General features: G+C 39.1%; 21 non-coding genes across 21 annotated transcripts; all 21 read right to left on the reverse strand.

Moving 5' to 3' along the window:
• Window positions 1-1612: 1612 nt before the first annotated feature.
• TRNAK-CUU (transfer RNA lysine (anticodon CUU)) lies at window positions 1613-1685 on the reverse strand. Its single transcript has one exon. It is a non-coding gene; the product is annotated as a tRNA-Lys (tRNA).
• Window positions 1686-3762: 2077 nt separating this feature from the next.
• Window positions 3763-3835, reverse strand: TRNAK-CUU (transfer RNA lysine (anticodon CUU)). Its single transcript has one exon. It is a non-coding gene; the product is annotated as a tRNA-Lys (tRNA).
• Window positions 3836-5604: 1769 nt separating this feature from the next.
• TRNAK-CUU (transfer RNA lysine (anticodon CUU)) lies at window positions 5605-5677 on the reverse strand. The gene has a single exon. It is a non-coding gene; the product is annotated as a tRNA-Lys (tRNA).
• Window positions 5678-20391: 14714 nt separating this feature from the next.
• TRNAK-CUU (transfer RNA lysine (anticodon CUU)) lies at window positions 20392-20464 on the reverse strand. The gene has a single exon. It is a non-coding gene; the product is annotated as a tRNA-Lys (tRNA).
• A 2077-nt stretch (window positions 20465-22541) lies between these two features.
• TRNAK-CUU (transfer RNA lysine (anticodon CUU)) lies at window positions 22542-22614 on the reverse strand. The gene has a single exon. It is a non-coding gene; the product is annotated as a tRNA-Lys (tRNA).
• Window positions 22615-24383: 1769 nt separating this feature from the next.
• Window positions 24384-24456, reverse strand: TRNAK-CUU (transfer RNA lysine (anticodon CUU)). The gene has a single exon. It is a non-coding gene; the product is annotated as a tRNA-Lys (tRNA).
• Window positions 24457-30120: 5664 nt separating this feature from the next.
• TRNAK-CUU (transfer RNA lysine (anticodon CUU)) lies at window positions 30121-30193 on the reverse strand. Its single transcript has one exon. It is a non-coding gene; the product is annotated as a tRNA-Lys (tRNA).
• A 2077-nt stretch (window positions 30194-32270) lies between these two features.
• Window positions 32271-32343, reverse strand: TRNAK-CUU (transfer RNA lysine (anticodon CUU)). Its single transcript has one exon. It is a non-coding gene; the product is annotated as a tRNA-Lys (tRNA).
• Window positions 32344-34112: 1769 nt separating this feature from the next.
• Window positions 34113-34185, reverse strand: TRNAK-CUU (transfer RNA lysine (anticodon CUU)). The gene has a single exon. It is a non-coding gene; the product is annotated as a tRNA-Lys (tRNA).
• Window positions 34186-35956: 1771 nt separating this feature from the next.
• Window positions 35957-36029, reverse strand: TRNAK-CUU (transfer RNA lysine (anticodon CUU)). Its single transcript has one exon. It is a non-coding gene; the product is annotated as a tRNA-Lys (tRNA).
• Window positions 36030-36944: 915 nt separating this feature from the next.
• TRNAK-CUU (transfer RNA lysine (anticodon CUU)) lies at window positions 36945-37017 on the reverse strand. Its single transcript has one exon. It is a non-coding gene; the product is annotated as a tRNA-Lys (tRNA).
• Window positions 37018-40136: 3119 nt separating this feature from the next.
• TRNAK-CUU (transfer RNA lysine (anticodon CUU)) lies at window positions 40137-40209 on the reverse strand. The gene has a single exon. It is a non-coding gene; the product is annotated as a tRNA-Lys (tRNA).
• Window positions 40210-43471: 3262 nt separating this feature from the next.
• Window positions 43472-43544, reverse strand: TRNAK-CUU (transfer RNA lysine (anticodon CUU)). Its single transcript has one exon. It is a non-coding gene; the product is annotated as a tRNA-Lys (tRNA).
• A 3435-nt stretch (window positions 43545-46979) lies between these two features.
• Window positions 46980-47052, reverse strand: TRNAK-CUU (transfer RNA lysine (anticodon CUU)). The gene has a single exon. It is a non-coding gene; the product is annotated as a tRNA-Lys (tRNA).
• A 1594-nt stretch (window positions 47053-48646) lies between these two features.
• Window positions 48647-48719, reverse strand: TRNAK-CUU (transfer RNA lysine (anticodon CUU)). Its single transcript has one exon. It is a non-coding gene; the product is annotated as a tRNA-Lys (tRNA).
• Window positions 48720-50488: 1769 nt separating this feature from the next.
• TRNAK-CUU (transfer RNA lysine (anticodon CUU)) lies at window positions 50489-50561 on the reverse strand. Its single transcript has one exon. It is a non-coding gene; the product is annotated as a tRNA-Lys (tRNA).
• A 3437-nt stretch (window positions 50562-53998) lies between these two features.
• On the reverse strand, window positions 53999-54071 carry TRNAK-CUU (transfer RNA lysine (anticodon CUU)). Its single transcript has one exon. It is a non-coding gene; the product is annotated as a tRNA-Lys (tRNA).
• Window positions 54072-57530: 3459 nt separating this feature from the next.
• Window positions 57531-57603, reverse strand: TRNAK-CUU (transfer RNA lysine (anticodon CUU)). The gene has a single exon. It is a non-coding gene; the product is annotated as a tRNA-Lys (tRNA).
• Window positions 57604-59372: 1769 nt separating this feature from the next.
• Window positions 59373-59445, reverse strand: TRNAK-CUU (transfer RNA lysine (anticodon CUU)). The gene has a single exon. It is a non-coding gene; the product is annotated as a tRNA-Lys (tRNA).
• A 2449-nt stretch (window positions 59446-61894) lies between these two features.
• TRNAK-CUU (transfer RNA lysine (anticodon CUU)) lies at window positions 61895-61967 on the reverse strand. The gene has a single exon. It is a non-coding gene; the product is annotated as a tRNA-Lys (tRNA).
• Window positions 61968-67460: 5493 nt separating this feature from the next.
• Window positions 67461-67533, reverse strand: TRNAK-CUU (transfer RNA lysine (anticodon CUU)). Its single transcript has one exon. It is a non-coding gene; the product is annotated as a tRNA-Lys (tRNA).
• Between the last annotated feature and the right edge of the window lie 4556 nt (window positions 67534-72089).

Raw genomic sequence — 72089 nt, forward strand, 5'->3', positions numbered from 1 at the left:
TTGGATGCCTATAGTTTTCTTCCCTATCCCTGCACTGCCGTTTTCCACAGATAGGATGCTGTGTAATCATAGGCTCTGGTGGAGTTTGGAAAGAAAATACACATCAGCCAGAGGCAGAAATAGTCTAAGAAAGTATCAAACACAATTACCAGTCAATATCAGAACGCATTGAAGAATATCAGGAAATAGCCGATTAAACCTGTGTGGAAAAAAGTCTTATTTGTGTTTTCTCCACTTTATTTTATAGTAAGATGATACATACTTTTTCTTTTACAGTGAATACATTAAGGTGTGGTATTGCCCCATTACACATCATCCAGACATGCATTCATATATTGCATGTTAACAATCAAAATATTGCAAATATTGTAAAGAGACTTTCAATTTCTATTTTTTTGGTCAAAAAGCATTAAAATTTTAGTTGTTTTCGCCCAACGTGGGGCTCGCACCCACGACCCTGAGATTAAGAGTCTCATGCTCTACCGACTGAGCTAGCCGGGCTCCTTTGGATGCCTATAGTTTTCTTCCCTATCCCTGCACTGCCGCTTTCCACAGATAGGATGCTGTGTAATCATAGGCTCTGGTGGAGTTTGGAAAGAAAATACACATCAGCCAGAGGCAGAAATAGTCTAAGAAAGTATCAAACACAATTACCAGTCAATATCAGAACGCATTGAAGAATATCAGGAAATAGCCGATTAAACCTGTGTGGAAAAAAGTCTTATTTGTGTTTTCTCCACTTTATTTTATAGTAAGATGATACATACTTTTTCTTTTACAGTGAATACATTAAGGTGTGGTATTGCCCCATTACACATCATCCAGACATGCATTCATATATTGCATGTTAACAATGAAAATATTGCAAATATTGTAAAGAGACTTTCAATTTCTATTTTTTTGGTCAAAAAGCACTAAAATTTTAGTTGTTTTCGCCCAACGTGGGGCTCAAACCCACGACCCTGAGATTAAGAGTCTCATGCTCTACCGACTGAGCTAGCCAGGCTCCTTTCGATGCCTATAGTTTTCTTCCCTATCCCTGCACTGCCGTTTTCCACAGATAGGATGTATTTTTTTGGTCAAAAAGCATTACAATTTTAGTTGTGTTCGCCCAACGTGGGCTCGAACCCACGACCCTGAGATGAAGAGTATCATGCTCTACCGACTGAGCTAGCCGGGCTCCTTTGGATGCCTATAGTTTTCTTCCCTATCCCTGCACTGCCGTTTTCCACAGATAGGATGCTGTGTAATCATAGGCTCTGGTGGAGTTTGGAAAGAAAATACACATCAGCCAGAGGCAGAAATAGTCTAAGAAAGTATCAAACACAATTACCAGTCAATATCAGAACGCATTGAAGAATATCAGGAAATAGCCGATTAAACCTGTGTGGAAAAAAGTCCTATTTGTGTTTTCTCCACTTTATTTTATAGTAAGATGATACATACTTTTTCTTTTACAGTGAATACATTAAGGTGTGGTATTGCCCCATTACACATCATCCAGACATGCATTCATATATTGCATGTTAACAATGAAAATATTGCAAATATTGTAAAGAGACTTTCAATTTCTATTTTTTTGGTCAAAAAGCACTAAAATTTTAGTTGTTTTCGCCCAACGTGGGGCTCGAACCCACGACCCTGAGATTAAGAGTCTCATGCTCTACCGACTGAGCTAGCCGGGCTTCTTTGGATGCTTATAGTTTTCTTCCCTATCCCTGCACTGCCGTTTTCCACAGATAGGATGTACTCTGGTGGAGTTTTCAAAGAAAATACACATCAGCCAGAGGCAGAAATAGTCTAAGAAAGTATCAAACACAATTACCAGTCAATATCAGAACGCATTGAAGAATATCAGGAAATAGCCGATTAAACCTGTGTGGAAAAAAGTCTTATTTGTGTTTTCTCCACTTTATTTTATAGTAAGATGATGCATACTTTTTCTTTTACAGTGAATACATTAAGGTATGGTATTGCCCCATTACACATCATCCAGACATGCATTCATATATTGCATGTTAACAATGAAAATATTGCAAAGAGACTTTCAATTTCTATTTTTTTGGTCAAAAAGCACTACAATTTTAGTTGTTTTCGCCCAACGTGGGGCTCAAACCCACGACCCTGAGTTTAAGAGTCTCATGCTCTACCGACTGAGCTAGCCAGGCTCCTTTCGATGCCTATAGTTTTCTTCCCTATCCCTGCACTGCCGTTTTCCACAGATAGGATGTATTTTTATGGTCAAAAAGCATTACAATTTTAGTTGTGTTCGCCCAACGTGGGCTCGAACCCACGACCCTGAGATTAAGAGTATCATGCTCTACCGACTGAGCTAGGCGGGCTCCTTTGGATGCCTATAGTTTTCTTCCCTATCCCTGCACTGCCGTTTTCCACAGATAGGATGCTGTGTAATCATAGGCTCTGGTGGAGTTTGGAAAGAAAATACACATCAGCCAGAGGCAGAAATAGTCTAAGAAAGTATCAAACACAATTACCAGTCAATATCAGAACGCATTGAAGAATATCAGGAAATAGCCGATTATACCTGTGTGGAAAAAAGTCCTATTTGTGTTTTCTCCACTTTATTTTATAGTAAGATGATACATACTTTTTCTTTTACAGTGAATACATTAAGGTGTGGTATTGCCCCATTACACATCATCCAGACATGCATTCATATATTGCATGTTAACAATGAAAATATTGCAAATATTGTAAAGAGACTTTCAATTTCTATTTTTTTGGTCAAAAAGCACTAAAATTTTAGTTGTGTTCGTCCAACTTGGGGCTCGAACCCACGACCCTGAGATTAAGAGTCTCATGCTCTACCGACTGAGCTAGCCGGGCTTCTTTGGATGTTTATAGTTTTCTTCCCTATCCCTGCACTGCCGTTTTCCACAGATAGGATGTACTCTGGTGGAGTTTGGAAAGAAAATACACATCAGCCAGAGGCAGAAATAGTCTAAGAAAGTATCAAACACAATTACCAGTTAATATCAGAACGCATTGAAGAATATCAGGAAATAGCCGATTAAACCTGTGTGGAAAAAAGTCTTATTTGTGTTTTCTCCAATTTATTTTATAGTAAGATGATGCATACTTTTTCTTTTACAGTGAATACATTAAGGTATGGTATTGCCCCATTACACATCATCCAGACATGCATTCATATATTGCATGTTAACAATGAAAATATTGCAAAGAGACTTTCAATTTCTATTTTTTTGGTCAAAAAGCACTACAATTTTAGTTGTTTTCGCCCAACGTGGGGCTCAAACCCACGACCCTGAGATTAAGAGTCTCATCCTCTACCGACTGAGCTAGCCAGGCTCCTTTGGCTGCCTATAGTTTTCTTCCCTATCCCTGCACTGCCGCTTTCCACAGATAGGATGCTGTGTAATCATAGGCTCTGGTGGAGTTTGGAAAGAAAATACACATCAGCCAGAGGCAGAAATAGTCTAAGAAAGTATCAAACACAATTACCAGTCAATATCAGAACGCATTGAAGAATATCAGGAAATAGCCGATTAAACATGTGTGGAAAAAAGTCTTATTTGTGTTTTCTCCACTTTATTTTATAGTAAGATGATACATACTTTTTCTTTTACAGTGAATACATTAAGGTGTGGTATTGCCCCATTACACATCATCCAGACATGCATTCATATATTGCATGTTAACAATGAAAATATTGCAAATATTGTAAAGAGACTTTCAATTTCTATTTTTTTGGTCAAAAAGCACTAAAATTTTAGTTGTTTTCGCCCAACGTGGGGCTCGAACCCACGACCCTGAGATTAAGAGTCTCATGCTCTACCGACTGAGCTAGCCGGGCTTCTTTGGATGCTTATAGTTTTCTTCCCTATCCCTGCACTGCCGTTTTCCACAGATAGGATGTACTCTGGTGGAGTTTGGAAAGAAAATACACATCAGCCAGAGGCAGAAATAGTCTAAGAAAGTATCAAACACAATTACCAGTCAATATCAGAACGCATTGAAGAATATCAGGAAATAGCCGATTAAACCTGTGTGAAAAAAAGTCTTATTTGTGTTTTCTCCACTTTATTTTATAGTAAGATGATGCATACTTTTTCTTTTACAGTGAATACATTAAGGTATGGTATTGCCCCATTACACATCATCCAGACATGCATTCATATATTGCATGTTAACAATGAAAATATTGCAAAGAGACTTTCAATTTCTATTTTTTTGGTCAAAAAGCATTACAATTTTAGTTGTTATCGCCCAACGTGGGGCTCAAACCCACGACCCTGAGATTAAGAGTCTCATGCTCTACCGACTGTGCTAGCCGGGCTCCTTTGGATGCCTATAGTTTTCTTCCCTATCCCTGCACTGCCGCTTTCCACAGATAGGATGCTGTGTAATCATAGGCTCTGGTGGAGTTTGGAAAGAAAATACACATCAGCCAGAGGCAGAAATAGTCTAAGAAAGTATCAAACACAATTACCAGTCAATATCAGAACGCATTGAAGAATATCAGGAAATAGCCGATTAAACCTGTGTGGAAAAAAGTCTTATTTGTGTTTTCTCCACTTTATTTTATAGTAAGATGATACATACTTTTTCTTTTACAGTGAATACATTAAGGTGTGGTATTGCCCCATTACACATCATCCAGACATGCATTCATATATTGCATGTTAACAATCAAAATATTGCAAATATTGTAAAGAGACTTTCAATTTCTATTTTTTTGGTCAAAAAGCACTAAAATTTTAGTTGTTTTCGCCCAACGTGGGGCTCAAAGCCACGACCCTGAGATTAAGAGTCTCATGCTCTACCGACTGAGCTAGCCAGGCTCCTTTGGATGCCTCTAGTTTTCTTCCCTATCCCTGCACTGCCGTTTTCCACAGATAGGATGTATTTTTTTGGTCAAAAAGCACTATAATTTTAGTTGTTTTCACCCAATGTGGGGCTCGAACCCACGACCCTGAGATTAAGAGTCTCATGCTCTACCGACTGAGCTAGCCAGGCTCCTTTGGATGCCTATAGTTTTCTTCCCTATCCCTGCACTGCCGTTTTCCACAGATAGGATGTATTTTTTTGGTCAAAAAGCATTACAATTTTAGTTGTGTTCGCCCAACGTGGGCTCGAACCCACGACCCTGAGATTAAGAGTATCATGCTCTACCGACTGAGCTAGCCGGGCTCCTTTGGATGCCTATAGTTTTCTTCCCTATCCCTGCACTGCCGTTTTCCACAGATAGGATGCTGTGTAATCATAGGCTCTGGTGGAGTTTGGAAAGAAAATACACATCAGCCAGAGGCAGAAATAGTCTAAGAAAGTATCAAACACAATTACCAGTCAATATCAGAACGCATTGAAGAATATCAGGAAATAGCCGATTAAACCTGTGTGGAAAAAAGTCCTATTTGTGTTTTCTCCACTTTATTTTATAGTAAGATGATACATACTTTTTCTTTTACAGTGAATACATTAAGGTGTGGTATTGCCCCATTACACATCATCCAGACATGCATTCATATATTGCATGTTAACAATGAAAATATTGCAAATATTGTAAAGAGACTTTCAATTTCTATTTTTTTGGTCAAAAAGCACTAAAATTTTAATTGTTTTCGCCCAACGTGGGGCTCGAACCCACGACCCTGAGATTAAGAGTCTCATGCTCTACCGACTGAGCTAGCCGGGCTTCTTTGGATGCTTATAGTTTTCTTCCCTATCCCTGCACTGCCGTTTTCCACAGATAGGATGTACTCTGGTGGAGTTTGGAAAGAAAATACACATCAGCCAGAGGCAGAAATAGTCTAAGAAAGTATCAAACACAATTACCAGTCAATATCAGAACGCATTGAAGAATATCAGGAAATAGCCGATTAAACCTGTGTGGAAAAAAGTCTTATTTGTGTTTTCTCCACTTTATTTTATAGTAAGATGATGCATACTTTTTCTTTTACAGTGAATACATTAAGGTATGGTATTGCCCCATTACACATCATCCAGACATGCATTCATATATTGCATGTTAACAATGAAAATATTGCAAAGAGACTTTCAATTTCTATTTTTTTGGTCAAAAAGCACTACAATTTTAGTTGTTTTCGCCCAACGTGGGGCTCAAACCCACGACCCTGAGATTAAGAGTCTCATGCTCTACCGACTGAGCTAGCCGGGCTCCTTTGGATGCCTATAGTTTTCTTCCCTATCCCTGCACTGCCGCTTTCCACAGATAGGATGCTGTGTAATCATAGGCTCTGGTGGAGTTTGGAAAGAAAATACACATCAGCCAGAGGCAGAAATAGTCTAAGAAAGTATCAAACACAATTACCAGTCAATATCAGAACGCATTGAAGAATATCAGGAAATAGCCGATTAAACCTGTGTGGAAAAAAGTCTTATTTGTGTTTTCTCCATTTTATTTTATAGTAAGATGATACATACTTTTTCTTTTACAGTGAATACATTAAGGTGTGGTATTGCCCCATTACACATCATCCAGACATGCATTCATATATTGCATGTTAACAATCAAAATATTGCAAATATTGTAAAGAGACTTTCAATTTCTATTTTTTTTGGTCAAAAAGCACTAAAATTTTAGTTTTTTTCGCCCAACGTGGGGCTCAAACCCACGACCCTGAGATTAAGAGTCTCATGCTCTACCGACTGAGCTAGCCAGGCTCCTTTGGATGCCTATAGTTTTCTTCCCTATCCCTGCACTGCCGTTTTCCACAGATAGGATGTATTTTTTTGGTCAAAAAGCACTATAATTTTAGTTGTTTTCACCCAATGTGGGGCTCGAACCCACGACCCTGAGATTAAGAGTATCATGCTCTACCGACTGAGCTAGCCGGGCTCCTTTGGATGCCTATAGTTTTCTTCCCTATCCCTGCACTGCCGTTTTCCACAGATAGGATGCTGTGTAATCATAGGCTCTGGTGGAGTTTGGAAAGAAAATACACATCAGCCAGAGGCAGAAATAGTCTAAGAAAGTATCAAACACAATTACCAGTCAATATCAGAACGCATTGAAGAATATCAGGAAATAGCCGATTAAACCTGTGTGGAAAAAAGTCCTATTTGTGTTTTCTCCACTTTATTTTATAGTAAGATGATACATACTTTTTCTTTTACAGTGAATACATTAAGGTATGGTATTGCCCCATTACACATCATCCAGACATGCATTCATATATTGCATGTTAACAATCAAAATATTGCAAATATTGTAAAGAGACTTTCAATTTCTATTTTTTTGGTCAAAAAGCACTAAAATTTTAGTTGTTTTCGCCCAACGTGGGGCTCAAACCCACGACCCTGAGATTAAGAGTCTCATGCTCTACCGACTGAGCTAGCCAGGCTCCTTTGGATGCCTATAGTTTTCTTCCCTATCCCTGCACTGCCGTTTTCCACAGATAGGATGTATTTTTTTGGTCAAAAAGCACTATAATTTTAGTTGTTTTCGCCCAACGTGGGGCTCGAACCCACGACCCTGAGATTAAGAGTCTCATGCTCTACCGACTGAGCTAGCCAGGCTCCTTTGGATGCCTATAGTTTTCTTCCCTATCCCTGCACTGCCGTTTTCCACAGATAGGATGTATTTTTTTGGTCAAAAAGCACTATAATTTTAGTTGTTTTCACCCAACGTGGGGCTCAAACCCACGACCCTGAGATTAAGAGTCTCATGCTCTACCGACTGAGCTAGCCAGGCTCCTTTGGATGCCTATAGTTTTCTTCCCTATCCCTGCACTGCCGTTTTCCACAGATAGGATGTATTTTTTTGGTCAAAAAGCATTACAATTTTAGTTGTGTTCGCCCAACGTGGGCTCGAACCCACGACCCTGAGATTAAGAGTATCATGCTCTACCGACTGAGCTAGCCGGGCTCCTTTGGATGCCTATAGTTTTCTTCCCTATCCCTGCACTGCCGTTTTCCACAGATAGGATGCTGTGTAATCATAGGCTCTGGTGGAGTTTGGAAAGAAAATACACATCAGCCAGAGGCAGAAATAGTCTAAGAAAGTATCAAACACAATTACCAGTCAATATCAGAACGCATTGAAGAATATCAGGAAATAGCCGATTAAACCTGTGTGGAAAAAGTCCTATTTGTGTTTTCTCCACTTTATTTTATAGTAAGATGATACATACTTTTTCTTTTACAGTGAATACATTAAGGTGTGGTATTGCCCCATTACACATCATCCAGACATGCATTCATATATTGCATGTTAACAATGAAAATATTGCAAAGAGACTTTCAATTTCTATTTTTTTGGTCAAAAAGCACTACAATTTTAGTTGTTTTCGCCCAACGTGGGGCGAAAAAACCCACGACCCTGAGATTAAGAGTCTCATGCTCTACCGACTGAGCTAGCCGGGCTCCTTTGGATGCCTATAGTTTTCTTCCCTATCCCTGCACTGCCGTTTTCCACAGATAGGATGTATTTTTTTGGTCAAAAAGCATTACAATTTTAGTTGTGTTCGCCCAACGTGGGCTCGAACCCACGACCCTGAGATTAAGAGTATCATGCTCTACCGACTGAGCTAGCCGGGCTCCTTTGGATGCCTATAGTTTTCTTCCCTATCCCTGCACTGCCGTTTTCCACAGATAGGATGCTGTGTAATCATAGGCTCTGGTGGAGTTTGGAAAGAAAATACACATCAGCCAGAGGCAGAAATAGTCTAAGAAAGTATCAAACACAATTACCAGTCAATATCAGAACGCATTGAAGAATATCAGGAAATAGCCGATTAAACCTGTGTGGAAAAAAGTCTTATTTGTGTTTTCTCCACTTTATTTTATAGTAAGATGATACATACTTTTTCTTTTACAGTGAATACATTAAGGTGTGGTATTGCCCCATTACACATCATCCAGACATGCATTCATATATTGCATGTTAACAATCAAAATATTGCAAATATTGTAAAGAGACTTTCAATTTCTATTTTTTTGGTCAAAAAGCATTAAAATTTTAGTTGTTTTCGCCCAACGTGGGGCTCGCACCCACGACCCTGAGATTAAGAGTCTCATGCTCTACCGACTGAGCTAGCCGGGCTCCTTTGGATGCCTATAGTTTTCTTCCCTATCCCTGCACTGCCGCTTTCCACAGATAGGATGCTGTGTAATCATAGGCTCTGGTGGAGTTTGGAAAGAAAATACACATCAGCCAGAGGCAGAAATAGTCTAAGAAAGTATCAAACACAATTACCAGTCAATATCAGAACGCATTGAAGAATATCAGGAAATAGCCGATTAAACCTGTGTGGAAAAAAGTCTTATTTGTGTTTTCTCCACTTTATTTTATAGTAAGATGATACATACTTTTTCTTTTATAGTGAATACATTAAGGTGTGGTATTGCCCCATTACACATCATCCAGACATGCATTCATATATTGCATGTTAACAATGAAAATATTGCAAATATTGTAAAGAGACTTTCAATTTCTATTTTTTTGGTCAAAAAGCACTAAAATTTTATTTGTTTTCACCCAACGTGGGGCTCGAACCCACGACCCTGAGATTAAGAGTCTCATGCTCTACCGACTGAGCTAGCCGGGCTTCTTTGGATGCTTATAGTTTTCTTCCCTATCCCTGCACTGCCGTTTTCCACAGATAGGATGTACTCTGGTGGAGTTTGGAAAGAAAATACACATCAGCCAGAGGCAGAAATAGTCTAAGAAAGTATCAAACACAATTACCAGTCAATATCAGAACGCATTGAAGAATATCAGGAAATAGCCGATTAAACCTGTGTGGAAAAAAGTCTTATTTGTGTTTTCTCCACTTTATTTTATAGTAAGATGATGCATACTTTTTCTTTTACAGTGAATACATTAAGGTATGGTATTGCCCCATTACACATCATCCAGACATGCATTCATATATTGCATGTTAACAATGAAAATATTGCAAAGAGACTTTCAATTTCTATTTTTTTGGTCAAAAAGCACTACAATTTTAGTTGTTTTCGCCCAACGTGGGGCTCAAACCCACGACCCTGAGATTAAGAGTCTCATGCTCTACCGACTGAGCTAGCCGGGCTCCTTTGGATGCCTATAGTTTTCTTCCCTATCCCTGCACTGCCGTTTTCCACAGATAGGATGTATTTTTTTGGTCAAAAAGTCCTACAATTTTAGTTGTTTTCGCCCAACGTGGGGCTCGAACCCACGACCCTGAGATTAAGAGTCTCATGATCTACCGACTGAGCTAGCCGGGCTCCTTTGGATACCTATAGTTTTCTTCCCTATCCCTGCACTGCCGTTTTCCACAGATAGGATGCTGTGTAATCATAGGCTCTGGTGGAGTTTGGAAAGAAAATACACATCAGCCAGAGGCAGAAATAGTCTAAGAAAGTATCAAACACAATTACCAGTCAATATCAGAACGCATTGAAGAATATCAGGAAATAGCCGATTAAACCTGTGTGGAAAAAAGTCTTATTTGTGTTTTCTCCACTTTATTTTATAGTAAGATGATACATACTTTTTCTTTTATAGTGAATACATTAAGGTGTGGTATTGCCCCATTACACATCATCCAGACATGCATTCATATATTACATGTTAACAATGAAAATATTGCAAATATTGTAAAGAGACTTTCAATTTCTATTTTTTTGGTCAAAAAGCACTAAAATTTTAGTTGCTTTCACCCAACGTGGGGCTCAAACCCACGACCCTGAGATTAAGAGTCTCATGCTCTACCGACTGAGCTAGCCAGGCTCCTTTGGGTGCCTATAGTTTTCTTCCCTATCCCCGCACTGCCGTTTTCCACAGATAGGATGTATTTTTTTGGTCAAAAAGCATTACAATTTTAGTTGTGTTCGCCCAACGTGGGCTCGAACCCACGACCCTGAGATTAAGAGTATCATGCTCTACCGACTGAGCTAGCCGGGCTCCTTTGGATGCCTATAGTTTTCTTCCCTATCCCTGCACTGCCGTTTTCCACAGATAGGATGCTGTGTAATCATAGGCTCTGGTGGAGTTTGGAAAGAAAATACACATCAGCCAGAGGCAGAAATAGTCTAAGAAAGTATCAAACACAATTACCAGTCAATATCAGAACGCATTGAAGAATATCAGGAAATAGCCGATTAAACCTGTGTGGAAAAAAGTCCTATTTGTGTTTTCTCCACTTTATTTTATAGTAAGATGATACATACTTTTTCTTTTACAGTGAATACATTAAGGTATGGTATTGCCCCATTACACATCACCCAGACATGCATTCATATATTGCATGTTAACAATGAAAATATTGCAAATATTGTAAAGAGACTTTCAATTTCTATTTTTTTGGTCAAAAAGCACTAAAATTTTAGTTGTTTTCACCCAACGTGGGGCTCGAACCCACGACCCTGAGATTAAGAGTCTCATGCTCTACCGACTGAGCTAGCCAGGCTCCTTTGGATGCCTATAGTTTTCTTCCCTATCCCTGCACTGCCGTTTTCCACAGATAGGCTGTATTTTTTTGGTCAAAAAGCATTACAATTTTAGTTGTGTTCGCCCAACGTGGGCTCGAACCCACGACCCTCAGATTAAGAGTATCATGCTCTACCGACTGAGCTAGCCGGGCTCCTTTGGATGCCTATAGTTTTCTTCCCTATCCCTGCACTGCCGTTTTCCACAGATAGGATGCTGTGTAATCATAGGCTCTGGTGGAGTTTGGAAAGAAAATACACATCAGCCAGAGGCAGAAATAGTCTAAGAAAGTATCAAACACAATTACCAGTCAATATCAGAACGCATTGAAGAATATCAGGAAATAGCCGATTAAACCTGTGTGGAAAAAAGTCCTATTTGTGTTTTCTCCACTTTATTTTATAGTAAGATGATACATACTTTTTCTTTTACAGTGAATACATTAAGGTGTGGTATTGCCCCATTACACATCATCCAGACATGCATTCATATATTGCATGTTAACAATGAAAATATTGCAAATATTGTAAAGAGACTTTCAATTTCTATTTTTTTGGTCAAAAAGCACTAAAATTTTATTTGTTTTCACCCAACGTGGGGCTCGAACCCACGACCCTGAGATTAAGAGTCTCATGCTCTACCGACTGAGCTAGCCGGGCTTCTTTGGATGCTTATAGTTTTCTTCCCTATCCCTGCACTGCCGTTTTCCACAGATAGGATGTACTCTGGTGGAGTTTGGAAAGAAAATACACATCAGCCAGAGGCAGAAATAGTCTAAGAAAGTATCAAACACAATTACCAGTCAATATCAGAACGCATTGAAGAATATCAGGAAATAGCCGATTAAACCTGTGTGGAAAAAAGTCTTATTTGTGTTTTCTCCACTTTATTTTATAGTAAGATGATGCATACTTTTTCTTTTACAGTGAATACATTAAGGTATGGTATTGCCCCATTACACATCATCCAGACATGCATTCATATATTGCATGTTAACAATGAAAATATTGCAAAGAGACTTTCAATTTCTATTTTTTTGGTCAAAAAGCACTACAATTTTAGTTGTTTTCGCCCAACGTGGGGCTCAAACCCATGACCCTGAGATTAAGAGTCTCATGCTCTACCGACTGAGCTAGCCGGGCTCCTTTGGATGCCTATAGTTTTCTTCCCTATCCCTGCACTGCCGTTTTCCACAGATAGGATGTATTTTTTTGGTCAAAAAGTCCTACAATTTTAGTTGTTTTCGCCCAACGTGGGGCTCGAACCCACGACCCTGAGATTAAGAGTCTCATGATCTACCGACTGAGCTAGCCGGGCTCCTATGGATACCTATAGTTTTCTTCCCTATCCCTGCACTGCCGTTTTCCACAGATAGGATGCTGTGTAATCATAGGCTCTGGTGGAGTTTGGAAAGAAAATACACATCAGCCAGAGGCAGAAATAGTCTAAGAAAGTATCAAACACAATTACCAGTCAATATCAGAACGCATTGAAGAATATCAGGAAATAGCCGATTAAACCTGTGTGGAAAAAAGTCTTATTTGTGTTTTCTCCACTTTATTTTATAGTAAGATGATACATACTTTTTCTTTTACAGTGAATACATTAAGGTGTGGTATTGCCCCATTACACATCATCCAGACATGCATTCATATATTGCATGTTAACAATCAAAATATTGCAAATATTGTAAAGAGACTTTCAATTTCTATTTTTTTGGTCAAAAAGCATTAAAATTTTAGTTGTTTTCGCCCAACGTGGGGCTCGCACCCACGACCCTGAGATTAAGAGTCTCATGCTCTACCAACTGAGCTAGCCGGGCTCCTTTGGATGCCTATAGTTTTCTTCCCTATCCCTGCACTGCCACTTTCCACAGATAGGATGCTGTGTAATCATAGGCTCTGGTGGAGTTTGGAAAGAAAATACACATCAGCCAGAGGCAGAAATAGTCTAAGAAAGTATCAAACACAATTACCAGTCAATATCAGAACGCATTGAAGAATATCAGGAAATAGCCGATTAAACCTGTGTGGAAAAAAGTCTTATTTGTGTTTTCTCCACTTTATTTTATAGTAAGATGATACATACTTTTTCTTTTATAGTGAATACATTAAGGTGTGGTATTGCCCCATTACACATCATCCAGACATGCATTCATATATTGCATGTTAACAATGAAAATATTGCAAATATTGTAAAGAGACTTTCAATTTCTATTTTTTTGGTCAAAAAGCACTAAAATTTTAGTTGCTTTCACCCAACGTGGGGCTCGAACCCACGACCCTGAGATTAAGAGTCTCATGCTCTACCGACTGAGCTAGCCAGGCTCCTTTGGATGCCTATAGTTTTCTTCCCTATCCCCGCACTGCCGTTTTCCACAGATAGGATGTATTTTTTTGGTCAAAAAGCATTACAATTTTAGTTGTGTTCGCCCAACGTGGGCTCGAACCCACGACCCTGAGATTAAGAGTATCATGCTCTACCGACTGAGCTAGCCGGGCTCCTTTGGATGCCTATAGTTTTCTTCCCTATCCCTGCACTGCCGTTTTCCACAGATAGGATGCTGTGTAATCATAGGCTCTGGTGGAGTTTGGAAAGAAAATACACATCAGCCAGAGGCAGAAATAGTCTAAGAAAGTATCAAACACAATTACCAGTCAATATCAGAACGCATTGAAGAATATCAGGAAATAGCCGATTAAACCTGTGTGGAAAAAAGTCCTATTTGTGTTTTCTCCACTTTATTTTATAGTAAGATGATACATACTTTTTCTTTTACAGTGAATACATTAAGGTGTGGTATTGCCCCATTACACATCATCCAGACATGCATTCATATATTGCATGTTAACAATGAAAATATTGCAAATATTGTAAAGAGACTTTCAATTTCTATTTTTTTGGTCAAAAAGCACTAAAATTTTAGTTGTTTTCGCCCAACGTGGGGCTCGAACCCACGACCCTGAGATTAAGCGTCTCATGCTTGACCGACTGAGCTAGCCGGGCTTCTTTGGATGCTTATAGTTTTCTTCCCTATCCCTGCACTGCCGTTTTCCACAGATAGGATGTACTCTGGTGGAGTTTGGAAAGAAAATACACATCAGCCAGAGGCAGAAATAGTCTAAGAAAGTATCAAACACAATTACCAGTCAATATCAGAACGCATTGAAGAATATCAGGAAATAGCCGATTAAACCTGTGTGGAAAAAAGTCTTATTTGTGTTTTCTCCACTTTATTTTATAGTAAAATGATGCATACTTTTTCTTTTACAGTGAATACATTAAGGTATGGTATTGCCCCATTACACATCATCCAGACATGCATTCATATATTGCATGTTAACAATGAAAATATTGCAAATATTGTAAAGAGACTTTCAATTTCTATTTTTTTGGTCAAAAAGCACTAAAATTTTAGTTGTTTTCACCCAACGTGGGGCTCGAACCCACAACCCTGAGATTAAGAGTCTCATGCTCTACCGACTGAGCTAGCCAGGCTCCTTTGGATGCCTATAGTTTTCTTCCCTATCCCTGCACTGCCGTTTTCCAAAGATAGGATGTATTTTTTTGGTCAAAAAGCATTACAGTTTTAGTTGTGTTCGACCAACGTGGGCTCGAACCCACGACCCTGAGATTAAGAGTATCATGCTCTACCGACTGAGCTAGCCGGGCTCCTTTGGATGCCTATAGTTTTCTTCCCTATCCCTGCACTGCCGTTTTCCACAGATAGGATGCTGTGTAATCATAGGCTCTGGTGGAGTTTGGAAAGAAAATACACATCAGCCAGAGGCAGAAATAGTCTAAGAAAGTATCAAACACAATTACCAGTCAATATCAGAACGCATTGAAGAATATCAGGAAATAGCCGATTAAACCTGTGTGGAAAAAAGTCCTATTTGTGTTTTCTCCACTTTATTTTATAGTAAGATGATACATACTTTTTCTTTTACAGTGAATACATTAAGGTGTGGTATTGCCCCATTACACATCATCCAGACATGCATTCATATATTGCATGTTAACAATGAAAATATTGCAAATATTGTAAAGAGACTTTCAATTTCTATTTTTTTGGTCAAAAAGCACTAAAATTTTAGTTGTTTTCGCCCAACGTGGGGCTCGAACCCACGACCCTGAGATTAAGAGTCTCATGCTCTACTGACTGAGCTAGCCGGGCTTCTTTGGATGCTTATAGTTTTCTTCCCTATCCCTGCACTGCCGTTTTCCACAGATAGGATGTACTCTGGTGGAGTTTGGAAAGAAAATACACATCAGCCAGAGGCAGAAATAGTCTAAGAAAGTATCAAACACAATTACCAGTCAATATCAGAACCCATTGAAGAATATCAGGAAATAGCCGATTAAACCTGTGTGAAAAAAAGTCTTATTCGTGTTTTCTGCACTTTTGTAAGATGATGCATACTTTTTCTTTTACAGTGAATACATTAAGGTATGGTATTGCCCCATTACACATCATCCAGACATGCATTCATATATTGCATGTTAACAATGAAAATATTGCAAAGAGACTTTCAATTTCTATTTTTTTGGTCAAAAAGCACTGCAATTTTAGTTGTTATCGCCCACCGTGGGGCTCAAACCCACGACCCTGAGATTAAGAGTCTCATGCTCTACCGACTGAGCTAGCCGGGCTCTTTTGGATGTCTATAGTTTTCTTCCCTATCCCTGCACTGCCGCTTTCCACAGATAGGATGCTGTGTAATCATAGGCTCTGGTGGAGTTTGGAAAGAAAATACACATCAGCCAGAGGCAGAAATAGTCTAAGAAAGTATCAAACACAATTACCAGTCAATATCAGAACGCATTGAAGAATATCAGGAAATAGCCGATTAAACCTGTGTGGAAAAAAGTCTTATTTGTGTTTTCTCCACTTTATTTTATAGTAAGATGATACATACTTTTTCTTTTACAGTGAATACATTAAGGTGTGGTATTGCCCCATTACACATCATCCAGACATGCATTCATATATTGCATGTTAACAATCAAAATATTGCAAATATTGTAAAGAGACTTTCAATTTCTATTTTTTTGGTCAAAAAGCACTAAAATTTTAGTTGTTTTCGCCCAACGTGGGGCTCAAACCCACGACCCTGAGATTAAGAGTCTCATGCTCTACCGACTGAGCTAGCCAGGCTCCTTTGGATGCCTATAGTTTTCTTCCCTATCCCTGCACTGCCGTTTTCCACAGATAGGATGTATTTTTTTGGTCAAAAAGCACTATAATTTTAGTTGTTTTCACCCAACGTGGGGCTCAAACCCACGACCCTGAGATTAAGAGTCTCATGCTCTACCGACTGAGCTAGCCAGGCTCCTTTGGATGCCTATAGTTTTCTTCCCTATCCCTGCACTGCCGTTTTCCACAGATAGGATGTATTTTTTTGGTCAAAAAGCATTACAATTTTAGTTGTGTTCGCCCAACGTGGGCTCGAACCCACGACCCTGAGATTAAGAGTATCATGCTCTACCGACTGAGCTAGCCGGGCTCCTTTGGATGCCTATAGTTTTCTTCCCTATCCCTGCACTGCCGTTTTCCACAGATAGGATGCTGTGTAATCATAGGCTCTGGTGGAGTTTGGAAAGAAAATACACATCAGCCAGAGGCAGAAATAGTCTAAGAAAGTATCAAACACAATTACCAGTCAATATCAGAACGCATTGAAGAATATCAGGAAATAGCCGATTAAACCTGTGTGGAAAAAGTCCTATTTGTGTTTTCTCCACTTTATTTTATAGTAAGATGATACATACTTTTTCTTTTACAGTGAATACATTAAGGTGTGGTATTGCCCCATTACACATCATCCAGACATGCATTCATATATTGCATGTTAACAATGAAAATATTGCAAAGAGACTTTCAATTTCTATTTTTTTGGTCAAAAAGCACTACAATTTTAGTTGTTTTCGCCCAACGTGGGGCGAAAAAACCCACGACCCTGAGATTAAGAGTCTCATGCTCTACCGACTGAGCTAGCCGGGCTCCTTTGGATGCCTATAGTTTTCTTCCCTATCCCTGCACTGCCGTTTTCCACAGATAGGATGTATTTTTTTGGTCAAAAAGCATTACAATTTTAGTTGTGTTCGCCCAACGTGGGCTCGAACCCACGACCCTGAGATTAAGAGTATCATGCTCTACCGACTGAGCTAGCCGGGCTCCTTTGGATGCCTATAGTTTTCTTCCCTATCCCTGCACTGCCGTTTTCCACAGATAGGATGCTGTGTAATCATAGGCTCTGGTGGAGTTTGGAAAGAAAATACACATCAGCCAGAGGCAGAAATAGTCTAAGAAAGTATCAAACACAATTACCAGTCAATATCAGAACGCATTGAAGAATATCAGGAAATAGCCGATTAAACCTGTGTGGAAAAAAGTCTTATTTGTGTTTTCTCCACTTTATTTTATAGTAAGATGATACATACTTTTTCTTTTACAGTGAATACATTAAGGTGTGGTATTGCCCCATTACACATCATCCAGACATGCATTCATATATTGCATGTTAACAATCAAAATATTGCAAATATTGTAAAGAGACTTTCAATTTCTATTTTTTTGGTCAAAAAGCATTAAAATTTTAGTTGTTTTCGCCCAACGTGGGGCTCGCACCCACGACCCTGAGATTAAGAGTCTCATGCTCTACCGACTGAGCTAGCCGGGCTCCTTTGGATGCCTATAGTTTTCTTCCCTATCCCTGCACTGCCGCTTTCCACAGATAGGATGCTGTGTAATCATAGGCTCTGGTGGAGTTTGGAAAGAAAATACACATCAGCCAGAGGCAGAAATAGTCTAAGAAAGTATCAAACACAATTACCAGTCAATATCAGAACGCATTGAAGAATATCAGGAAATAGCCGATTAAACCTGTGTGGAAAAAAGTCTTATTTGTGTTTTCTCCACTTTATTTTATAGTAAGATGATACATACTTTTTCTTTTACAGTGAATACATTAAGGTGTGGTATTGCCCCATTACACATCATCCAGACATGCATTCATATATTGCATGTTAACAATGAAAATATTGCAAATATTGTAAAGAGACTTTCAATTTCTATTTTTTTGGTCAAAAAGCACTAAAATTTTAGTTGCTTTCACCCAACGTGGGGCTCGAACCCACGACCCTGAGATTAAGAGTCTCAAGCTCTACCGACTGAGCTAGCCGGGCTCCTTTGGATGGCTATAGTTTTCTTCCCTATCCCTGCACTGCTGTTTTCCACAGATAGGATGTATTTTTTTGGTCAAAAAGCATTACAATTTTAGTTGTGTTCGCCCAACGTGGGCTCGAACCCACGACCCTGAGATTAAGAGTATCATGCTCTACCGACTGAGCTAGCCGGGCTCCTTTGGATGCCTATAGTTTTCTTCCCTATCCCTGCACTGCCGTTTTCCACAGATAGGATGCTGTGTAATCATAGGCTCTGGTGGAGTTTGGAAAGAAAATACACATCAGCCAGAGGCAGAAATAGTCTAAGAAAGTATCAAACACAATTACCAGTCAATATCAGAACGCATTGAAGAATATCAGGAAATAGCCGATTAAACCTGTGTGGAAAAAAGTCTTATTTGTGTTTTCTCCACTTTATTTTATAGTAAGATGATACATACTTTTTCTTTTACAGTGAATACATTAAGGTGTGGTATTGCCCCATTACACATCATCCAGACATGCATTCATATATTGCATGTTAACAATCAAAATATTGCAAATATTGTAAAGAGACTTTCAATTTCTATTTTTTTGGTCAAAAAGCATTAAAATTTTAGTTGTTTTCGCCCAACGTGGGGCTCGCACCCACGACCCTGAGATTAAGAGTCTCATGCTCTACCGACTGAGCTAGCCGGGCTCCTTTGGATGCCTATAGTTTTCTTCCCTATCCCTGCACTGCCGCTTTCCACAGATAGGATGCTGTGTAATCATAGGCTCTGGTGGAGTTTGGAAAGAAAATACACATCAGCCAGAGGCAGAAATAGTCTAAGAAAGTATCAAACACAATTACCAGTCAATATCAGAACGCATTGAAGAATATCAGGAAATAGCCGATTAAACCTGTGTGGAAAAAAGTCTTATTTGTGTTTTCTCCACTTTATTTTATAGTAAGATGATACATACTTTTTCTTTTACAGTGAATACATTAAGGTGTGGTATTGCCCCATTACACATCATCCAGACATGCATTCATATATTGCATGTTAACAATGAAAATATTGCAAATATTGTAAAGAGACTTTCAATTTCTATTTTTTTGGTCAAAAAGCACTAAAATTTTAGTTGTTTTCGCCCAACGTGGGGCTCAAACCCACGACCCTGAGATTAAGAGTCTCATGCTCTACCGACTGAGCTAGCCAGGCTCCTTTCGATGCCTATAGTTTTCTTCCCTATCCCTGCACTGCCGTTTTCCACAGATAGGATGTATTTTTTTGGTCAAAAAGCATTACAATTTTAGTTGTGTTCGCCCAACGTGGGCTCGAACCCACGACCCTGAGATGAAGAGTATCATGCTCTACCGACTGAGCTAGCCGGGCTCCTTTGGATGCCTATAGTTTTCTTCCCTATCCCTGCACTGCCGTTTTCCACAGATAGGATGCTGTGTAATCATAGGCTCTGGTGGAGTTTGGAAAGAAAATACACATCAGCCAGAGGCAGAAATAGTCTAAGAAAGTATCAAACACAATTACCAGTCAATATCAGAACGCATTGAAGAATATCAGGAAATAGCCGATTAAACCTGTGTGGAAAAAAGTCCTATTTGTGTTTTCTCCACTTTATTTTATAGTAAGATGATACATACTTTTTCTTTTACAGTGAATACATTAAGGTGTGGTATTGCCCCATTACACATCATCCAGACATGCATTCATATATTGCATGTTAACAATGAAAATATTGCAAATATTGTAAAGAGACTTTCAATTTCTATTTTTTTGGTCAAAAAGCACTAAAATTTTAGTTGTTTTCGCCCAACGTGGGGCTCGAACCCACGACCCTGAGATTAAGAGTCTCATGCTCTACCGACTGAGCTAGCCGGGCTTCTTTGGATGCTTATAGTTTTCTTCCCTATCCCTGCACTGCCGTTTTCCACAGATAGGATGTACTCTGGTGGAGTTTTCAAAGAAAATACACATCAGCCAGAGGCAGAAATAGTCTAAGAAAGTATCAAACACAATTACCAGTCAATATCAGAACGCATTGAAGAATATCAGGAAATAGCCGATTAAACCTGTGTGGAAAAAAGTCTTATTTGTGTTTTCTCCACTTTATTTTATAGTAAGATGATGCATACTTTTTCTTTTACAGTGAATACATTAAGGTATGGTATTGCCCCATTACACATCATCCAGACATGCATTCATATATTGCATGTTAACAATGAAAATATTGCAAAGAGACTTTCAATTTCTATTTTTTTGGTCAAAAAGCACTACAATTTTAGTTGTTTTCGCCCAACGTGGGGCTCAAACCCACGACCCTGAGTTTAAGAGTCTCATGCTCTACCGACTGAGCTAGCCAGGCTCCTTTCGATGCCTATAGTTTTCTTCCCTATCCCTGCACTGCCGTTTTCCACAGATAGGATGTATTTTTATGGTCAAAAAGCATTACAATTTTAGTTGTGTTCGCCCAACGTGGGCTCGAACCCACGACCCTGAGATTAAGAGTATCATGCTCTACCGACTGAGCTAGGCGGGCTCCTTTGGATGCCTATAGTTTTCTTCCCTATCCCTGCACTGCCGTTTTCCACAGATAGGATGCTGTGTAATCATAGGCTCTGGTGGAGTTTGGAAAGAAAATACACATCAGCCAGAGGCAGAAATAGTCTAAGAAAGTATCAAACACAATTACCAGTCAATATCAGAACGCATTGAAGAATATCAGGAAATAGCCGATTATACCTGTGTGGAAAAAAGTCCTATTTGTGTTTTCTCCACTTTATTTTATAGTAAGATGATACATACTTTTTCTTTTACAGTGAATACATTAAGGTGTGGTATTGCCCCATTACACATCATCCAGACATGCATTCATATATTGCATGTTAACAATGAAAATATTGCAAATATTGTAAAGAGACTTTCAATTTCTATTTTTTTGGTCAAAAAGCACTAAAATTTTAGTTGTGTTCGCCCAACTTGGGGCTCGAACCCACGACCCTGAGATTAAGAGTCTCATGCTCTACCGACTGAGCTAGCCGGGCTTCTTTGGATGTTTATAGTTTTCTTCCCTATCCCTGCACTGCCGTTTTCCACAGATAGGATGTACTCTGGTGGAGTTTGGAAAGAAAATACACATCAGCCAGAGGCAGAAATAGTCTAAGAAAGTATCAAACACAATTACCAGTTAATATCAGAACGCATTGAAGAATATCAGGAAATAGCCGATTAAACCTGTGTGGAAAAAAGTCTTATTTGTGTTTTCTCCAATTTATTTTATAGTAAGATGATGCATACTTTTTCTTTTACAGTGAATACATTAAGGTATGGTATTGCCCCATTACACATCATCCAGACATGCATTCATATATTGCATGTTAACAATGAAAATATTGCAAAGAGACTTTCAATTTCTATTTTTTTGGTCAAAAAGCACTACAATTTTAGTTGTTTTCGCCCAACGTGGGGCTCAAACCCACGACCCTGAGATTAAGAGTCTCATCCTCTACCGACTGAGCTAGCCAGGCTCCTTTGGCTGCCTATAGTTTTCTTCCCTATCCCTGCACTGCCGCTTTCCACAGATAGGATGCTGTGTAATCATAGGCTCTGGTGGAGTTTGGAAAGAAAATACACATCAGCCAGAGGCAGAAATAGTCTAAGAAAGTATCAAACACAATTACCAGTCAATATCAGAACGCATTGAAGAATATCAGGAAATAGCCGATTAAACATGTGTGGAAAAAAGTCTTATTTGTGTTTTCTCCACTTTATTTTATAGTAAGATGATACATACTTTTTCTTTTACAGTGAATACATTAAGGTGTGGTATTGCCCCATTACACATCATCCAGACATGCATTCATATATTGCATGTTAACAATGAAAATATTGCAAATATTGTAAAGAGACTTTCAATTTCTATTTTTTTGGTCAAAAAGCACTAAAATTTTAGTTGTTTTCGCCCAACGTGGGGCTCGAACCCACGACCCTGAGATTAAGAGTCTCATGCTCTACCGACTGAGCTAGCCGGGCTTCTTTGGATGCTTATAGTTTTCTTCCCTATCCCTGCACTGCCGTTTTCCACAGATAGGATGTACTCTGGTGGAGTTTGGAAAGAAAATACACATCAGCCAGAGGCAGAAATAGTCTAAGAAAGTATCAAACACAATTACCAGTCAATATCAGAACGCATTGAAGAATATCAGGAAATAGCCGATTAAACCTGTGTGAAAAAAAGTCTTATTTGTGTTTTCTCCACTTTATTTTATAGTAAGATGATGCATACTTTTTCTTTTACAGTGAATACATTAAGGTATGGTATTGCCCCATTACACATCATCCAGACATGCATTCATATATTGCATGTTAACAATGAAAATATTGCAAAGAGACTTTCAATTTCTATTTTTTTGGTCAAAAAGCATTACAATTTTAGTTGTTATCGCCCAACGTGGGGCTCAAACCCACGACCCTGAGATTAAGAGTCTCATGCTCTACCGACTGTGCTAGCCGGGCTTCTTTGGATGCCTATAGTTTTCTTCCCTATCCCTGCACTGCCGCTTTCCACAGATAGGATGCTGTGTAATCATAGGCTCTGGTGGAGTTTGGAAAGAAAATACACATCAGCCAGAGGCAGAAATAGTCTAAGAAAGTATCAAACACAATTACCAGTCAATATCAGAACGCATTGAAGAATATCAGGAAATAGCCGATTAAACCTGTGTGGAAAAAAGTCTTATTTGTGTTTTCTCCACTTTATTTTATAGTAAGATGATACATACTTTTTCTTTTACAGTGAATACATTAAGGTGTGGTATTGCCCCATTACACATCATCCAGACATGCATTCATATATTGCATGTTAACAATCAAAATATTGCAAATATTGTAAAGAGACTTTCAATTTCTATTTTTTTGGTCAAAAAGCACTAAAATTTTAGTTGTTTTCGCCCAACGTGGGGCTCAAAGCCACGACCCTGAGATTAAGAGTCTCATGCTCTACCGACTGAGCTAGCCAGGCTCCTTTGGATGCCTCTAGTTTTCTTCCCTATCCCTGCACTGCCGTTTTCCACAGATAGGATGTATTTTTTTGGTCAAAAAGCACTATAATTTTAGTTGTTTTCACCCAATGTGGGGCTCGAACCCACGACCCTGAGATTAAGAGTCTCATGCTCTACCGACTGAGCTAGCCAGGCTCCTTTGGATGCCTATAGTTTTCTTCCCTATCCCTGCACTGCCGTTTTCCACAGATAGGATGTATTTTTTTGGTCAAAAAGCATTACAATTTTAGTTGTGTTCGCCCAACGTGGGCTCGAACCCACGACCCTGAGATTAAGAGTATCATGCTCTACCGACTGAGCTAGCCGGGCTCCTTTGGATGCCTATAGTTTTCTTCCCTATCCCTGCACTGCCGTTTTCCACAGATAGGATGCTGTGTAATCATAGGCTCTGGTGGAGTTTGGAAAGAAAATACACATCAGCCAGAGGCAGAAATAGTCTAAGAAAGTATCAAACACAATTACCAGTCAATATCAGAACGCATTGAAGAATATCAGGAAATAGCCGATTAAACCTGTGTGGAAAAAAGTCCTATTTGTGTTTTCTCCACTTTATTTTATAGTAAGATGATACATACTTTTTCTTTTACAGTGAATACATTAAGGTGTGGTATTGCCCCATTACACATCATCCAGACATGCATTCATATATTGCATGTTAACAATGAAAATATTGCAAATATTGTAAAGAGACTTTCAATTTCTATTTTTTTGGTCAAAAAGCACTAAAATTTTAATTGTTTTCGCCCAACGTGGGGCTCGAACCCACGACCCTGAGATTAAGAGTCTCATGCTCTACCGACTGAGCTAGCCGGGCTTCTTTGGATGCTTATAGTTTTCTTCCCTATCCCTGCACTGCCGTTTTCCACAGATAGGATGTACTCTGGTGGAGTTTGGAAAGAAAATACACATCAGCCAGAGGCAGAAATAGTCTAAGAAAGTATCAAACACAATTACCAGTCAATATCAGAACGCATTGAAGAATATCAGGAAATAGCCGATTAAACCTGTGTGGAAAAAAGTCTTATTTGTGTTTTCTCCACTTTATTTTATAGTAAGATGATGCATACTTTTTCTTTTACAGTGAATACATTAAGGTATGGTATTGCCCCATTACACATCATCCAGACATGCATTCATATATTGCATGTTAACAATGAAAATATTGCAAAGAGACTTTCAATTTCTATTTTTTTGGTCAAAAAGCACTACAATTTTAGTTGTTTTCGCCCAACGTGGGGCTCAAACCCACGACCCTGAGATTAAGAGTCTCATGCTCTACCGACTGAGCTAGCCGGGCTCCTTTGGATGCCTATAGTTTTCTTCCCTATCCCTGCACTGCCGCTTTCCACAGATAGGATGCTGTGTAATCATAGGCTCTGGTGGAGTTTGGAAAGAAAATACACATCAGCCAGAGGCAGAAATAGTCTAAGAAAGTATCAAACACAATTACCAGTCAATATCAGAACGCATTGAAGAATATCAGGAAATAGCCGATTAAACCTGTGTGGAAAAAAGTCTTATTTGTGTTTTCTCCATTTTATTTTATAGTAAGATGATACATACTTTTTCTTTTACAGTGAATACATTAAGGTGTGGTATTGCCCCATTACACATCATCCAGACATGCATTCATATATTGCATGTTAACAATCAAAATATTGCAAATATTGTAAAGAGACTTTCAATTTCTATTTTTTTTGGTCAAAAAGCACTAAAATTTTAGTTTTTTTCGCCCAACGTGGGGCTCAAACCCACGACCCTGAGATTAAGAGTCTCATGCTCTACCGACTGAGCTAGCCAGGCTCCTTTGGATGCCTATAGTTTTCTTCCCTATCCCTGCACTGCCGTTTTCCACAGATAGGATGTATTTTTTTGGTCAAAAAGCACTATAATTTTAGTTGTTTTCACCCAATGTGGGGCTCGAACCCACGACCCTGAGATTAAGAGTATCATGCTCTACCGACTGAGCTAGCCGGGCTCCTTTGGATGCCTATAGTTTTCTTCCCTATCCCTGCACTGCCGTTTTCCACAGATAGGATGCTGTGTAATCATAGGCTCTGGTGGAGTTTGGAAAGAAAATACACATCAGCCAGAGGCAGAAATAGTCTAAGAAAGTATCAAACACAATTACCAGTCAATATCAGAACGCATTGAAGAATATCAGGAAATAGCCGATTAAACCTGTGTGGAAAAAAGTCCTATTTGTGTTTTCTCCACTTTATTTTATAGTAAGATGATACATACTTTTTCTTTTACAGTGAATACATTAAGGTATGGTATTGCCCCATTACACATCATCCAGACATGCATTCATATATTGCATGTTAACAATCAAAATATTGCAAATATTGTAAAGAGACTTTCAATTTCTATTTTTTTGGTCAAAAAGCACTAAAATTTTAGTTGTTTTCGCCCAACGTGGGGCTCAAACCCACGACCCTGAGATTAAGAGTCTCATGCTCTACCGACTGAGCTAGCCAGGCTCCTTTGGATGCCTATAGTTTTCTTCCCTATCCCTGCACTGCCGTTTTCCACAGATAGGATGTATTTTTTTGGTCAAAAAGCACTATAATTTTAGTTGTTTTCGCCCAACGTGGGGCTCGAACCCACGACCCTGAGATTAAGAGTCTCATGCTCTACCGACTGAGCTAGCCAGGCTCCTTTGGATGCCTATAGTTTTCTTCCCTATCCCTGCACTGCCGTTTTCCACAGATAGGATGTATTTTTTTGGTCAAAAAGCACTATAATTTTAGTTGTTTTCACCCAACGTGGGGCTCAAACCCACGACCCTGAGATTAAGAGTCTCATGCTCTACCGACTGAGCTAGCCAGGCTCCTTTGGATGCCTATAGTTTTCTTCCCTATCCCTGCACTGCCGTTTTCCACAGATAGGATGTATTTTTTTGGTCAAAAAGCATTACAATTTTAGTTGTGTTCGCCCAACGTGGGCTCGAACCCACGACCCTGAGATTAAGAGTATCATGCTCTACCGACTGAGCTAGCCGGGCTCCTTTGGATGCCTATAGTTTTCTTCCCTATCCCTGCACTGCCGTTTTCCACAGATAGGATGCTGTGTAATCATAGGCTCTGGTGGAGTTTGGAAAGAAAATACACATCAGCCAGAGGCAGAAATAGTCTAAGAAAGTATCAAACACAATTACCAGTCAATATCAGAACGCATTGAAGAATATCAGGAAATAGCCGATTAAACCTGTGTGGAAAAAGTCCTATTTGTGTTTTCTCCACTTTATTTTATAGTAAGATGATACATACTTTTTCTTTTACAGTGAATACATTAAGGTGTGGTATTGCCCCATTACACATCATCCAGACATGCATTCATATATTGCATGTTAACAATGAAAATATTGCAAAGAGACTTTCAATTTCTATTTTTTTGGTCAAAAAGCACTACAATTTTAGTTGTTTTCGCCCAACGTGGGGCGAAAAAACCCACGACCCTGAGATTAAGAGTCTCATGCTCTACCGACTGAGCTAGCCGGGCTCCTTTGGATGCCTATAGTTTTCTTCCCTATCCCTGCACTGCCGTTTTCCACAGATAGGATGTATTTTTTTGGTCAAAAAGCATTACAATTTTAGTTGTGTTCGCCCAACGTGGGCTCGAACCCACGACCCTGAGATTAAGAGTATCATGCTCTACCGACTGAGCTAGCCGGGCTCCTTTGGATGCCTATAGTTTTCTTCCCTATCCCTGCACTGCCGTTTTCCACAGATAGGATGCTGTGTAATCATAGGCTCTGGTGGAGTTTGGAAAGAAAATACACATCAGCCAGAGGCAGAAATAGTCTAAGAAAGTATCAAACACAATTACCAGTCAATATCAGAACGCATTGAAGAATATCAGGAAATAGCCGATTAAACCTGTGTGGAAAAAAGTCTTATTTGTGTTTTCTCCACTTTATTTTATAGTAAGATGATACATACTTTTTCTTTTACAGTGAATACATTAAGGTGTGGTATTGCCCCATTACACATCATCCAGACATGCATTCATATATTGCATGTTAACAATCAAAATATTGCAAATATTGTAAAGAGACTTTCAATTTCTATTTTTTTGGTCAAAAAGCATTAAAATTTTAGTTGTTTTCGCCCAACGTGGGGCTCGCACCCACGACCCTGAGATTAAGAGTCTCATGCTCTACCGACTGAGCTAGCCGGGCTCCTTTGGATGCCTATAGTTTTCTTCCCTATCCCTGCACTGCCGCTTTCCACAGATAGGATGCTGTGTAATCATAGGCTCTGGTGGAGTTTGGAAAGAAAATACACATCAGCCAGAGGCAGAAATAGTCTAAGAAAGTATCAAACACAATTACCAGTCAATATCAGAACGCATTGAAGAATATCAGGAAATAGCCGATTAAACCTGTGTGGAAAAAAGTCTTATTTGTGTTTTCTCCACTTTATTTTATAGTAAGATGATACATACTTTTTCTTTTACAGTGAATACATTAAGGTGTGGTATTGCCCCATTACACATCATCCAGACATGCATTCATATATTGCATGTTAACAATGAAAATATTGCAAATATTGTAAAGAGACTTTCAATTTCTATTTTTTTGGTCAAAAAGCACTAAAATTTTAGTTGCTTTCACCCAACGTGGGGCTCGAACCCACGACCCTGAGATTAAGAGTCTCAAGCTCTACCGACTGAGCTAGCCGGGCTCCTTTGGATGCCTATAGTTTTCTTCCCTATCCCTGCACTGCCGTTTTCCACAGATAGGATGTATTTTTTTGGTCAAAAAGCATTACAATTTTAGTTGTGTTCGCCCAACGTGGGCTCGAACCCACGACCCTGAGATTAAGAGTATCATGCTCTACCGACTGAGCTAGCCGGGCTCCTTTGGATGCCTATAGTTTTCTTCCCTATCCCTGCACTGCCGTTTTCCACAGATAGGATGCTGTGTAATCATAGGCTCTGGTGGAGTTTGGAAAGAAAATACACATCAGCCAGAGGCAGAAATAGTCTAAGAAAGTATCAAACACAATTACCAGTCAATATCAGAACGCATTGAAGAATATCAGGAAATAGCCGATTAAACCTGTGTGGAAAAAAGTCTTATTTGTGTTTTCTCCACTTTATTTTATAGTAAGATGATACATACTTTTTCTTTTACAGTGAATACATTAAGGTGTGGTATTGCCCCATTACACATCATCCAGACATGCATTCATATATTGCATGTTAACAATCAAAATATTGCAAATATTGTAAAGAGACTTTCAATTTCTATTTTTTTGGTCAAAAAGCATTAAAATTTTAGTTGTTTTCGCCCAACGTGGGGCTCGCACCCACGACCCTGAGATTAAGAGTCTCATGCTCTACCGACTGAGCTAGCCGGGCTCCTTTGGATGCCTATAGTTTTCTTCCCTATCCCTGCACTGCCGCTTTCCACAGATAGGATGCTGTGTAATCATAGGCTCTGGTGGAGTTTGGAAAGAAAATACACATCAGCCAGAGGCAGAAATAGTCTAAGAAAGTATCAAACACAATTACCAGTCAATATCAGAACGCATTGAAGAATATCAGGAAATAGCCGATTAAACCTGTGTGGAAAAAAGTCTTATTTGTGTTTTCTCCACTTTATTTTATAGTAAGATGATACATACTTTTTCTTTTACAGTGAATACATTAAGGTGTGGTATTGCCCCATTACACATCATCCAGACATGCATTCATATATTGCATGTTAACAATGAAAATATTGCAAATATTGTAAAGAGACTTTCAATTTCTATTTTTTTGGTCAAAAAGCACTAAAATTTTAGTTGTTTTCGCCCAACGTGGGGCTCAAACCCACGACCCTGAGATTAAGAGTCTCATGCTCTACCGACTGAGCTAGCCAGGCTCCTTTCCATGCCTATAGTTTTCTTCCCTATCCCTGCACTGCCGTTTTCCACAGATAGGATGTATTTTTTTGGTCAAAAAGCATTACAATTTTAGTTGTGTTCGCCCAACGTGGGCTCGAACCCACGTCCCTGAGATGAAGAGTATCATGCTCTACCGACTGAGCTAGCCGGGCTCCTTTGGATGCCTATAGTTTTCTTCCCTATCCCTGCACTGCCGTTTTCCACAGATAGGATGCTGTGTAATCATAGGCTCTGGTGGAGTTTGGAAAGAAAATACACATCAGCCAGAGGCAGAAATAGTCTAAGAAAGTATCAAACACAATTACCAGTCAATATCAGAACGCATTGAAGAATATCAGGAAATAGCCGATTAAACCTGTGTGGAAAAAAGTCCTATTTGTGTTTTCTCCACTTTATTTTATAGTAAGATGATACATACTTTTTCTTTTACAGTGAATACATTAAGGTGTGGTATTGCCCCATTACACATCATCCAGACATGCATTCATATATTGCATGTTAACAATGAAAATATTGCAAATATTGTAAAGAGACTTTCAATTTCTATTTTTTTGGTCAAAAAGCACTAAAATTTTAGTTGTTTTCGCCCAACGTGGGGCTCGAACCCACGACCCTGAGATTAAGAGTCTCATGCTCTACCGACTGAGCTAGCCGGGCTTCTTTGGATGCTTATAGTTTTCTTCCCTATCCCTGCACTGCGGTTTTCCACAGATAGGATGTACTCTGGTGGAGTTTTCAAAGAAAATACACATCAGCCAGAGGCAGAAATAGTCTAAGAAAGTATCAAACACAATTACCAGTCAATATCAGAACGCATTGAAGAATATCAGGAAATAGCCGATTAAACCTGTGTGGAAAAAAGTCTTATTTGTGTTTTCTCCACTTTATTTTATAGTAAGATGATGCATACTTTTTCTTTTACAGTGAATACATTAAGGTATGGTATTGCCCCATTACACATCATCCAGACATGCATTCATATATTGCATGTTAACAATGAAAATATTGCAAAGAGACTTTCAATTTCTATTTTTTTGGTCAAAAAGCACTACAATTTTAGTTGTTTTCGCCCAACGTGGGGCTCAAACCCACGACCCTGAGTTTAAGAGTCTCATGCTCTACCGACTGAGCTAGCCAGGCTCCTTTCGATGCCTATAGTTTTCTTCCCTATCCCTGCACTGCCGTTTTCCACAGATAGGATGTATTTTTATGGTCAAAAAGCATTACAATTTTAGTTGTGTTCGCCCAACGTGGGCTCGAACCCACGACCCTGAGATTAAGAGTATCATGCTCTACCGACTGAGCTAGGCGGGCTCCTTTGGATGCCTATAGTTTTCTTCCCTATCCCTGCACTGCCGTTTTCCACAGATAGGATGCTGTGTAATCATAGGCTCTGGTGGAGTTTGGAAAGAAAATACACATCAGCCAGAGGCAGAAATAGTCTAAGAAAGTATCAAACACAATTACCAGTCAATATCAGAACGCATTGAAGAATATCAGGAAATAGCCGATTATACCTGTGTGGAAAAAAGTCCTATTTGTGTTTTCTCCACTTTATTTTATAGTAAGATGATACATACTTTTTCTTTTACAGTGAATACATTAAGGTGTGGTATTGCCCCATTACACATCATCCAGACATGCATTCATATATTGCATGTTAACAATGAAAATATTGCAAATATTGTAAAGAGACTTTCAATTTCTATTTTTTTGGTCAAAAAGCACTAAAATTTTAGTTGTGTTCGCCCAACTTGGGGCTCGAACCCACGACCCTGAGATTAAGAGTCTCATGCTCTACCGACTGAGCTAGCCGGGCTTCTTTGGATGTTTATAGTTTTCTTCCCTATCCCTGCACTGCCGTTTTCCACAGATAGGATGTACTCTGGTGGAGTTTGGAAAGAAAATACACATCAGCCAGAGGCAGAAATAGTCTAAGAAAGTATCAAACACAATTACCAGTTAATATCAGAACGCATTGAAGAATATCAGGAAATAGCCGATTAAACCTGTGTGGAAAAAAGTCTTATTTGTGTTTTCTCCAATTTATTTTATAGTAAGATGATGCATACTTTTTCTTTTACAGTGAATACATTAAGGTATGGTATTGCCCCATTACACATCATCCAGACATGCATTCATATATTGCATGTTAACAATGAAAATATTGCAAAGAGACTTTCAATTTCTATTTTTTTGGTCAAAAAGCACTACAATTTTAGTTGTTTTCGCCCAACGTGGGGCTCAAACCCACGACCCTGAGATTAAGAGTCTCATCCTCTACCGACTGAGCTAGCCAGGCTCCTTTGGCTGCCTATAGTTTTCTTCCCTATCCCTGCACTGCCGCTTTCCACAGATAGGATGCTGTGTAATCATAGGCTCTGGTGGAGTTTGGAAAGAAAATACACATCAGCCAGAGGCAGAAATAGTCTAAGAAAGTATCAAACACAATTACCAGTCAATATCAGAACGCATTGAAGAATATCAGGAAATAGCCGATTAAACATGTGTGGAAAAAAGTCTTATTTGTGTTTTCTCCACTTTATTTTATAGTAAGATGATACATACTTTTTCTTTTACAGTGAATACATTAAGGTGTGGTATTGCCCCATTACACATCATCCAGACATGCATTCATATATTGCATGTTAACAATGAAAATATTGCAAATATTGTAAAGAGACTTTCAATTTCTATTTTTTTGGTCAAAAAGCACTAAAATTTTAGTTGTTTTCGCCCAACGTGGGGCTCGAACCCACGACCCTGAGATTAAGAGTCTCATGCTCTACCGACTGAGCTAGCCGGGCTTCTTTGGATGCTTATAGTTTTCTTCCCTATCCCTGCACTGCCGTTTTCCACAGATAGGATGTACTCTGGTGGAGTTTGGAAAGAAAATACACATCAGCCAGAGGCAGAAATAGTCTAAGAAAGTATCAAACACAATTACCAGTCAATATCAGAACGCATTGAAGAATATCAGGAAATAGCCGATTAAACCTGTGTGAAAAAAAGTCTTATTTGTGTTTTCTCCACTTTATTTTATAGTAAGATGATGCATACTTTTTCTTTTACAGTGAATACATTAAGGTATGGTATTGCCCCATTACACATCATCCAGACATGCATTCATATATTGCATGTTAACAATGAAAATATTGCAAAGAGACTTTCAATTTCTATTTTTTTGGTCAAAAAGCATTACAATTTTAGTTGTTATCACCCAACGTGGGGCTCAAACCCACGACCCTGAGATTAAGAGTCTCATGCTCTACCGACTGTGCTAGCCGGGCTCCTTTGGATGCCTATAGTTTTCTTCCCTATCCCTGCACTGCCGCTTTCCACAGATAGGATGCTGTGTAATCATAGGCTCTGGTGGAGTTTGGAAAGAAAATACACATCAGCCAGAGGCAGAAATAGTCTAAGAAAGTATCAAACACAATTACCAGTCAATATCAGAACGCATTGAAGAATATCAGGAAATAGCCGATTAAACCTGTGTGGAAAAAAGTCTTATTTGTGTTTTCTCCACTTTATTTTATAGTAAGATGATACATACTTTTTCTTTTACAGTGAATACATTAAGGTGTGGTATTGCCCCATTACACATCATCCAGACATGCATTCATATATTGCATGTTAACAATCAAAATATTGCAAATATTGTAAAGAGACTTTCAATTTCTATTTTTTTGGTCAAAAAGCACTAAAATTTTAGTTGTTTTCGCCCAACGTGGGGCTCAAAGCCACGACCCTGAGATTAAGAGTCTCATGCTCTACCGACTGAGCTAGCCAGGCTCCTTTGGATGCCTCTAGTTTTCTTCCCTATCCCTGCACTGCCGTTTTCCACAGATAGGATGTATTTTTTTGGTCAAAAAGCACTATAATTTTAGTTGTTTTCACCCAATGTGGGGCTCGAACCCACGACCCTGAGATTAAGAGTCTCATGCTCTACCGACTGAGCTAGCCAGGCTCCTTTGGATGCCTATAGTTTTCTTCCCTATCCCTGCACTGCCGTTTTCCACAGATAGGATGTATTTTTTTGGTCAAAAAGCATTACAATTTTAGTTGTGTTCGCCCAACGTGGGCTCGAACCCACGACCCTGAGATTAAGAGTATCATGCTCTACCGACTGAGCTAGCCGGGCTCCTTTGGATGCCTATAGTTTTCTTCCCTATCCCTGCACTGCCGTTTTCCACAGATAGGATGCTGTGTAATCATAGGCTCTGGTGGAGTTTGGAAAGAAAATACACATCAGCCAGAGGCAGAAATAGTCTAAGAAAGTATCAAACACAATTACCAGTCAATATCAGAACGCATTGAAGAATATCAGGAAATAGCCGATTAAACCTGTGTGGAAAAAAGTCCTATTTGTGTTTTCTCCACTTTATTTTATAGTAAGATGATACATACTTTTTCTTTTACAGTGAATACATTAAGGTGTGGTATTGCCCCATTACACATCATCCAGACATGCATTCATATATTGCATGTTAACAATGAAAATATTGCAAATATTGTAAAGAGACTTTCAATTTCTATTTTTTTGGTCAAAAAGCACTAAAATTTTAATTGTTTTCGCCCAACGTGGGGCTCGAACCCACGACCCTGAGATTAAGAGTCTCATGCTCTACCGACTGAGCTAGCCGGGCTTCTTTGGATGCTTATAGTTTTCTTCCCTATCCCTGCACTGCCGTTTTCCACAGATAGGATGTACTCTGGTGGAGTTTGGAAAGAAAATACACATCAGCCAGAGGCAGAAATAGTCTAAGAAAGTATCAAACACAATTACCAGTCAATATCAGAACGCATTGAAGAATATCAGGAAATAGCCGATTAAACCTGTGTGGAAAAAAGTCTTATTTGTGTTTTCTCCACTTTATTTTATAGTAAGATGATGCATACTTTTTCTTTTACAGTGAATACATTAAGGTATGGTATTGCCCCATTACACATCATCCAGACATGCATTCATATATTGCATGTTAACAATGAAAATATTGCAAAGAGACTTTCAATTTCTATTTTTTTGGTCAAAAAGCACTACAATTTTAGTTGTTTTCGCCCAACGTGGGGCTCAAACCCACGACCCTGAGATTAAGAGTCTCATGCTCTACCGACTGAGCTAGCCGGGCTCCTTTGGATGCCTATAGTTTTCTTCCCTATCCCTGCACTGCCGCTTTCCACAGATAGGATGCTGTGTAATCATAGGCTCTGGTGGAGTTTGGAAAGAAAATACACATCAGCCAGAGGCAGAAATAGTCTAAGAAAGTATCAAACACAATTACCAGTCAATATCAGAACGCATTGAAGAATATCAGGAAATAGCCGATTAAACCTGTGTGGAAAAAAGTCTTATTTGTGTTTTCTCCATTTTATTTTATAGTAAGATGATACATACTTTTTCTTTTACAGTGAATACATTAAGGTGTGGTATTGCCCCATTACACATCATCCAGACATGCATTCATATATTGCATGTTAACAATCAAAATATTGCAAATATTGTAAAGAGACTTTCAATTTCTATTTTTTTTGGTCAAAAAGCACTAAAATTTTAGTTTTTTTCGCCCAACGTGGGGCTCAAACCCACGACCCTGAGATTAAGAGTCTCATGCTCTACCGACTGAGCTAGCCAGGCTCCTTTGGATGCCTATAGTTTTCTTCCCTATCCCTGCACTGCCGTTTTCCACAGATAGGATGTATTTTTTTGGTCAAAAAGCACTATAATTTTAGTTGTTTTCACCCAATGTGGGGCTCGAACCCACGACCCTGAGATTAAGAGTATCATGCTCTACCGACTGAGCTAGCCGGGCTCCTTTGGATGCCTATAGTTTTCTTCCCTATCCCTGCACTGCCGTTTTCCACAGATAGGATGCTGTGTAATCATAGGCTCTGGTGGAGTTTGGAAAGAAAATACACATCAGCCAGAGGCAGAAATAGTCTAAGAAAGTATCAAACACAATTACCAGTCAATATCAGAACGCATTGAAGAATATCAGGAAATAGCCGATTAAACCTGTGTGGAAAAAAGTCCTATTTGTGTTTTCTCCACTTTATTTTATAGTAAGATGATACATACTTTTTCTTTTACAGTGAATACATTAAGGTATGGTATTGCCCCATTACACATCATCCAGACATGCATTCATATATTGCATGTTAACAATCAAAATATTGCAAATATTGTAAAGAGACTTTCAATTTCTATTTTTTTGGTCAAAAAGCACTAAAATTTTAGTTGTTTTCGCCCAACGTGGGGCTCAAACCCACGACCCTGAGATTAAGAGTCTCATGCTCTACCGACTGAGCTAGCCAGGCTCCTTTGGATGCCTATAGTTTTCTTCCCTATCCCTGCACTGCCGTTTTCCACAGATAGGATGTATTTTTTTGGTCAAAAAGCACTATAATTTTAGTTGTTTTCGCCCAACGTGGGGCTCGAACCCACGACCCTGAGATTAAGAGTCTCATGCTCTACCGACTGAGCTAGCCGGGCTTCTTTGGATGCTTATAGTTTTCTTCCCTATCCCTGCACTGCCGTTTTCCACAGATAGGATGTACTCTGGTGGAGTTTGGAAAGAAAATACACATCAGCCAGAGGCAGAAATAGTCTAAGAAAGTATCAAACACAATTACCAGTCAATATCAGAACGCATTGAAGAATATCAGGAAATAGCCGATTAAACCTGTGTGGAAAAAAGTCTTATTTGTGTTTTCTCCACTTTATTTTATAGTAAGATGATGCATACTTTTTCTTTTACAGTGAATACATTAAGGTATGGTATTGCCCCATTACACATCATCCAGACATGCATTCATATATTGCATGTTAACAATGAAAATATTGCAAAGAGACTTTCAATTTCTATTTTTTTGGTCAAAAAGCACTACAATTTTAGTTGTTTTCGCCCAACGTGGGGCTCAAACCCACGACCGTGAGTTTAAGAGTCTCATGCGCTACCGACTGAGCTAGCCAGGCTCCTTTGGCTGCCTATAGTTTTCTTCCCTATCCCTGCACTGCCGCTTTCCACAGATAGGATGCTGTGTAATCATAGGCTCTGGTGGAGTTTGGAAAGAAAATACACATCAGCCAGAGGCAGAAATAGTCTAAGAAAGTATCAAACACAATTACCAGTCAATATCAGAACGCATTGAAGAATATCAGGAAATAGCCGATTAAACATGTGTGGAAAAAAGTCTTATTTGTGTTTTCTCCACTTTATTTTATAGTAAGATGATACATACTTTTTCTTTTACAGTGAATACATTAAGGTGTGGTATTGCCCCATTACACATCATCCAGACATGCATTCATATATTGCATGTTAACAATGAAAATATTGCAAATATTGTAAAGAGACTTTCAATTTCTATTTTTTTGGTCAAAAAGCACTAAAATTTTAGTTGTTTTCGCCCAACGTGGGGCTCGAACCCACGACCCTGAGATTAAGAGTCTCATGCTCTACCGACTGAGCTAGCCGGGCTTCTTTGGATGCTTATAGTTTTCTTCCCTATCCCTGCACTGCCGTTTTCCACAGATAGGATGTACTCTGGTGGAGTTTGGAAAGAAAATACACATCAGCCAGAGGCAGAAATAGTCTAAGAAAGTATCAAGCACAATTACCAGTCAATATCAGAACGCATTGAAGAATATCAGGAAATAGCCGATTAAACCTGTGTGAAAAAAAGTCTTATTTGTGTTTTCTCCACTTTATTTTATAGTAAGATGATGCATACTTTTTCTTTTACAGTGAATACATTAAGGTATGGTATTGCCCCATTACACATCATCCAGACATGCATTCATATATTGCATGTTAACAATGAAAATATTGCAAAGAGACTTTCAATTTCTATTTTTTTGGTCAAAAAGCATTACAATTTTAGTTGTTATCGCCCAACGTGGGGCTCAAACCCACGACCCTGAGATTAAGAGTCTCATGCTCTACCGACTGTGCTAGCTGGGCTCCTTTGGATGCCTATAGTTTTCTTCCCTATCCCTGCACTGCCGCTTTCCACAGATAGGATGCTGTGTAATCATAGGCTCTGGTGGAGTTTGGAAAGAAAATACACATCAGCCAGAGGCAGAAATAGTCTAAGAAAGTATCAAACACAATTACCAGTCAATATCAGAACGCATTGAAGAATATCAGGAAATAGCCGATTAAACCTGTGTGGAAAAAAGTCTTATTTGTGTTTTCTCCACTTTATTTTATAGTAAGATGATACATACTTTTTCTTTTACAGTGAATACATTAAGGTGTGGTATTGCCCCATTACACATCATCCAGACATGCATTCATATATTGCATGTTAACAATCAAAATATTGCAAATATTGTAAAGAGACTTTCAATTTCTATTTTTTTGGTCAAAAAGCACTAAAATTTTAGTTGTTTTCGCCCAACGTGGGGCTCAAAGCCACGACCCTGAGATTAAGAGTCTCATGCTCTACCGACTGAGCTAGCCAGGCTCCTTTGGATGCCTCTAGTTTTCTTCCCTATCCCTGCACTGCCGTTTTCCACAGATAGGATGTATTTTTTTGGTCAAAAAACACTATAATTTTAGTTGTTTTCACCCAACGTGGGGCTCGAACCCACGACCCTGAGATTAAGAGTCTCATGCTCTACCGACTGAGCTAGCCAGGCTCCTTTGGATGCCTATAGTTTTCTTCCCTATCCCTGCACTGCCGTTTTCCACAGATAGGATGTATTTTTTTGGTCAAAAAGCATTACAATTTTAGTTGTGTTCGCCCAACGTGGGCTCGAACCCACGACCCTGAGATTAAGAGTATCATGCTCTACCGACTGAGCTAGCCGGGCTCCTTTGGATGCCTATAGTTTTCTTCCCTATCCCTGCACTGCCGTTTTCCACAGATAGGATGCTGTGTAATCATAGGCTCTGGTGGAGTTTGGAAAGAAAATACACATCAGCCAGAGGCAGAAATAGTCTAAGAAAGTATCAAACACAATTACCAGTCAATTTCAGAACGCATTGAAGAATATCAGGAAATAGCCGATTAAACCTGTGTGGAAAAAAGTCCTATTTGTGTTTTCTCCACTTTATTTTATAGTAAGATGATACATACTTTTTCTTTTACAGTGAATACATTAAGGTGTGGTATTGCCCCATTACACATCATCCAGACATGCATTCATATATTGCATGTTAACAATGAAAATATTGCAAAGAGACTTTCAATTTCTATTTTTTTGGTCAAAAAGCACTACAATTTTAGTTGTTTTCGCCCAACGTGGGGCTCAAACCCACGACCCTGAGATTAAGAGTCTCATGCTCTACCGACTGAGCTAGCCGGGCTCCTTTGGATGCCTATAGTTTTCTTCCCTATCCCTGCACTGCCGCTTTCCACAGATAGGATGCTGTGTAATCATAGGCTCTGGTGGAGTTTGGAAAGAAAATACACATCAGCCAGAGGCAGAAATAGTCTAAGAAAGTATCAAACACAATTACCAGTCAATATCAGAACGCATTGAAGAATATCAGGAAATAGCCGATTAAACCTGTGTGGAAAAAAGTCTTATTTGTGTTTTCTCCACTTTATTTTATAGTAAGATGATACATACTTTTTCTTTTACAGTGAATACATTAAGGTGTGGTATTGCCCCATTACACATCATCCAGACATGCATTCATATATTGCATGTTAACAATCAAAATATTGCAAATATTGTAAAGAGACTTTCAATTTCTATTTTTTTGGTCAAAAAGCACTAAAATATTAGTTGTTTTCGCCCAACGTGGGGCTCAAACCCACGACCCTGAGATTAAGAGTCTCATGCTCTACCGACTGAGCTAGCCAGGCTCCTTTGGATGCCTATAGTTTTCTTCCCTATCCCTGCACTGCCGTTTTCCACAGATAGGATGTATTTTTTTGGTCAAAAAGCACTATAATTTTAGTTGTTTTCACCCAATGTGGGGCTCGAACCCACGACCCTGAGATTAAGAGTCTCATGCTCTACTGACTGAGCTAGCCAGGCTCCTTTGGATGCCTATAGTTTTCTTCCCTATCCCTGCACTGCCGTTTTCCACAGATAGGATGTATTTTTTTGGTCAAAAAGCATTACAATTTTAGTTGTGTTCGCCCAACGTGGGCTCGAACCCACGACCCTGAGATTAAGAGTATCATGCTCTACCGACTGAGCTAGCCGGGCTCCTTTGGATGCCTATAGTTTTCTTCCCTATCCCTGCACTGCCGTTTTCCACAGATAGGATGCTGTGTAATCATAGGCTCTGGTGGAGTTTGGAAAGAAAATACACATCAGCCAGAGGCAGAAATAGTCTAAGAAAGTATCAAACACAATTACCAGTCAATATCAGAACGCATTGAAGAATATCAGGAAATAGCCGATTAAACCTGTGTGGAAAAAAGTCCTATTTGTGTTTTCTCCACTTTATTTTATAGTAAGATGATACATACTTTTTCTTTTACAGTGAATACATTAAGGTGTGGTATTGCCCCATTACACATCATCCAGACATGCATTCATATATTGCATGTTAACAATGAAAATATTGCAAATATTGTAAAGAGACTTTCAATTTCTATTTTTTTGGTCAAAAAGCACTAAAATTTTAGTTGTTTTCGCCCAACGTGGGGCTCGAACCCACGACCCTGAGATTAAGAGTCTCATGCTCTACCGACTGAGCTAGCCGGGCTTCTTTGGATGCTTATAGTTTTCTTCCCTATCCCTGCACTGCCGTTTTCCACAGATAGGATGTACTCTGGTGGAGTTTGGAAAGAAAATACACATCAGCCAGAGGCAGAAATAGTCTAAGAAAGTATCAAACACAATTACCAGTCAATATCAGAACGCATTGAAGAATATCAGGAAATAGCCGATTAAACCTGTGTGGAAAAAAGTCTTATTTGTGTTTTCTCCACTTTATTTTATAGTAAGATGATGCATACTTTTTCTTTTACAGTGAATACATTAAGGTATGGTATTGCCCCATTACACATCATCCAGACATGCATTCATATATTGCATGTTAACAATGAAAATATTGCAAAGAGACTTTCAATTTCTATTTTTTTGGTCAAAAAGCACTACAATTTTAGTTGTTTTCGCCCAACGTGGGGCTCAAACCCACGACCCTGAGATTAAGAGTCTCATGCTCTACCGACTGAGCTAGCCGGGCTCCTTTGGATGCCTATAGTTTTCTTCCCTATCCCTGCACTGCCGCTTTCCACAGATAGGATGCTGTGTAATCATAGGCTCTGGTGGAGTTTGGAAAGAAAATACACATCAGCCAGAGGCAGAAATAGTCTAAGAAAGTATCAAACACAATTACCAGTCAATATCAGAACGCATTGAAGAATATCAGGAAATAGCCGATTAAACCTGTGTGGAAAAAAGTCTTATTTGTGTTTTCTCCACTTTATTTTATAGTAAGATGATACATACTTTTTCTTTTACAGTGAATACATTAAGGTGTGGTATTGCCCCATTACACATCATCCAGACATGCATTCATATATTGCATGTTAACAATCAAAATATTGCAAATATTGTAAAGAGACTTTCAATTTCTATTTTTTTGGTCAAAAAGCACTAAAATTTTAGTTGTTTTCGCCCAACGTGGGGCTCAAACCCACGACCCTGAGATTAAGAGTCTCATGCTCTACCGACTGAGCTAGCCAGGCTTCTTTGGATGCCTATAGTTTTCTTCCCTATCCCTGCACTGCCGTTTTCCACAGATAGGATGTATTTTTTTGGTCAAAAAGCACTATAATTTTAGTTGTTTTCACCCAATGTGGGGCTCGAACCCACGACACTGAGATTAAGAGTATCATGCTCTACCGACTGAGCTAGCCGGGCTCCTTTGGATGCCTATAGTTTTCTTCCCTATCCCTGCACTGCCGTTTTCCACAGATAGGATGCTGTGTAATCATAGGCTCTGGTGGAGTTTGGAAAGAAAATACACATCAGCCAGAGGCAGAAATAGTCTAAGAAAGTATCAAACACAATTACCAGTCAATATCAGAACGCATTGAAGAATATCAGGAAATAGCCGATTAAACCTGTGTGGAAAAAAGTCCTATTTGTGTTTTCTCCACTTTATTTTATAGTAAGATGATACATACTTTTTCTTTTACAGTGAATACATTAAGGTGTGGTATTGCCCCATTACACATCATCCAGACATGCATTCATATATTGCATGTTAACAATGAAAATATTGCAAATATTGTAAAGAGACTTTCAATTTCTATTTTTTTGGTCAAAAAGCACTAAAATTTTAGTTGTTTTCGCCCAACGTGGGGCTCGAACCCACGACCCTGAGATTAAGAGTCTCATGCTCTACCGACAGAGCTAGCCGGGCTTCTTTGGATGCTTATAGTTTTCTTCCCTATCCCTGCACTGCCGTTTTCCACAGATAGGATGTACTCTGGTGGAGTTTGGAAAGAAAATACACATCAGCCAGAGGCAGAAATAGTCTAAGAAAGTATCAAACACAATTACCAGTCAATATCAGAACGCATTGAAGAATATCAGGAAATAGCCGATTAAACCTGTGTGGAAAAAAGTCTTATTTGTGTTTTCTCCACTTTATTTTATAGTAAGACGATGCATACTTTTTCTTTTACAGTGAATACATTAAGGTATGGTATTGCCCCATTACACATCATCCAGACATGCATTCATATATTGCATGTTAACAATGAAAATATTGCAAAGAGACTTTCAATTTCTATTTTTTTGGTCAAAAAGCACTACAATTTTAGTTGTTTTCGCCCAACGTGGGGCTCAAACCCACAACCCTGAGATTAAGAGTCTCATGCTCTACCGACTGAGCTAGCCGGGCTCCTTTGGATGCCTATAGTTTTCTTCCCTATCCCTGCACTGCCGCTTTCCACAGATAGGATGCTGTGTAATCATAGGCTCTGGTGGAGTTTGGAAAGAAAATACACATCAGCCAGAGGCAGAAATAGTCTAAGAAAGTATCAAACACAATTACCAGTCAATATCAGAACGCATTGAAGAATATCAGGAAATAGCCGATTAAACCTGTGTGGAAAAAAGTCTTATTTGTGTTTTCTCTACTTTATTTTATAGTAAGATGATGCATACTTTTTCTTTTACAGTGAATACATTAAGGTATGGTATTGCCCCATTACACATCATCCAGACATGCATTCATATATTGCATGTTAACAATCAAAATATTGCAAATATTGTAAAGAGACTTTCAATTTCTATTTTTTTGGTCAAAAAGCACTACAATTTTAGTTGTTTTCGCCCAACGTGGGGCTCAAACCCACGACCCTGAGATTAAGAGTCTCATGCTCTACCGACTGAGCTAGCCAGGCTCCTTTGGATGCCTATAGTTTTCTTCCCTATCCCTGCACTGCCGTTTTCCACAGATAGGATGTATTTTTTTGGTCAAAAAGCATTACAATTTTAGTTGTGTTCGCCCAACGTGGGCTCGAACCCACGACCCTGAGATTAAGAGTATCATGCTCTACCGACTGAGCTAGCCAGGCTCCTTTGGATGCCTATAGTTTTCTTCCCTATACCTGCACTGCCGTTTTCCACAGATAGGATGCTGTGTAATCATAGGCTCTGGTGGAGTTTGGAAAGAAAATACACATCAGCCAGAGGCAGAAATAGTCTAAGAAAGTATCAAACACAATTACCAGTCAATATCAGAACGCATTGAAGAATATCAGGAAATAGCTGATTAAACCTGTGTGGAAAAAAGTCCTATTTGTGTTTTCTCCACTTTATTTTATAGTAAAATGATACATACTTTTTCTTTTACAGTGAATACATTAAGGTGTGGTATTGCCCCATTACACATCATCCAGACATGCATTCATATATTGCATGTTAACAATGAAAATATTGCAAATATTGTAAAGAGACTTTCAATTTCTATTTTTTTGGTCAAAAAGCACTAAAATTTTAGTTGTTTTCGCCCAACGTGGGGCTCGAACCCACGACCCTGAGATTAAGAGTCTCATGCTCTACCGACTGAGCTAGCCGGGCTTTTTTGGATGCTTATAGTTTTCTTCCCTATCCCTGCACTGCCGTTTTCCACAGATAGGATGTACTCTGGTGGAGTTTGGAAAGAAAATACACATCAGCCAGAGGCAGAAATAGTCTAAGAAAGTATCAAACACAATTACCAGTCAATATCAGAACGCATTGAAGAATATCAGGAAATAGCCGATTAAACCTGTGTGGAAAAAAGTCTTATTTGTGTTTTCTCCAATTTATTTTATAGTAAGATGATGCATACTTTTTCTTTTACAGTGAATACATTAAGGTATGGTATTGCCCCATTACACATCATCCAGACATGCATTCATATATTGCATGTTAACAATGAAAATATTGCAAAGAGACTTTCAATTTCTATTTTTTTGGTCAAAAAGCACTACAATTTTAGTTGTTTTCTGCCAACGTGGGGCTCAAACCCATGACCCTGAGATTAAGAGTCTCATGCTCTACCGACTGAGCTAGCCGGGCTCTTTTGGATGCCTATAGTTTTCTTCCCTATCCCTGCACTGCCGCTTTCCACAGATAGGATGCTGTGTAATCATAGGCTCTGGTGGAGTTTGGAAAGAAAATACACATCAGCCAGAGGCAGAAATAGTCTAAGAAAGTATCAAACACAATTACCAGTCAATATCAGAACGCATTGAAGAATATCAGGAAATAGCCGATTAAACATGTGTGGAAAAAAGTCTTATTTGTGTTTTCTCCACTTTATTTTATAGTAAGATGATACATACTTTTTCTTTTACAGTGAATACATTAAGGTGTGGTATTGCCCCATTACACATCATCCAGACATGCATTCATATATTGCATGTTAACAATGAAAATATTGCAAATATTGTAAAGAGACTTTCAATTTCTATTTTTTTGGTCAAAAAGCACTAAAATTTTAGTTGTTTTCGCCCAATGTGGGGCTCGAACCCACGACCCTGAGATTAAGAGTCTCATGCTCTACCGACTGAGCTAGCCGGGCTTCTTTGGATGCTTATAGTTTTCTTCCCTATCCCTGCACTGCCGTTTTCCACAGATAGGATGTACTCTGGTGGAGTTTGGAAAGAAAATACACATCAGCCAGAGGCAGAAATAGTCTAAGAAAGTATCAAACACAATTACCAGTCAATATCAGAACGCATTGAAGAATATCAGGAAATAGCCGATTAAACCTGTGTGGAAAAAAGTCTTATTTGTGTTTTCTCCAATTTATTTTATAGTAAGATGATGCATACTTTTTCTTTTACAGTGAATACATTAAGGTATGGTATTGCCCCATTACACATCATCCAGACATGCATTCATATATTGCATGTTAACAATGAAAATATTGCAAAGAGACTTTCAATTTCTATTTTTTTGGTCAAAAAGCACTACAATTTTTGTTGTTATCGCCCAACGTGGGGCTCAAACCCACGACCCTGAGATTAAGAGTCTCATGCTCTACCGACTGAGCTAGCCGGGCTCCTTTGGATGCCTATAGTTTTCTTCCCTATCCCTCCACTGCCGCTTTCCACAGATAGGATGCTGTGTAATCATAGGCTGTGGTGGAGTTTGGAAAGAAAATACACATCAGCCAGAGGCAGAAATAGTCTAAGAAAGTATCAAACACAATTACCAGTCAATATCAGAACGCATTGAAGAATATCAGGAAATAGCCGATTAAACCTGTGTGAAAAAAAGTCTTATTTGTGTTTTCTCCACTTTATTTTATAGTAAGATGATACATACTTTTTCTTTTACAGTGAATACATTAAGGTGTGGTATTGCCCCATTACACATCATCCAGACATGCATTCATATATTGCATGTTAACAATCAAAATATTGCAAATATTGTAAAGAGACTTTCAATTTCTATTTTTTTGGTCAAAAAGCACTAAAATTTTAGTTGTTTTCGCCCAACGTGGGGCTCAAACACACGACCCTGAGATTAAGAGTCTCATGCTCTATAGACTGAGCTAGCCAGGCTCCTTTGGATGCCTATAGTTTTCTTCCCTATCCCTGCACTGCCGTTTTCCACAGATAGGATGTATTTTTTTGGTCAAAAAGCACTATAATTTTAGTTGTTTTCACCCAACGTGGGGCTTGAACCCACGACCCTGAGATTAAGAGTCTCATGCTCTACCGACTGAGCTAGCCAGGCTCCTTTGGATGCCTATAGTTTTCTTCCCTATCCCTGCACTGCCGTTTTCCACAGATAGGATGTATTTTTTTGGTCAAAAAGCATTACAATTTTAGTTGTGTTCGCCCAACGTGGGCTCGAACCCACGACCCTGAGATTAAGAGTATCATGCTCTACCGACTGAGCTAGCCGGGCTCCTTTGGATGCCTATAGTTTTCTTCCCTATCCCTGCACTGCCGTTTTCCACAGATAGGATGCTGTGTAATCATAGGCTCTGGTGGAGTTTGGAAAGAAAATACACATCAGCCAGAGGCAGAAATAGTCTAAGAAAGTATCAAACACAATTACCAGTCAATATCAGAACGCATTGAAGAATATCAGGAAATAGCCAATTAAACCTGTGTGGAAAAAAGTCCTATTTGTGTTTTCTCCACTTTATTTTATAGTAAGATGATACATACTTTTTCTTTTACAGTGAATACATTAAGGTGTGGTATTGCCCCATTACACATCATCCAGACATGCATTCATATATTGCATGTTAACAATGAAAATATTGCAAATATTGTAAAGAGACTTTCAATTTCTATTTTTTTGGTCAAAATCACTAAAATTTTAGTTGTTTTTGCCCAACGTGGGGCTCGAACCCACGACCCTGAGATTAAGAGTCTCATGCTCTACCGACTGAGCTAGCCAGGCTCCTTTGGATGCCTATAGTTTTCTTCCCTATCCCTGCACTGCCGTTTTCCACAGATAGGATGTATTTTTTTGGTCAAAAAGCATTACAATTTTAGTTGTGTTCACCCAACGTGGGCTCGAACCCACGACCCTGAGATTAAGAGTATCATGCTCTACCGACTGAGCTAGCCGGGCTCCTTTGGATGCCTATAGTTTTCTTCCCTATCCCTGCACTGCCGTTTTCCACAGATAGGATGCTGTGTAATCATAGGCTCTGGTGGAGTTTGGAAAGAAAATACACATCAGCCAGAGGCAGAAATAGTCTAAGAAAGTATCAAACACAATTACCAGTCAATATCAGAACGCATTGAAGAATATCAGGAAATAGCCAATTAAACCTGTGTGGAAAAAAGTCCTATTTGTGTTTTCTCCACTTTATTTTATAGTAAGATGATACATACTTTTTCTTTTACAGTGAATACATTAAGGTGTGGTATTGCCCCATTACACATCATCCAGACATGCATTCATATATTGCATGTTAACAATGAAAATATTGCAAATATTGTAAAGAGACTTTCAATTTCTATTTTTTTGGTCAAAAAGCACTAAAATTTTAGTTGTTTTCGCCCAACGTGGGGCTCGAACCCACGACCCTGAGATTAAGAGTCTCATGCTCTACCGACTGAGCTAGCCGGGCTTCTTTGGATGCTTATAGTTTTCTTCCCTATCCCTGCACTGCCGTTTTCCACAGATAGGATGTACTCTGGTGGAGTTTGGAAAGAAAATACACATCAGCCAGAGGCAGAAATAGTCTAAGAAAGTATCAAACACAATTACCAGTCAATATCAGAACGCATTGAAGAATATCAGGAAATAGCCGATTAAACCTGTGTGGAAAAAAGTCTTATTTGTGTTTTCTCCACTTTATTTTATAGTAAGATGATGCATACTTTTTCTTTTACAGTGAATACATTAAGGTATGGTATTGCCCCATTACACATCATCCAGACATGCATTCATATATTGCATGTTAACAATGAAAATATTGCAAAGAGACTTTCAATTTCTATATTTTTGGTCAAAAAGCACTACAATTTTAGTTGTTTTCGCCCAACGTGGGGCTCAAACCCACGACCCTGAGATTAAGAGTCTCATGCTCTACCGACTGAGCTAGCCAGGCTCCTTTGGATGCCTATAGTTTTCTTCCCTATCCCTGCACTGCCGCTTTCCACAGATAGGATGCTGTGTAATCATAGGCTCTGGTGGAGTTTGGAAAGAAAATACACATCAGCCAGAGGCAGAAATAGTCTAAGAAAGTATCAAACACAATTACCAGTCAATATCAGAACGCATTGAAGAATATCAGGAAATAGCCGATTAAACCTGTGTGGAAAAAAGTCTTATTTGTGTTTTCTCCACTTTATTTTATAGTAAGATGATACATACTTTTTCTTTTACAGTGAATACATTAAGGTGTGGTATTGCCCCATTACACATCATCCAGACATGCATTCATATATTGCATGTTAACAATCAAAATATTGCAAATATTGTAAAGAGACTTTCAATTTCTATTTTTTTGGTCAAAAAGCACTAAAATTTTAGTTGTTTTCGCCCAACGTGGGGCTCAAACCCACGACCCTGAGATTAAGAGTCTCATGCTCTACCGACTGAGCTAGCCAGGCTCCTTTGGATGCCTATAGTTTTCTTCCCTATCCCTGCACTGCCGTTTTCCACAGATAGGATGTATTTTTTTTTTCAAAAAGCATTACAATTTTAGTTGTGTTCGCCCAACGTGGGCTCGAACCCACGACCCTGAGATTAAGAGTATCATGCTCTACTGACTGAGCTAGCCAGGCTCCTTTGGATGCCTATAGTTTTCTTCCCTATCCCTGCACTGCCGTTTTCCACAGATAGGATGCTGTGTAATCATAGGCTCTGGTGGAGTTTGGAAAGAAAATACACATCAGCCAGAGGCAGAAATAGTCTAAGAAAGTATCAAACACAATTACCAGTCAATATCAGAACGCATTGAAGAATATCAGGAAATAGCTGATTAAACCTGTGTGGAAAAAAGTCCTATTTGTGTTTTCTCCACTTTATTTTATAGTAAGATGATACATACTTTTTCTTTTACAGTGAATACATTAAGGTGTGGTATTGCCCCATTACACATCATCCAGACATGCATTCATATATTGCATGTTAACAATGAAAATATTGCAAATATTGTAAAGAGACTTTCAATTTCTATTTTTTTGGTCAAAAAGCACTAAAATTTTAGTTGTTTTCGCCCAACGTGGGGCTCGAACCCACGACCCTGAGATTAAGAGTCTCATGCTCTACCGACTGAGCTAGCCGGGCTTCTTTGGATGCTTATAGTTTTCTTCCCTATCCCTGCACTGCCGTTTTCCACAGATAGGATGTACTCTGGTGGAGTTTGGAAAGAAAATACACATCAGCCAGAGGCAGAAATAGTCTAAGAAAGTATCAAACACAATTACCAGTCAATATCAGAACGCATTGAAGAATATCAGGAAATAGCCGATTAAACCTGTGTGGAAAAAAGTCTTATTTGTGTTTTCTCCAATTTATTTTATAGTAAGATGATGCATACTTTTTCTTTTACAGTGAATACATTAAGGTATGGTATTGCCCCATTACACATCATCCAGACATGCATTCATATATTGCATGTTAACAATGAAAATATTGCAAAGAGACTTTCAATTTCTATTTTTTTGGTCAAAAAGCACTACAATTTTAGTTGTTTTCGCCCAACGTGGGGCTCAAACCCACAACCCTGAGATTAAGAGTCTCATGCTCTACCGACTGAGCTAGCCGGGCTCCTTTGGATGCCTATAGTTTTCTTCCCTATCCCTGCACTGCCGCTTTCCACAGATAGGATGCTGTGTAATCATAGGCTCTGGTGGAGTTTGGAAAGAAAATACACATCAGCCAGAGGCAGAAATAGTCTAAGAAAGTATCAAACACAATTACCAGTCAATATCAGAACGCATTGAAGAATATCAGGAAATAGCCGATTAAACATGTGTGGAAAAAAGTCTTATTTGTGTTTTCTCCACTTTATTTTATAGTAAGATGATACATACTTTTTCTTTTACAGTGAATACATTAAGGTGTGGTATTGCCCCATTACACATCATCCAGACATGCATTCATATATTGCATGTTAACAATGAAAATATTGCAAATATTGTAAAGAGACTTTCAATTTCTATTTTTTTGGTCAAAAAGCACTAAAACTTTAGTTGTTTTCGCCCAACGTGGGGCTCGAACCCACGACCCTGAGATTAAGAGTCTCATGCTCTACCGACTGAGCTAGCCAGGCTCCTTTGGATGCCTATAGTTTTCTTCCCTATCCCTGCACTGCCGTTTTCCACAGATAGGATGTATTTTTTTGGTCAAAAAGCACTATAATTTTAGTTGTTTTCACCCAACGTGGGGCTCGAAGCCACGACCCTGAGATTAAGAGTCTCATGCTCTACCGACTGAGCTAGCCAGGCTCCTTTGGACGCCTATAGTTTTCTTCCCTATCCCTGCACTGCTGTTTTCCACAGACAGGATGTATTTTTTTGGTCAAAAAGCATTACAATTTTAGTTGTGTTCGCCCAACATGGGCTCGAACCCACGACCCTGAGATTAAGAGTATCATGCTCTACCGACTGAGCTAGCCGGGCTCCTTTGGATGCCTATAGTTTTCTTCCCTATCCCTGCACTGCCGTTTTCCACAGATAGGATGCTGTGTAATCATAGGCTCTGGTGGAGTTTGGAAAGAAAATACACATCAGCCAGAGGCAGAAATAGTCTAAGAAAGTATCAAACACAATTACCAGTCAATATCAGAATGCATTGAAGAATATCAGGAAATAGCCGATTAAACCTGTGTGGAAAAAAGTCCTATTTGTGTTTTCTCCACTTTATTTTATAGTAAGATGATACATACTTTTTCTTTTACAGTGAATACATTAAGGTGTGGTATTGCCCCATTACACATCATCCAGACATGCATTCATATATTGCATGTTAACAATGAAAATATTGCAAATATTGTAAAGAGACTTTCAATTTCTATTTTTTTGGTCAAAAAGCACTAAAATTTTAGTTGTTTTCGCCCAACGTGGGGCTCGAACCCACGACCCTGAGATTAAGAGTCTCATGCTCTACCGACTGAGCTAGCCGGGCTTCTTTGGATGCTTATAGTTTTCTTCCCTATCCCTGCACTGCCGTTTTCCACAGATAGGATGTACTCTGGTGGAGTTTGGAAAGAAAATACACATCAGCCAGAGGCAGAAATAGTCTAAGAAAGTATCAAACACAATTACCAGTCAATATCAGAACGCATTGAAGAATATCAGGAAATAGCCGATTAAACCTGTGTGGAAAAAAGTCTTATTTGTGTTTTCTCCACTTTATTTTTATAGTAAGATGATGCATACTTTTTCTTTTACAGTGAATACATTAAGGTATGGTATTGCCCCATTACACATCATCCAGACATGCATTCATATATTGCATGTTAACAATGAAAATATTGCAAAGAGACTTTCAATTTCTATTTTTTTGGTCAAAAAGCACTACAATTTTAGTTGTTTTCGCCCAACGTGGGGCTCAAACCCACGACCCTGAGATTAAGAGTCTCATGCTCTACCGACTGAGCTAGCCGGGCTCTTTTGGATGCCTATAGTTTTCTTCCCTATCCCTGCACTGCCGCTATCCACAGATAGGATGCTGTGTAATCATAGGCTCTGGTGGAGTTTGGAAAGAAAATACACATCAGCCAGAGGCAGAAATAGTCTAAGAAAGTATCAAACACAATTACCAGTCAATATCAGAACGCATTGAAGAATATCAGGAAATAGCCGATTAAACCTGTGTGGAAAAAAGTCTTATTTGTGTTTTCTCCACTTTATTTTATAGTAAGATGATACATACTTTTTCTTTTACAGTGAATACATTAAGGTGTGGTATTGCCCCATTACACATCATCCAGACATGCATTCATATATTGCATGTTAACAATCAAAATATTGCAAATATTGTAAAGAGACTTTCAATTTCTATTTTTTTGGTCAAAAAGCACTAAAATTTTAGTTGTTTTCGCCCAACGTGGGGCTCAAACCCACGACCCTGAGATTAAGAGTCTCATGCTCTACCGACTGAGCTAGCCAGGCTCCTTTGGATGCCTATAGTTTTCTTCCCTATCCCTGCACTGCCGTTTTCCACAGATAGGATGTATTTTTTTGGTCAAAAAGCATTACAATTTTAGTTGTGTTCGCCCAACGTGGGCTCGAACCCACGACCCTGAGATTAAGAGTATCATGCTCTACTGACTGAGCTAGCCAGGCTCCTTTGGATGCCTATAGTTTTCTTCCCTATCCCTGCACTGCCGTTTTCCACAGATAGGATGCTGTGTAATCATAGGCTCTGGTGGAGTTTGGAAAGAAAATACACATCAGCCAGAGGCAGAAATAGTCTAAGAAAGTATCAAACACAATTACCAGTCAATATCAGAACGCATTGAAGAATATCAGGAAATAGCTGATTAAACCTGTGTGGAAAAAAGTCCTATTTGTGTTTTCTCCACTTTATTTTATAGTAAGATGATACATACTTTTTCTTTTACAGTGAATACATTAAGGTGTGGTATTGCCCCATTACACATCATCCAGACATGCATTCATATATTGCATGTTAACAATGAAAATATTGCAAATATTGTAAAGAGACTTTCAATTTCTATTTTTTTGGTCAAAAAGCACTAAAATTTTAGTTGTTTTCGCCCAACGTGGGGCTTGAACCCACGACCCTGAGATTAAGAGTCTCATGCTCTACCGACTGAGCTAGCCGGGCTTCTTTGGATGCTTATAGTTTTCTTCCCTATCCCTGCACTGCCGTTTTCCACAGATAGGATGTACTCTGGTGGAGTTTGGAAAGAAAATACACATCAGCCAGAGGCAGAAATAGTCTAAGAAAGTATCAAACACAATTACCAGTCAATATCAGAACGCATTGAAGAATATCAGGAAATAGCCGATTAAACCTGTGTGGAAAAAAGTCTTATTTGTGTTTTCTCCAATTTATTTTATAGTAAGATGATGCATACTTTTTCTTTTACAGTGAATACATTAAGGTATGGTATTGCCCCATTACACATCATCCAGACATGCATTCATATATTGCATGTTAACAATGAAAATATTGCAAAGAGACTTTCAATTTCTATTTTTTTGGTCAAAAAGCACTACAATTTTAGTTGTTTTCGCCCAACGTGGGGCTCAAACCCACGACCCTGAGATTAAGAGTCTCATGCTCTACCGACTGAGCTAGCCGGGCTCCTTTGGATGCCTATAGTTTTCTTCCCTATCCCTGCACTGCCGCTTTCCACAGATAGGATGCTGTGTAATCATAGGCTCTGGTGGAGTTTGGAAAGAAAATACACATCAGCCAGAGGCAGAAATAGTCTAAGAAAGTATCAAACACAATTACCAGTCAATATCAGAACGCATTGAAGAATATCAGGAAATAGCCGATTAAACATGTGTGGAAAAAAGTCTTATTTGTGTTTTCTCCACTTTATTTTATAGTAAGATGATACATACTTTTTCTTTTACAGTGAATACATTAAGGTGTGGTATTGCCCCATTACACATCATCCAGACATGCATTCATATATTGCATGTTAACAATGAAAATATTGCAAATATTGTAAAGAGACTTTCAATTTCTATTTTTTTGGTCAAAAAGCACTAAAACTTTAGTTGTTTTCGCCCAACGTGGGGCTCGAACCCACGACCCTGAGATTAAGAGTCTCATGCTCTACCGACTGAGCTAGCCAGGCTCCTTTGGATGCCTATAGTTTTCTTCCCTATCCCTGCACTGCCGTTTTCCACAGATAGGATGTATTTTTTTGGTCAAAAAGCACTATAATTTTAGTTGTTTTCACCCAACGTGGGGCTCGAAGCCACGACCCTGAGATTAAGAGTCTCATGCTCTACCGACTGAGCTAGCCAGGCTCCTTTGGACGCCTATAGTTTTCTTCCCTATCCCTGCACTGCTGTTTTCCACAGACAGGATGTATTTTTTTGGTCAAAAAGCATTACAATTTTAGTTGTGTTCGCCCAACATGGGCTCGAACCCACGACCCTGAGATTAAGAGTATCATGCTCTACCGACTGAGCTAGCCGGGCTCCTTTGGATGCCTATAGTTTTCTTCCCTATCCCTGCACTGCCGTTTTCCACAGATAGGATGCTGTGTAATCATAGGCTCTGGTGGAGTTTGGAAAGAAAATACACATCAGCCAGAGGCAGAAATAGTCTAAGAAAGTATCAAACACAATTACCAGTCAATATCAGAATGCATTGAAGAATATCAGGAAATAGCCGATTAAACCTGTGTGGAAAAAAGTCCTATTTGTGTTTTCTCCACTTTATTTTATAGTAAGATGATACATACTTTTTCTTTTACAGTGAATACATTAAGGTGTGGTATTGCCCCATTACACATCATCCAGACATGCATTCATATATTGCATGTTAACAATGAAAATATTGCAAATATTGTAAAGAGACTTTCAATTTCTATTTTTTTGGTCAAAAAGCACTAAAATTTTAGTTGTTTTCGCCCAACGTGGGGCTCGAACCCACGACCCTGAGATTAAGAGTCTCATGCTCTACCGACTGAGCTAGCCGGGCTTCTTTGGATGCTTATAGTTTTCTTCCCTATCCCTGCACTGCCGTTTTCCACAGATAGGATGTACTCTGGTGGAGTTTGGAAAGAAAATACACATCAGCCAGAGGCAGAAATAGTCTAAGAAAGTATCAAACACAATTACCAGTCAATATCAGAACGCATTGAAGAATATCAGGAAATAGCCGATTAAACCTGTGTGGAAAAAAGTCTTATTTGTGTTTTCTCCACTTTATTTTTATAGTAAGATGATGCATACTTTTTCTTTTACAGTGAATACATTAAGGTATGGTATTGCCCCATTACACATCATCCAGACATGCATTCATATATTGCATGTTAACAATGAAAATATTGCAAAGAGACTTTCAATTTCTATTTTTTTGGTCAAAAAGCACTACAATTTTAGTTGTTTTCGCCCAACGTGGGGCTCAAACCCACGACCCTGAGATTAAGAGTCTCATGCTCTACCGACTGAGCTAGCCGGGCTCCTTTGGATGCCTATAGTTTTCTTCCCTATCCCTGCACTGCCGCTATCCACAGATAGGATGCTGTGTAATCATAGGCTCTGGTGGAGTTTGGAAAGAAAATACACATCAGCCAGAGGCAGAAATAGTCTAAGAAAGTATCAAACACAATTACCAGTCAATATCAGAACGCATTGAAGAATATCAGGAAATAGCCGATTAAACCTGTGTGGAAAAAAGTCTTATTTGTGTTTTCTCCACTTTATTTTATAGTAAGATGATACATACTTTTTCTTTTACAGTGAATACATTAAGGTGTGGTATTGCCCCATTACACATCATCCAGACATGCATTCATATATTGCATGTTAACAATCAAAATATTGCAAATATTGTAAAGAGACTTTCAATTTCTATTTTTTTGGTCAAAAAGCACTAAAATTTTAGTTGTTTTCGCCCAACGTGGGGCTCAAACCCACGACCCTGAGATTAAGAGTCTCATGCTCTACCGACTCAGCTAGCCAGGCTCCTTTGGATGCTTATAGTTTTCTTCCCTATCCCTGCACTGCCGTTTTCCACAGATAGGATGTATTTTTTTGGTCAAAAAGCATTACAATTTTAGTTGTGTTCGCCCAGCGTGGGCTCGAACCCACGACCCTGAGATTAAGAGTATCATGCTCTACCGACTGAGCTAGCCGGGCTCCTTTGGATGCCTATAGTTTTCTTCCCTATCCCTGCACTGCCGTTTTCCACAGATAGGATGCTGTGTAATCATAGGCTCTGGTGGAGTTTGGAAAGAAAATACACATCAGCCAGAGGCAGAAATAGTCTAAGAAAGTATCAAACACAATTACCAGTCAATATCAGAACGCATTGAAGAATATCAGGAATTAGCCGATTAAACCTGTGTGGAAAAAAGTCCTATTTGTGTTTTCTCCACTTTATTTTATAGTAAGATGATACATACTTTTTCTTTTACAGTGAATACATTAAGGTGTGGTATTGCCCCATTACACATCATCCAGACATGCATTCATATATTTCATGTTAACAATCAAAATATTGCAAATATTGTAAAGAGACTTTCAATTTCTATTTTTTTGGTCAAAAAGCACTAAAATTTTAGTTGTTTTCGCCCAACGTGGGGCTCAAACCCACGACCCTGAGATTAAGAGTCTCATGCTCTACCGACTGAGCTAGCCAGGCTCCTTTGGATGCCTATAGTTTTCTTCCCTATCCCTGCACTGCCGTTTTCCACAGATAGGATGTATTTTTTTGGTCAAAAAGCACTATAATTTTAGTTGTTTTCACCCAAAGTGGGGCTTGAACCCACGACGCTGAGATTAAGAGTCCCATGCTCTACCGACTGAGCTAGCCAGGCTCCTTTGGATGCCTATAGTTTTATTCCCTATCCCTGCACTGCCGTTTTCCACAGATAGGATGTATTTTTTTGGTCAAAAAGCATTACAATTTTAGTTGTGTTCGCCCAACATGGGCTGGAACCCACGACCCTGAAATTAAGAGTATCATGCTCTACCGACTGAGCTAGCCGGGCTCCTTTGGATGCCTATAGTTTTCTTCCCTATCCCTGCACTGCCGTTTTCCACAGATAGGATGCTGTGTAATCATAGGCTCTGGTGGAGTTTGGAAAGAAAATACACATCAGCCAGAGGCAGAAATAGTCTAAGAAAGTATCAAACACAATTACCAGTCAATATCAGAACGCATTGAAGAATATCAGGAAATAGCCGATTAAACCTGTGTGGAAAAAAGTCCTATTTGTGTTTTCTCCACTTTATTTTATAGTAAGATGATACATACTTTTTCTTTTACAGTGAATACATTAAGGTGTGGTATTGCCCCATTACACATCATCCAGACATGCATTCATATATTTCATGTTAACAATGAAAATATTGCAAATATTGTAAAGAGACTTTCAATTTCTATTTTTTTGGTCAAAAAGCATTAAAATTTTAGTTGTTTTCGCCCAACGTGGGGCTCGCACCCACGACCCTGAGATTAAGAGTCTCATGCTCTACCGACTGAGCTAGCCGGGCTCCTTTGGATGCCTATAGTTTTCTTCCCTATCCCTGCACTGCCGTTTTCCACAGATAGGATGCTGTGTAATCATAGGCTCTGGTGGAGTTTGGAAAGAAAATACACATCAGCCAGAGGCAGAAATAGTCTAAGAAAGTATCAAACACAATTACCAGTCAATATCAGAACGCATTGAAGAATATCAGGAAATAGCCGATTAAACCTGTGTGGAAAAAAGTCCTATTTGTGTTTTCTCCACTTTATTTTATAGTAAGATGATACATACTTTTTCTTTTACAGTGAATACATTAAGGTGTGGTATTGCCCCATTACACATCATCCAGACATGCATTCATATATTTCATGTTAACAATGAAAATATTGCAAATATTGTAAAGAGACTTTCAATTTCTATTTTTTTGGTCAAAAAGCATTAAAATTTTAGTTGTTTTCGCCCAACGTGGGGCTCGCACCCACGACCCTGAGATTAAGAGTCTCATGCTCTACCGACTGAGCTAGCCGGGCTCCTTTGGATGCCTATAGTTTTCTTCCCTATCCCTGCACTGCCGTTTTCCACAGATAGGATGCTGTGTAATCATAGGCTCTGGTGGAGTTTGGAAAGAAAATACACATCAGCCAGAGGCAGAAATAGTCTAAGAAAGTATCAAACACAATTACCAGTCAATATCAGAACGCATTGAAGAATATCAGGAAATAGCCGGTTAAACATGTGTGGAAAAAAGTCTTATTTGTGTTTTCTCCACTTTATTTTATAGTAAGATGATACATACTTTTTCTTTTACAGTGAATACATTAAGGTGTGGTATTGCCCCATTACACATCATCCAGACATGCATTCATATATTGCATGTTAACAATGAAAATATTGCAAATATTGTAAAGAGACTTTCAATTTCTATTTTTTTGGTCAAAAAGCACTAAAATTTTAGTTGTTTTCGCCCAACGTGGGGCTCGAACCCACGACCCTGAGATTAAGAGTCTCATGCTCTACCGACTGAGCTAGCCGGGCTTCTTTGGATGCTTATAGTTTTCTTCCCTATCCCTGCACTGCCGTTTTCCACAGATAGGATGTACTCTGGTGGAGTTTGGAAAGAAAATACACATCAGCCAGAGGCAGAAATAGTCTAAGAAAGTATCAAACACAATTACCAGTCAATATCAGAACGCATTGAAGAATATCAGGAAATAGCCGATTAAACCTGTGTGAAAAAAAGTCTTATTTGTGTTTTCTCCACTTTATTTTATAGTAAGATGATGCATACTTTTTCTTTTACAGTGAATACATTAAGGTATGGTATTGCCCCATTACACATCATCCAGACATGCATTCATATATTGCATGTTAACAATGAAAATATTGCAAAGAGACTTTCAATTTCTATTTTTTTGGTCAAAAAGCACTACAATTTTAGTTGTTATCGCCCAACGTGGGGCTCAAACCCACGACCCTGAGATTAAGAGTCTCATGCTCTACCGACTGAGCTAGCCGGACTCCTTTGGATGCCTATAGTTTTCTTCCCTATCCCTGCACTGCCGCTTTCCACAGCTAGGATGCTGTGTAATCATAGGCTCTGGTGGAGTTTGGAAAGAAAATACACATCAGCCAGAGGCAGAAATAGTCTAAGAAAGTATCAAACACAATTACCAGTCAATATCAGAACGCATTGAAGAATATCAGGAAATAGCTGATTAAACCTGTGTGGAAAAAAGTCTTATTTGTGTTTTCTCCACTTTATTTTATAGTAAGATGATACATACTTTTTCTTTTACAGTGAATACATTAAGGTGTGGTATTGCCCCATTACACATCATCCAGACATGCATTCATATATTGCATGTTAACAATCAAAATATTGCAAATATTGTAAAGAGACTTTCAATTTCTATTTTTTTGGTCAAAAAGCACTAAAATTTTAGTTGTTTTCGCCCAACGTGGGGCTCAAACCCACGACCCTGAGATTAAGAGTCTCATGCTCTACCGACTGAGCTAGCCAGGCTCCTTTGGATGCCTATAGTTTTCTTCCCTATCCCTGCACTGCCGTTTTCCACAGATAGGATGTATTTTTTTGGTCAAAAAGCACTATAATTTTAGTTGTTTTCACCCAACGTGGGGCTCGAAGCCACGACCCTGAGATTAAGAGTCTCATGCTCTACCGACTGAGCTAGCCAGGCTTCTTTGGACGCCTATAGTTTTCTTCCCTATCCCTGCACTGCTGTTTTCCACAGACAGGATGTATTTTTTTGGTCAAAAAGCATTACAATTTTAGTTGTGTTCGCCCAACATGGGCTCGAACCCACGACCCTGAGATTAAGAGTATCATGCTCTACCGACTGAGCTAGCCGGGCTCCTTTGGATGCCTATAGTTTTCTTCCCTATCCCTGCACTGCCGTTTTCCACAGATAGGATGCTGTGTAATCATAGGCTCTGGTGGAGTTTGGAAAGAAAATACACATCAGCCAGAGGCAGAAATAGTCTAAGAAAGTATCAAACACAATTACCAGTCAATATCAGAATGCATTGAAGAATATCAGGAAATAGCCGATTAAACCTGTGTGGAAAAAAGTCCTATTTGTGTTTTCTCCACTTTATTTTATAGTAAGATGATACATACTTTTTCTTTTACAGTGAATACATTAAGGTGTGGTATTGCCCCATTACACATCATCCAGACATGCATTCATATATTGCATGTTAACAATGAAAATATTGCAAATATTGTAAAGAGACTTTCAATTTCTATTTTTTTGGTCAAAAAGCACTAAAATTTTAGTTGTTTTCGCCCAACGTGGGGCTCGAACCCACGACCCTGAGATTAAGAGTCTCATGCTCTACCGACTGAGCTAGCCGGGCTTCTTTGGATGCTTATAGTTTTCTTCCCTATCCCTGCACTGCCGTTTTCCACAGATAGGATGTACTCTGGTGGAGTTTGGAAAGAAAATACACATCAGCCAGAGGCAGAAATAGTCTAAGAAAGTATCAAACACAATTACCAGTCAATATCAGAACGCATTGAAGAATATCAGGAAATAGCCGATTAAACCTGTGTGGAAAAAAGTCTTATTTGTGTTTTCTCCACTTTATTTTTATAGTAAGATGATGCATACTTTTTCTTTTACAGTGAATACATTAAGGTATGGTATTGCCCCATTACACATCATCCAGACATGCATTCATATATTGCATGTTAACAATGAAAATATTGCAAAGAGACTTTCAATTTCTATTTTTTTGGTCAAAAAGCACTACAATTTTAGTTGTTTTCGCCCAACGTGGGGCTCAAACCCACGACCCTGAGATTAAGAGTCTCATGCTCTACCGACTCAGCTAGCCAGGCTCCTTTGGATGCCTATAGTTTTCTTCCCTATCCCTGCACTGCCGTTTTCCACAGATAGGATGTATTTTTTTGGTCAAAAAGCATTACAATTTTAGTTGTGTTCGCCCAGCGTGGGCTCGAACCCACGACCCTGAGATTAAGAGTATCATGCTCTACCGACTGAGCTAGCCGGGCTCCTTTGGATGCCTATAGTTTTCTTCCCTATCCCTGCACTGCCGTTTTCCACAGATAGGATGCTGTGTAATCATAGGCTCTGGTGGAGTTTGGAAAGAAAATACACATCAGCCAGAGGCAGAAATAGTCTAAGAAAGTATCAAACACAATTACCAGTCAATATCAGAACGCATTGAAGAATATCAGGAATTAGCCGATTAAACCTGTGTGGAAAAAAGTCCTATTTGTGTTTTCTCCACTTTATTTTATAGTAAGATGATACATACTTTTTCTTTTACAGTGAATACATTAAGGTGTGGTATTGCCCCATTACACATCATCCAGACATGCATTCATATATTGCATGTTAACAATGAAAATATTGCAAATATTGTAAAGAGACTTTCAATTTCTATTTTTTTGGTCAAAAAGCACTAAAATTTTAGTTGTTTTCGCCCAACTTGGGGCTCGAACCCACCACCCTGAGATTAAGCGTCTCATGCTCTACCGACTGAGCTAGCCAAGCTCCTTTGGATGCCTATAGTTTTCTTCCCTATCCCTGCACTGCCGTTTTCCACAGATAGGATGTATTTTTTTAGTCAAAAAGCATTACAATTTTAGTTGTGTTCGCCCAACGTGGGCTCGAACCCACGACCCTGAGATTAAGAGTATCATGCTCTACCGACTGAGCTAGCCGGGCTCCTTTGGATGCCTATAGTTTTCTTCCCTATCCCTGCACTGCCGTTTTCCACAGATAGGATGCTGTGTAATCATAGGCTCTGGTGGAGTTTGGAAAGAAAATACACATCAGCCAGAGGCAGAAATAGTCTAAGAAAGTATCAAACACAATTACCAGTCAATATCAGAACGCATTGAAGAATATCAGGAAATAGCCGATTAAACCTGTGTGAAAAAAAGTCTTATTTGTGTTTTCTCCACTTTATTTTATAGTAAGATGATACATACTTTTTCTTTTACAGTGAATACATTAAGGTGTGGTATTGCCCCATTACACATCATCCAGACATGCATTCATATATTGCATGTTAACAATCAAAATATTGCAAATATTGTAAAGAGACTTTCAATTTCTATTTTTTTGGTCAAAAAGCACTAAAATTTTAGTTGTTTTCGCCCAGCGTGGGGCTCAAACCCACGACCCTGAGATTAAGAGTCTCATGCTCTACCGACTGAGCCAGCCAGGCTCCTTTGGATGCCGATAGTTTTCTTCCCTATCCCTGCACTGCCGTTTTCCACAGATAGGATGTATTTTTTTGGTCAAAAAGCACTATAATTTTAGTTGTTTTCACCCAACGTGGGGCTCGAACCCACGACCCTGTGATTAAGAGTATCATGCTCTACCGACTGAGCTAGCTGGGCTCCTTTGGATACCTATAGTTTTCTTCCCTATCCCTGCACTGCCTTTTTCCACAGATAGGATGCTGTGTAATCATAGGCTCTGGTGGAGTTTGGAAAGAAAATACACATCAGCCAGAGGCAGAAATAGTCTAAGAAAGTATCAAACACAATTACCAGTCAATATCAGAACGCATTGAAGAATATCAGGAAATAGCCGATTAAACCTGTGTGGAAAAAAGTCCTATTTGTGTTTTCTCCACTTTATTTTATAGTAAGATGATACATACTTTTTCTTTTACAGTGAATACATTAAGGTGTGGTATTGCCCCATTACACATCATCCAGACATGCATTCATATATTGCATGTTAACAATGAAAATATTGCAAATATTGTAAAGAGACTTTCAATTTCTATTTTTTTGGTCAAAAAGCACTAAAATTTTAGTTGCTTTCGCCCAACGTGGGGCTCGAACCCACGACCCTGAGATTAAGAGTCTCATGCTCTACCGACTGAGCTAGCCGGGCTTCTTTGGATGCTTATAGTTTTCTTCCCTATCCCTGCACTGCCGTTTTCCACAGATAGGATGTACTCTGGTGGAGTTTGGAAAGAAAATACACATCAGCCAGAGGCAGAAATAGTCTAAGAAAGTATCAAACACAATTACCAGTCAATATCAGAACGCATTGAAGAATATCAGGAAATAGCCGATTAAACCTGTGTGGAAAAAAGTCTTATTTGTGTTTTCTCCACTTTATTTTATAGTAAGATGATGCATACTTTTTCTTTTACAGTGAATACATTAAGGTATGGTATTGCCCCATTACACATCATCCAGACATGCATTCATATATTGCATGTTAACAATCAAAATATTGCAAAGAGACTTTCAATTTCTATTTTTTGGTCAAAAAGCACTACAATTTTAGTTGTTTTCGCCCAACGTGGGGCTCAAACCCACGACCCTGAGATTAAGAGTCTCATGCTCTACCGACTGAGCTAGCCGGGCTTCTTTGGATGCCTATAGTTTTCTTCCCTATCCCTGCACTGCCGTTTTCCACAGATAGGATGTATTTTTTTGGTCAAAAAGCATTACAATTTTAGTTGTGTTCGCCCAACGTGGGCTCGAACCCACGACCCTGAGATTAAGAGTATCATGCTCTACCGACTGAGCTAGCCGGGCTCCTCTGGATGCCTATAGTTTTCTTCCCTATCCCTGCACTGCCGTTTTCCACAGATAGGATGCTGTGTAATCATAGGCTCTGGTGGAGTTTGGAAAGAAAATACACATCAGCCAGAGGCAGAAATAGTCTAAGAAAGTATCAAACACAATTACCAGTCAATATCAGAACGCATTGAAGAATATCAGGAAATAGCCGATTAAACCTGTGTGAAAAAAAGTCTTATTTGTGTTTTCTCCACTTTATTTTATAGTAAGATGATACATACTTTTTCTTTTACAGTGAATACATTAAGGTATGGTATTGCCCCATTACACATCATCCAGACATGCATTCATATATTGCATGTTAACAATGAAAATATTGCAAAGAGACTTTCAATTTCTATTTTTTTGGTCAAAAAGCACTACAATTTTAGTTGTTATCGCCCAACGTGGGGCTCAAACCCACGACCCTGAGATTAAGAGTCTCATGCTCTACCGACTGAGCTAGCCGGGCTCCTTTGGATGCCTATAGTTTTCTTCCCTATCCCTGCACTGCCGCTTTCCACAGATAGGATGCTGTGTAATCATAGGCTCTGGTGGAGTTTGGAAAGAAAATACACATCAGCCAGAGGCAGAAATAGTCTAAGAAAGTATCAAACACAATTACCAGTCAATATCAGAACGCATTGAAGAATATCAGGAAATAGCCGATTAAACCTGTGTGAAAAAAAGTCTTATTTGTGTTTTCTCCACTTTATTTTATAGTAAGATGATACATACTTTTTCTTTTACAGTGAATACATTAAGGTGTGGTATTGCCCCATTACACATCATCCAGACATGCATTCATATATTGCATGTTAACAATCAAAATATTGCAAATATTGTAAAGAGACTTTCAATTTCTATTTTTTTGGTCAAAAAGCACTAAAATTTTAGTTGTTTTCGCCCAACGTGGGGCTCAAACCCACGACCCTGAGATTAAGAGTCTCATGCTCTACCGACTGAGCTAGCCAGGCTCCTTTGGATGCCTATAGTTTTCTTCCCTATCCCTGCACTGCCGTTTTCCACAGATAGGATGTATTTTTTTGGTCAAAAAGCACTATAATTTTAGTTGTTTTCACCCAAAGTGGGGCTCGAACCCACGACGCTGAGATTAAGAGTCTCATGCTCTACCGACTGAGCTAGCCAGGCTCCTTTGGATGCCTATAGTTTTATTCCCTATCCCTGCACTGCCGTTTTCCACAGATAGGATGTATTTTTTTGGTCAAAAAGCATTACAATTTTAGTTGTGTTCGCCCAACGTGGGCTCGAACCCACGACCCTGAAATTAAGAGTATCATGCTCTACCGACTGAGCTAGCCGGGCTCCTTTGGATGCCTATAGTTTTCTTCCCTATCCCTGCACTGCCGTTTTCCACAGATAGGATGCTGTGTAATCATAGGCTCTGGTGGAGTTTGGAAAGAAAATACACATCAGCCAGAGGCAGAAATAGTCTAAGAAAGTATCAAACACAATTACCAGTCAATATCAGAACGCATTGAAGAATATCAGGAAATAGCCGATTAAACCTGTGTGGAAAAAAGTCCTATTTGTGTTTTCTCCACTTTATTTTATAGTAAGATGATACATACTTTTTCTTTTACAGTGAATACATTAAGGTGTGGTATTGCCCCATTACACATCATCCAGACATGCATTCATATATTTCATGTTAACAATGAAAATATTGCAAATATTGTAAAGAGACTTTCAATTTCTATTTTTTTGGTCAAAAAGCATTAAAATTTTAGTTGTTTTCGCCCAACGTGGGGCTCGCACCCACGACCCTGAGATTAAGAGTCTCATGCTCTACCGACTGAGCTAGCCGGGCTCCTTTGGATGCCTATAGTTTTCTTCCCTATCCCTGCACTGCCGTTTTCCACAGATAGGATGCTGTGTAATCATAGGCTCTGGTGGAGTTTGGAAAGAAAATACACATCAGCCAGAGGCAGAAATAGTCTAAGAAAGTATCAAACACAATTACCAGTCAATATCAGAACGCATTGAAGAATATCAGGAAATAGCCGATTAAACCTGTGTGGAAAAAAGTCCTATTTGTGTTTTCTCCACTTTATTTTATAGTAAGATGATACATACTTTTTCTTTTACAGTGAATACATTAAGGTGTGGTATTGCCCCATTAAGCATCATCCAGACATGCATTCATATATTTCATGTTAACAATGAAAATATTGCAAATATTGTAAAGAGACTTTCAATTTCTATTTTTTTGGTCAAAAAGCATTAAAATTTTGGTTGTTTTCGCCCAACGTGGGGCTCGCACCCACGACCCTGAGATTAAGAGTCTCATGCTCTACCGACTGAGCTAGCCGGGCTCCTTTGGATGCCTATAGTTTTCTTCCCTATCCCTGCACTGCCGCTATCCACAGATAGGATGCTGTGTAATCATAGGCTCTGGTGGAGTTTGGAAAGAAAATACACATCAGCCAGAGGCAGAAATAGTCTAAGAAAGTATCAAACACAATTACCAGTCAATATCAGAACGCATTGAAGAATATCAGGAAATAGCCGATTAAACCTGTGTGGAAAAAAGTCTTATTTGTGTTTTCTCCACTTTATTTTATAGTAAGATGATACATACTTTTTCTTTTACAGTGAATACATTAAGGTGTGGTATTGCCCCATTACACATCATCCAGACATGCATTCATATATTGCATGTTAACAATCAAAATATTGCAAATATTGTAAAGAGACTTTCAATTTCTATTTTTTTGGTCAAAAAGCACTAAAATTTTAGTTGTTTTCGCCCAACGTGGGGCTCAAACCCACAACCCTGAGATTAAGAGTCTCATGCTCTACCGACTCAGCTAGCCAGGCTCCTTTGGATGCCTATAGTTTTCTTCCCTATCCCTGCACTGCCGTTTTCCACAGATAGGATGTATTTTTTTGGTCAAAAAGCATTACAATTTTAGTTGTGTTCGCCCAGCGTGGGCTCGAACCCACGACCCTGAGACTCAGTCGGTAGAGTATCATGCTCTACCGACTGAGCTAGCCGGGCTCCTTTGGATGCCTATAGTTTTCTTCCCTATCCCTGCACTGCCGTTTTCCACAGATAGGATGCTGTGTAATCATAGGCTCTGGTGGAGTTTGGAAAGAAAATACACATCAGCCAGAGGCAGAAATAGTCTAAGAAAGTATCAAACACAATTACCAGTCAATATCAGAACGCATTGAAGAATATCAGGAATTAGCCGATTAAACCTGTGTGGAAAAAAGTCCTATTTGTGTTTTCTCCACTTTATTTTATAGTAAGATGATACATACTTTTTCTTTTACAGTGAATACATTAAGGTGTGGTATTGCCCCATTACACATCATCCAGACATGCATTCATATATTGCATGTTAACAATGAAAATATTGCAAATATTGTAAAGAGACTTTCAATTTCTATTTTTTTGGTCAAAAAGCACTAAAATTTTAGTTGTTTTCGCCCAACTTGGGGCTCGAACCCACCACCCTGAGATTAAGCGTCTCATGCTCTACCGACTGAGCTAGCCAGGCTCCTTTGGATGCCTATAGTTTTCTTCCCTATCCCTGCACTGCCGTTTTCCACAGATAGGATGTATTTTTTTGGTCAAAAAGCATTACAATTTTAGTTGTGTTCGCCCAACGTGGGCTCGAACCCACGACCCTGAGATTAAGAGTATCATGCTCTACCGACTGAGCTAGCCGGGCTCCTTTGGATGCCTATAGTTTTCTTCCCTATCCCTGCACTGCCGTTTTCCACAGATAGGATGCTGTGTAATCATAGGCTCTGGTGGAGTTTGGAAAGAAAATACACATCAGCCAGAGGCAGAAATAGTCTAAGAAAGTATCAAACACAATTACCAGTCAATATCAGAACGCATTGAAGAATATCAGGAAATAGCCGATTAAACCTGTGTGAAAAAAAGTCTTATTTGTGTTTTCTCCACTTTATTTTATAGTAAGATGATACATACTTTTTCTTTTACAGTGAATACATTAAGGTGTGGTATTGCCCCATTACACATCATCCAGACATGCATTCATATATTGCATGTTAACAATCAAAATATTGCAAATATTGTAAAGAGACTTTCAATTTCTATTTTTTTGGTCAAAAAGTACTAAAATTTTAGTTGTTTTCGCCCAGCGTGGGGCTCAAACCCACGACCCTGAGATTAAGAGTCTCATGCTCTACCGACTGAGCCAGCCAGGCTCCTTTGGATGCCGATAGTTTTCTTCCCTATCCCTGCACTGCCGTTTTCCACAGATAGGATGTATTTATTTGGTCAAAAAGCACTATAATTTTAGTTGTTTTCACCCAACGTGGGGCTCGAACCCACGACCCTGAGATTAAGAGTATCATGCTCTACCGACTGAGCTAGCTGGGCTCCTTTGGATACCTATAGTTTTCTTCCCTATCCCTGCACTGCCTTTTTCCACAGATAGGATGCTGTGTAATCATAGGCTCTGGTGGAGTTTGGAAAGAAAATACACATCAGCCAGAGGCAGAAATAGTCTAAGAAAGTATCAAACACAATTACCAGTCAATATCAGAACGCATTGAAGAATATCAGGAAATAGCCGATTAAACCTGTGTGGAAAAAAGTCCTATTTGTGTTTTCTCCACTTTATTTTATAGTAAGATGATACATACTTTTTCTTTTACAGTGAATACATTAAGGTGTGGTATTGCCCCATTACACATCATCCAGACATGCATTCATATATTGCATGTTAACAATGAAAATATTGCAAATATTGTAAAGAGACTTTCAATTTCTATTTTTTTGGTCAAAAAGCACTAAAATTTTAGTTGCTTTCGCCCAACGTGGGGCTCGAACCCACGACCCTGAGATTAAGAGTCTCATGCTCTACCGACTGAGCTAGCCGGGCTTCTTTGGATGCTTATAGTTTTCTTCCCTATCCCTGCACTGCCGTTTTCCACAGATAGGATGTACTCTGGTGGAGTTTGGAAAGAAAATACACATCAGCCAGAGGCAGAAATAGTCTAAGAAAGTATCAAACACAATTACCAGTCAATATCAGAACGCATTGAAGAATATCAGGAAATAGCCGATTAAACCTGTGTGGAAAAAAGTCTTATTTGTGTTTTCTCCACTTTATTTTATAGTAAGATGATGCATACTTTTTCTTTTACAGTGAATACATTAAGGTATGGTATTGCCCCATTACGCATCATCCAGACATGCATTCATATATTGCATGTTAACAATGAAAATATTGCAAAGAGACTTTCAATTTCTATTTTTTTGGTCAAAAAGCACTACAATTTTAGTTGTTTTCGCCCAACGTGGGGCTCAAACCCACGACCCTGAGATTAAGAGTCTCATGCTCTACCGACTGAGCTAGCCGGGCTTCTTTGGATGCCTATAGTTTTCTTCCCTATCCCTGCACTGCAGTTTTCCACAGATAGGATGTATTTTTTTGGTCAAAAAGCATTACAATTTTAGTTGTGTTCGCCCAACGTGGGCTCGAACCCATGACCCTGAGATTAAGAGTATCATGCTCTACCGACTGAGCTAGCCGGGCTCCTTTGGATGCCTATAGTTTTCTTCCCTATCCCTGCACTGCCGTTTTCCACAGATAGGATGCTGTGTAATCATAGGCTCTGGTGGAGTTTGGAAAGAAAATACACATCAGCCAGAGGCAGAAATAGTCTAAGAAAGTATCAAACACAATTACCAGTCAATATCAGAACGCATTGAAGAATATCAGGAAATAGCCGATTAAACCTGTGTGGAAAAAAGTCCTATTTGTGTTTTCTCCACTTTATTTTATAGTAAGATGATACATACTTTTTCTTTTACAGTGAATACATTAAGGTGTGGTATTGCCCCATTACACATCATCCAGACATGCATTCATATATTTCATGTTAACAATGAAAATATTGCAAATATTGTAAAGAGACTTTCAATTTCTATTTTTTTGGTCAAAAAGCATTAAAATTTTAGTTGTTTTCGCCCAACGTGGGGCTCGCACCCACGACCCTGAGATTAAGAGTCTCATGCTCTACCGACTGAGCTAGCCGGGCTCCTTTGGATGCCTATAGTTTTCTTCCCTATCCCTGCACTGCCGTTTTCCACAGATAGGATGCTGTGTAATCATAGGCTCTGGTGGAGTTTGGAAAGAAAATACACATCAGCCAGAGGCAGAAATAGTCTAAGAAAGTATCAAACACAATTACCAGTCAATATCAGAACGCATTGAAGAATATCAGGAAATAGCCGATTAAACCTGTGTGGAAAAAAGTCTTATTTGTGTTTTCTCCACTTTATTTTATAGTAAGATGATACATACTTTTTCTTTTACAGTGAATACATTAAGGTGTGGTATTGCCCCATTACACATCATCCAGACATGCATTCATATATTGCATGTTAACAATGAAAATATTGCAAAGAGACTTTCAATTTCTATTTTTTTGGTCAAAAAGCACTACAATTTTAGTTGTTATCGCCCAACGTTGGGCTCAAACCCACGACCCTGAGATTAAGAGTCTCATGCTCTACCGACTGAGCTAGCCGGGCTCCTTAGGATGCCTATAGTTTTCTTCCCTATCCCTGCACTGCCGCTTTCCACAGATAGGATGCTGTGTAATCATAGGCTCTGGTGGAGTTTGGAAAGAAAATACACATCAGCCAGAGGCAGAAATAGTCTAAGAAAGTATCAAACACAATTACCAGTCAATATCAGAACGCATTGAAGAATATCAGGAAATAGCCGATTAAACCTGTGTGAAAAAAAGTCTTATTTGTGTTTTCTCCACTTTATTTTATAGTAAGATGATACATACTTTTTCTTTTACAGTGAATACATTAAGGTGTGGTATTGCCCCATTACACATCATCCAGACATGCATTCATATATTGCATGTTAACAATCAAAATATTGCAAATATTGTAAAGAGACTTTCAATTTCTATTTTTTTGGTCAAAAAGCACGAAAATTTTAGTTGTTTTCGCCCAACGTGGGGCTCAAACCCACGACCCTGAGATTAAGAGTCTCATGCTCTACCGACTGAGCTAGCCAGGCTCCTTTGGATGCCTATAGTTTTCTTCCCTATCCCTGCACTGCCGTTTTCCACAGATAGGATGTATTTTTTTGGTCAAAAAGCACTATAATTTTAGTTGTTTTCACCCAAAGTGGGGCTTGAACCCACGACGCTGAGATTAAGAGTCCCATGCTCTACCGACTGAGCTAGCCAGGCTCCTTTGGATGCCTATAGTTTTATTCCCTATCCCTGCACTGCCGTTTTCCACAGATAGGATGTATTTTTTTGGTCAAAAAGCATTACAATTTTAGTTGTGTTCGCCCAACATGGGCTGGAACCCACGACCCTGAAATTAAGAGTATCATGCTCTACCGACTGAGCTAGCCGGGCTCCTTTGGATGCCTATAGTTTTCTTCCCTATCCCTGCACTGCCGTTTTCCACAGATAGGATGCTGTGTAATCATAGGCTCTGGTGGAGTTTGGAAAGAAAATACACATCAGCCAGAGGCAGAAATAGTCTAAGAAAGTATCAAACACAATTACCAGTCAATATCAGAACGCATTGAAGAATATCAGGAAATAGCCGATTAAACCTGTGTGGAAAAAAGTCCTATTTGTGTTTTCTCCACTTTATTTTATAGTAAGATGATACATACTTTTTCTTTTACAGTGAATACATTAAGGTGTGGTATTGCCCCATTACACATCATCCAGACATGCATTCATATATTTCATGTTAACAATGAAAATATTGCAAATATTGTAAAGAGACTTTCAATTTCTATTTTTTTGGTCAAAAAGCATTAAAATTTTAGTTGTTTTCGCCCAACGTGGGGCTCGCACCCACGACCCTGAGATTAAGAGTCTCATGCTCTACCGACTGAGCTAGCCGGGCTCCTTTGGATGCCTATAGTTTTCTTCCCTATCCCTGCACTGCCGTTTTCCACAGATAGGATGCTGTGTAATCATAGGCTCTGGTGGAGTTTGGAAAGAAAATACACATCAGCCAGAGGCAGAAATAGTCTAAGAAAGTATCAAACACAATTACCAGTCAATATCAGAACGCATTGAAGAATATCAGGAAATAGCCGATTAAACCTGTGTGGAAAAAAGTCCTATTTGTGTTTTCTCCACTTTATTTTATAGTAAGATGATACATACTTTTTCTTTTACAGTGAATACATTAAGGTGTGGTATTGCCCCATTAAGCATCATCCAGACATGCATTCATATATTTCATGTTAACAATGAAAATATTGCAAATATTGTAAAGAGACTTTCAATTTCTATTTTTTTGGTCAAAAAGCATTAAAATTTTGGTTGTTTTCGCCCAACGTGGGGCTCGCACCCACGACCCTGAGATTAAGAGTCTCATGCTCTACCGACTGAGCTAGCCGGGCTCCTTTGGATGCCTATAGTTTTCTTCCCTATCCCTGCACTGCCGTTTTCCACAGATAGGATGCTGTGTAATCATAGGCTCTGGTGGAGTTTGGAAAGAAAATACACATCAGCCAGAGGCAGAAATAGTCTAAGAAAGTATCAAACACAATTACCAGTCAATATCAGAACGCATTGAAGAATATCAGGAAATAGCCGGTTAAACATGTGTGGAAAAAAGTCTTATTTGTGTTTTCTCCACTTTATTTTATAGTAAGATGATACATACTTTTTCTTTTACAGTGAATACATTAAGGTGTGGTATTGCCCCATTACACATCATCCAGACATGCATTCATATATTGCATGTTAACAATGAAAATATTGCAAATATTGTAAAGAGACTTTCAATTTCTATTTTTTTGGTCAAAAAGCACTAAAATTTTAGTTGTTTTCGCCCAGCGTGGGGCTCAAACCCAAGACCCTGAGATTAAGAGTCTCATGCTCTACCGACTGAGCCAGCCAGGCTCCTTTGGATGCCGATAGTTTTCTTCCCTATCCCTGCACTGCCGTTTTCCACAGATAGGATGTATTTTTTTGGTCAAAAAGCACTATAATTTTAGTTGTTTTCACCCAACGTGGGGCTCGAACCCACGACCCTGAGATTAAGAGTATCATGCTTTACCGACTGAGCTAGCTGGGCTCCTTTGGATACCTATAGTTTTCTTCCCTATCCCTGCACTGCCGCTTTCCACAGATAGGATGTATTTTTTTGGTCAAAAAGCATTACAATTTTAGTTGTGTTCGCCCAACGTGGGCTCGAACCCACGACCCTGAAATTAAGAGTATCATGCTCTACCGACTGAGCTAGCCGGGTTCCTTTGGATGCCTATAGTTTTCTTCCCTATCCCTGCACTGCCGTTTTCCACAGATAGGATGCTGTGTAATCATAGGCTCTGGTGGAGTTTGGAAAGAAAATACACATCAGCCAGAGGCAGAAATAGTCTAAGAATGTATCAAACACAATTACCAGTCAATATCAGAACGCATTGAAGAA

The sequence above is a fragment of the Ambystoma mexicanum genome, chromosome 4q (genome assembly GCF_040938575.1).
Source record: "Ambystoma mexicanum isolate Mex_15411 chromosome 4q, UKY_AmexF1_1, whole genome shotgun sequence".
Taxonomy (NCBI): domain Eukaryota; kingdom Metazoa; phylum Chordata; class Amphibia; order Caudata; family Ambystomatidae; genus Ambystoma; species Ambystoma mexicanum.